General features: G+C 40.9%; 1 long non-coding RNA gene across 1 annotated transcript; it reads left to right on the plus strand.

Moving 5' to 3' along the window:
* The first annotated feature begins 22,609 nt into the window (after nt 1-22,609).
* On the plus strand, nt 22,610-24,220 carry LOC101689610. Its single transcript, XR_199579.3, has 3 exons — nt 22,610-22,879; nt 23,311-23,358; nt 23,990-24,220. It is a non-coding gene; the product is annotated as an uncharacterized LOC101689610 (long non-coding RNA).
* Nucleotides 24,221-72,089: the final 47,869 nt, after the last annotated feature.

A 72,089-nucleotide genomic window follows, 5' to 3' on the forward strand; every position in this document is an offset into this window, starting at 1 on the left:
ATCAAGGACTCCTGTTGTAGGTTCAGAACTGATGGCTCTGATGTCACCTTCTATAATGAAGGAAGGAAAAGAATATATTCACTAAGCAGTTAAAAAAATACATATACAGGGATGCCTGGGTGGCTCAGTTGGTTAAGCAGCTGCCTTCGGCTCAGGTCATGATCCCAGCGTCCTGGGATCGAGTCCCACATCGGGCCTCTTGCTCAGCAGGGAGCCTGCTTCTCCCTCTCCCTCTGCCTCTGCCTGCCGTTCTGCCTGCCGTTCTGCCTGCCGTTCTGTCTGTCTGTGCTCGCTCTCTCCCCCACTCCTCTCTCTGATAAATAAATAAAATCTTAAAAAAAAAATACATATATATAGTTATTTGTCAAATGCACATAGGTTATGTTCTAAATTCCGTGCTATATATTTTATACACATGATTCTACCTAAATCTCAGATACAAACCTGTGAATAGTCACAAGTATGACTCGGATTTTCATTTTACCAATGAAAAATATTATAGCTCGGAAAGGTAAATGACGTACTTAAGGTCTTGAACTTGTAAGTGGCAGAGACGACATTTACATCTGGGCTGGTGTGGTTCAAAGACTGTGCCTGATGCTTGAGAAACACCGTGTTGGTTGGACCTATACTAGGGCTTTGCTCTTACACTTTTTTGCAGTATTTAGATGCAGTTAAAACACACACACACACACACACACACACACACACACATTGATTGAATTCCAGGGACAGATTAACTTCTTTCAAACCTTACACTTGACGTTGGAGAATTTTTGGTCCAGTTTCTTTTTGATCTAAGAACTTGTCAATCTTACACCCAGAACTAATTGGCCTACAGAAATCTTCCCTTCCCTTCCCTTCCCTTCCTTTCGCTTCCCTTCCCTTTCTTGCTTGCTTGCTTAGAGAGAGAGTATGCAAGCAGGAAGAAGGGGACACAGAAAGAGGAGGGAGAATCTTTTATTTTAAAGATTTTCTTATTTATTTGAGGGAGGGAAAAAGAGAGACAGAGCAGGAGGGAGGAGCAGAGGGAGAGAGAGACAAGTGGACTCCCTGATGAGCACGGAGCCCGATGCTGGGTTCAGTCCCAGGGCACTGAGATCATGATCTGAGCCGAAATCAAGAATTGGAAGCTTTACTGACTGAACCACCCAGTCGCCCCCACAAAAATATTTTTTATATAACAATAGTATAACCAGCTTACCCAAGTTGTATATTGATTTTCCTTTTCCAGTTGACCTAAGGAAGTCGCTTGACTGTGTTGATATTGGACAGATCAGATTGATGAGAACAGAATTAGCTTATGGAATTTCTTCATTAGGTCTCCAGGACCACCTCTTACTGGGGCTACCGGCTGCAGCTCTAAATATTTTGTACTTGGTTAAAAAAAAAAAATAGAACAGTATTTGTATTCCTTTTAGACATTTTGCAATCTTGTTATTCTTTCAAGATGTAAGAAGCAATTGGGGTATGAATCTAATTATCTCCATCATCAGTTAACAAATGAAGTACCCACATAGTTGAAAGTGCTAAATATTTTCACTGGTTTGACAAATATGTATTAATCTCTTATTGTATGCAGAGCTCTACGTCAGGTGCTGGGTACACAGCAGTGACTAAGACAGAGACAAAATATCCCCAAATAAAAACATAATAGTAAATTATGGTTAAGAATCTTGAGAGAGTTTAACAGGCAGACTCTATCAATTAGGCTCCAGTGTGTGAAGTAGAAGTAACTCTAGATATTTTAAGAAGGAGGAATTCAGTGTTTATGAAAATCATTGCAAGGGCTGAAGGAGCAGTTTAATCCTGAGTCTTCAGGAATATCTTCCAGAATACTGCAGAGTTGTCCTGTCAGGAATGCCACGACAATGGAACTTTGCCAGAACCAAGAACTCCCTGCTACTCATGTAGATCCCCTATCAAAACTGCCTCTGAACACCGAGGAAGCTACCGAATGGACACCCAAGACCATGGTTTATGATTTAGGAAGCCGGAACCAGATGCCAACTTGACCACTCATGCTACTTTATTCCCTACTTCCTCACTGTCAGGAATCTGAAAACTGGGGTGCTGCAGAGCAACCCCATGTTTTTAGGATGGTGCTTGCCAGCAGAACCTGCTAGGTGAATCTAATCAGCATCCAGAACCTAGGCTGCAAAGGGGTCTTCCCTGTAGTTAACAAAGTTTTATCCTTTCCAAGAAGATGGAGTGTGGAGTGGACACTGAGTGAGTCAATCTGGAGTGTCCAGCATAAGATACTGATTTAGTCTGGGGACTGGGAAAGGTTTCTTTGAAGGAGTAACATTTCAACTGAGATATTAAAAACGAGCAGGCAGAGGGACCCTTGGGTGGCTCAGTCGGTTAGGCATCTGCCTTCTACTGAGGCCATGGTCCCGGGGTCCTGGGATTGAGCCCGGTGTCAAGCGCCCTGCTCAGTGGGGAGTCTGCTTCTTCCTCTGCCTACCACTCCCCCTGCTTGTGCACGCTCTCACTCAAATAAATAAATAAAATCTTTAAAAGAAGAAAAAAAAAAAGCAGTGGAAAGCAGTCTTGGAGTGAATTGAGTCCCACACAGAAAGGGTAAGAGAGATGACTGTGTGCTCGGAAGGCTCCTGGTGTGCTTGAGGAACTGGAGGGTGGTGTGGGGGAACAGAAGGAGTTAGCGGGAAGTGGTACAAGGCTGGGGAGCTAGTAAAGGCCAGATCGTGTAGGACTTTCTCTACCACATTAAACACTGAGGATTTCATTCTGTGATGAAGCCATTGGACCATTTAAGCAGAGAAGGAAGTCAATCCACTTTATATTTATGAAGGCTACTCTAGCTTGTGTGCAGAGAAATGTGTCCCGATGGCAGGAGTAGGAAGGGGGCTAGTGCAATAGCTCTAATCAGTAGACCGTGGTTTGCAAATGAGGGTGTGGTCAGTGGAGGTGATGGAGCAAAGCAGAGCTGATGGGACCCGATGGGAAGTGTCTGTCACATAGGTAAGGGGAAAAGAAAAGAGAATCTAAGTATGACTCCTACTAAATATTTCATCTGAACATCCGGATGGGATGATCATACCATTTAGTACAACAGATGAGATGGGTAGAGGAGGTTTGGGGAAATAACAGTATCAGTGTTGCATGTGTCTTTGGAACAGCCAACAATAGACTTCGAGACCATCTACATGTCTAGGTAGTGGTCAGTTGGAAAATGCAATCTACAAAGAAGTAAGGGTATTCAGATTCCAAGTGAACAAATAAAACCAATGTCATTTCCTGTTTTTCACTATAAATGAGCTCTTAGCTCAATGGAATTACATGTACTGAAGGACTACAGAGATACCAGAAATAAAATCACAGTTCAAAAGCGATTCCTCCATTTTTTAAATGTATCGGCAAATATGATCATGGCTCCCTTTGAGGTGCAAGCTTCAGGATGTTTCCGATATGCTTTGGTTCTGTGGTTAACACTTATGACTAACTTGCTGTATATACAACTTATTTGTCCTGTTTATTACTTGTTTCTTGTCCTCCACTTAAACATGTTGGCTCAATGATTATGGCAGTTTTTATCTGATTTTTTTAAATGACATATTCCCTGTACTTAGAAAATACTTCGTATCTAGTAGGCATTCAATATAGTCATTGAAAGAATGATTGAATAAACAAATATGAAATTTAGTACCAAGAGAAACTTTTGTGTGTATGTTTTTGTTTTAGAGAAAGCATGCATGGACACAAAGGCGCCTATGGTAGAGGTAAGAGGAGGGGCAGAGAGAAGAGAATCTCAGGCAGGCTCCACACCCAGTGCAGGACCTTCCTGGGGCTCGATCTCACCACACTGAGATCAGCCAAAACCAAGAGTTGGATGCTTGATCAACTGAGCCACCCAGGTGCCCCAGGAGAAGATATTTGAACTGCCAGTCAAGTATTCACAAGAATATACATTAACTGTGGTTCTTTGGTTTAGTATGTGACTCTTAAACTTTTAGTGTTACTAAATTCTGTGGAAGAACATTTCTTTCACAAAATGAATCGAGACTGAGTCATCATTAGTCATGTAAACTTTGATTTGGAATTGATGCATCTTAGTTGAAAAAAAAAAGACTGGCAAGAAATACATCACATTGAGACTGTATCTCTGGATGGTGATATACTTCTTTTTACTTTTGTGTATTTTACAAGATTTTGATAATATAGATGAATTACTTGTAGAAAGAAAAAAAGAAACCTAAAAATTATAGAAAACTATCAGGTTATGAAATTCGTTAAAAACCACTATCTCAGTATCTTACTAATTATATCAGAAGATATGAGTTAGAAGTACAAGATCTATGAAGGCATACTTTGACACAAATGAAATCAAGTAAACTACATTTTCCCCTGATTTTGGTAAAACTACTGAAAAAATATGTATTGAATAAATAACATACTGATCTACTCTATTCTTATTAATAAACAATTGATGGTATCCCTTCCACATAGAGATTTCTGACAACAAGTTTAATAATTGAAAGACCTTTGACTGTAAGATCTTTAAGGTGTCTGTGTCTCTCATTCTCTATAACCCCACATTGGTTTCTAATACCTGTGTCATAGGATTGTAAAACCAAATTGGATAATACATGAAAAGACACTCTCTAAATTACAAAGCCCCATGTATATTTGGTTGGAAGAACATCTCCCAGGATCTGCCCCCACCGTAGGTGTCCATTTTCAACTTTGAGGGAACAGGGTGGGACCTTTACTTACTGAAGTTGAATGGAATGAAGTAATACCTTTGGAGTCTCCTGCCTGTGCTGTGAAGCATCAGTCTATAGGGCTCAAGTTAAATGGCCAAGGTTCCAGCACTATAATATAGAAGAGTCTGTGCCAAGGGGGTAAAACATGATGGAAAGCTTTTTTGGGGGGTCTTCTCCAGGATGGGCCTGAGGGAGGCACTTCCTTATAAGGCCACTAACATGGGGCAATCTCTAATTAAGAGAACCAGAGTAAGAGACATCTGGGTGGCTCAGTCGGTTAAGCGTCTGCCTTTGACTCAGGTCATGGGCCTAAGATCCGGGGATCGAGTCCCATATCAGGCTCCCTGTTCAGTGGGGAGTCTGCCTCTCCCTTTCCCTCTGCCTCTGCAACTTGCTTGTGTGCATGCATGCTTTCTCTCTCAAGTAAGTAAGTAAATAAATAAATATTTTAAAAAATCGGTGGCAGCGGGGGGGCTTGGTGGCTCAGTTGGTTAAGCGTCTACCTTTAGCTCAGGTAGTGCTCCCAGGGTCCTGGGTTTGAGCCCCATGTTTGGCTCTATGCTCAGCTAGGAGTCTGCTTCTCCTCCTTCTGCTCCTTCTCCTGCTTGTGCTCTCTCTCTCAAATAAAATCTCAAAAAAAAAAAAAAAAAAAAAAAAAAAAAAAAAACAAAAAGCGAAGAGAGGACCAGGATAAGGTTTGCTTCCTCTGGAATGACACTGACTGGAGTTCAGGAAAGAGTGCTGCCACCCTAAGTTATTGAGATCATGGAGCTCCAGGGGAATTCAATAGCTTGTCCATTCTGTGTGGCCTTATGTATATAAAAGAGTGGAAACTGAGGGTGTTCCTGCATCATAAATACATATTATCTTTTGTTTTAAAAATATTATTTTTATTAAAATTACATATTACTTATGGTTATTGTATTATTACTAGTATTTATCTTTATTAGAGTTTCTTTTATTCTTTCTTTTGCTGATCAGTATTTTTCAATTTTCCATGTAATACTTCATAAAAGAAAACCAAGAGCTTTATGCAAGGTACCTAAAAGCATTTCGAAAATAACAGACAAGTAAAACAAAGAAATTAAAGTGACCCATAATTCTACTACCCAGAGGTAAGCACTGTTGATATTTTGAGATCCAAACTTCCAGGGTATAGAATTCCTTAACTAAAAAATGGGATTTTAATCTATATGTCTTATCACCCAGTTCTTTCTTTTTTTAAAAAGGATTTTATTTATTTATTTGTCAGAGAGAGAGAGACAGAGAGAGAGCACAAGCAGGGTGAGAAGCCAGTTCTCCTCTGAGCAGGGAGCCCAATGCTGGACTCGATTCCAGGACCCTGGAATCATGGCCTGAGCAGAAGGCAGCTGCTTAACCAACTAAGCCACCCAGGCGTCCCTCACCCAGTTCTTTTGCTTGTAAAAAGAATCCCTCATGAATAAATGTTCTTCAAACATACCATTTCAACAACTGCATTTTCTTAGACTTTCCTGCGTATTCAAGAGCCAGAAAAGTTGAATGTACCCGCATCCTGGCCAGCAGTGTCCTGGTTCCCTCCTTTAGGGCTGCTGGTGAGTACCGCATCAAGAAAATCATGCTCAGGCCTGGTGTCATTGCTGCTTTAATTGGCAGCTTTCTAATTGCTAATAAGTTTGATCATCCCCACCCTCCCGCCCTGAAAGATTCTTTGGACAATTGCCCTTGCTAGGATCATTTAAAAGCTGGGTAATAGTAAAGCAACAAGAGTGGCATCTGCGTTGGGGAAAGTTTGCACATGCAAAGATTTAATGTTCATGTCACACTATCTCATATACACTCGCTAAATCCCTCTACTTATTCACTGACCAATACTTACTGATGGTCTACTATATGAGAAGCCCCGTTCTAGATGCCAGTGATACAACAGTGAGTGAAACTGGCAAAGTCCCCGGTGCACACATTCTAGAGGGGGGAACCACACAAAGCGATGTGTGATTATGCGATGGCAGAATATGGAACAGAGGATGGGGCTGAGAGTGGTGGAGGGGGAGGGCAGGGGCTTTACAATAGAGGGGATCAAAGAGGGCCTCTTTGATGAGGTGATATTTGAGTAGGGACCTAGCAAGGAGTGAGCGAGTCCTGCTCAGTGTTTGGGGAAGAGCGATCCGGAGAGCGAGCAGAGTGCAAAGTTCCTGGGGCAGCAGTGTGCCTGTCTCGATGAGGAGTGACTGGACCTGAAAGAGGGATGGGGACAGTGGTACACGGTGAGATCAGAGAGGAGGGGGGCGGGGCGCAGTTCTCAGGGAGGTTGGAGGCCTTGGCCGGGAAGGGCTACGGATTTATTCAGAAAGCGCGCTCAGAGAGGAGGCGGAGGGATCAGCAGAGGACTGTTGTAGTGAGACCGTGGAGTGCTCAGTGGTACCCATTCTCCCAGACAGGCCTGCCCTGCTCTGTCAAGCTCGGCCCTTGCCCATCTTCTGTACTACCCTTCTCTCCTTCTGTGGCCAGGGCAGGTGAAATGGGTGTCTTATGAGGTCTGTTGAGTGCTAAAAAGTCTGTGTGACAGGCAATCAAAATACTAAGAGTGACAAGGCAGGATCAGTGGGTGTCACCCTCAGAAGTCAATTTGACAAACCTTGGTCTAGCACTTACAGGGTTGAGAAGAACATGCTGGTAACTCTAGGGTAAAAGCGAAGTAGAGGCACCAGAGACTTCAATAAAATGACTAAAAAAGAAGTGGCAGACGCGAATGCGTCGAGTGTACCAAATCACTCCATATTTAATGTCTGCATGAGCTACCTGGAAATCTATAAATGACAGCGAGAAGCAGCTTGACCGGCGGCTTTGTGTTTCTTTGCTAGTTACATGCCAGTTGGAAGCTTCTCTTACATCTGAAATGCTGCTTTTGAATACAAAAACTTAAGCAAAGTCTTTTCAAATTCCCAAGTTCGGCCCCCTGATCAAGGGACCAGATGGGTGGGCTGCCAAGCGGGAAGGGCTAGGAGGGACCAGGACCAACTGCCCTCAGAGCCCCGACCCAGTGCCCCTACTTGGAGGGCATCACAGAAGACCCTCACAGAGAACACAGGGGGCCCACGAGAGGCTAGATATTCCTATGGGGTGACATAGTGGCCATTGTCCCAGCCTTTCAGTTACAGGGGACACTCAGGGTGGAAGCTCCTTTCACTCTCCAGACATCTTTCTGAGAAACCCTCCTGACCACCTCAGCTTCCACCCATCTCCCTTCTCGGGCCTTTGTGGGTGTCTGGATAGCACTGTTTGTTTAGCACTGTTCTAGAATGCAAACTTCATGAGGCCAGTGAATGGCTTGCTCACTCCTTACCAGCAGTGCAGGACATTGTGTGTGGGACCCAGTAGACACTCAATAATTATTCAATGGATTAATTTTATGTTCTTTTAGGGGTCCATATAATATTCTTGTATGCTTAGTGAGGATGAGATCGGCTCTGACTTCTTGTCGTCTTTTCCTCTTCCTTCCTTCCCTTCTTGCCTCCTGTAGCAGACCACATCATGGACTGGCCCATAGGAGCGTGGCCTGCTCCAAAGTCAGTGGTAGACAGGTCCTGGCCAGGGCGGTGCTTCTGTTGGCTTTCCAACCACAGTTCAGTGCTTGGCCCCCTGCTCTGGAATTTCTCCGAAGACTGAAATCACCCAATTGTGATCCTCTGTCCACAAAGGGTGGAAACTGGTAGACAACTATTCCATTCCTTGCTTCTTGGAGAAATCAGTCTGGGGGGCATCCTACCATTTCCATAAGCTTCCGGGAAACTTGAGTTCCATTGCCTACAGTGGCTCTCCACCCATTAATCCTCAGTGGCTTTCCTCCATTCCTTATCTCAAGTCCCTCCTTACTCCATTTCCTGGGACCACCTCTTACATCCTAAAAGAACTGCTCACACCCAAATCCTACAGCAGAGGCTGCTTTGGGGGGAACCCAAACTAAGCCAATTGCTTAGAAGGGCTGTGCCTGAGTTCCTGTGACGACCGGGAGAGCTGAGACAAGCCAGGCACTCAGTGGGTTGTTTGCCTCCCATAAACGTTCCGCTCCCTTAGCCACCACTGCTCTTGTTCCTCCAGCCGAGGGGGCCCATAAAACACTTGTGCATTCATCTTGGAAGCTGAATTTTGAGAAGGCATTGAGGCAGAGACCAAAGGGCATCCACAGCAGTACCAACATCAGTAACAGTGACTGTAGGTGAGGAGGGACGGAAGCAAAGGTCAACAACAAAGCCAGGGAAGACAGTCTATATCCAAGGTGTTAGCCTGTGTGGTACCAAGTGCACTGAAGTTAAGACTTCATCCTGGGGCCAATGTTTAAGAGAACCGATGTGGGCCTCACAGCGAGCCAGAGTAAGGATATTTACAAGGGGATGGCAAGGGCCCTATTAAGACACGCCTGACAGAAAGGGCCAGAAATCTGGCCTCCTTTGAAAAGACAGGCAGGTTCAGTAAGTCAAGAAACCAAGTGGTCTCCTTTCTGGAAGCTACAGGGAGGGAAAGAGAAAATTAGTGCCGTAGGCGGAGCTGGACTCCCAAGGGTCAGAAACTCAGCCCAAGTTAAAACTGAGAGAGCTCTGCACCCCGAAGACAAGTGTTCTTCAAGCTTTGCCTTGTGTGATACTGTCTGTTAGCTGCTCTGTGTGTGGCACTTGTGTTCACTGTCTCTGAAAGACGTCAGACCCCACAGCGGGATTTTGGCATTAACCGTAAGCTGCGGCAGGCCACTGGAACGGCACCATATGATGCACAAAGCGAAGCAGTGCTCCTGGTCTTTCCAGACTGAGGCTTGTGTCTGACAACTTCTGATTGTGTAGAAGGGTCAGGACTGGACACCCCTTCAAGGCACAGGTCCCCCTCACTTTTGGAGTCCCAGTGCCTCTTTTGGCATCTGACCCAAGAGTGGATGGTCAATAAACACATGGAGAAGGAGGGAAGAGACAAAACTGTGACATGAGGGTCAGACAGCAGGAGAAGAAGGAATTAGTGAGCCCGCAGTAAGTGCTGCTCTCTGGTTCGGCTGAGTAGTACCAGCTGGCCCTCTCCCCTCCAGCCTGCTGGCTGGGACCAAGACAGACCAGGGGTCCTCACTGATGTGGTTTCACACTAAACCACCATGCTGATGTACAGTTCACCTCCACATGGGTCACGCTGCCTTCCATCCGTTTTTTTTTTTTTTAATTTTATTTTTATTTAAAAAAGATTTTATTTAAATTGCAGTTAAACATACAGTGGAATATTAGTTTCAGGTTGGCAACACAGCAAGGCAGCATTTCCACATACGACCCGGTGCTCATCACAGGGGAGGCTTTAATCTGCATCCCCTATTTCACCCCCTCCCCCACCTCCCCTCTGGTAGCCCTCAGTTTGCTCTACAGGTTAAGACTCTGTTCCTTGGTTTTCATCTCTCTCTCTCTTCTTTCTTTCCCATTTGCTTATTTGTTTTGTTTCCTAAACTCTACATATGAGAGAAATCATATGGTATTTGTCTTTCTCTGACTGCTTTCATTTACCATTATACTATCTAGCTCCATCCATGTCATTGTAAATGTCAAGATTATACTCTTTTTTATGGATGAGCAATCTTCCATTGTATATACCACATCTTCTTTGTCCATTCATCAGTCGATAGATGCGTGGGCTGTTTCTGTAGTTTGCTATTGTAGATAATGCTGTTATAAACACGGGGGGGGGGCATGTATCCCTTCGAATTAGTATTTTTGTGTCTTTGAGTAAATATCCAATAGTGCAATTGCCAGATCCTAGGGTAGTTCTATTTTTAGCTTCTTTTTTTTTTTTAAGATTTTATTTATTTATGTGACAGAAAGAGATCACAAGTAGACAGAGAGCAGACGGCGGGGGGTGGGGGGGAAGCAGACTTCCCACTGAGCAGAGAGCCCAATACAGGGCTCGATCCCAGGACCCCGGGACCACGACGTGAGCCGAAGGCGGAGGCTTTAACCCACTGAGCCAACCAGGCGCCCTATTCTAACTTTTTGAGGAACCTCTGTACTACTCTCCAGAGTGGCCACACCAGTTTGCCTTCCCACCAACAGTGCAAGAGGGTTGCCCTTTCTCTGCATCCTCGCTAACACCTGTTTCTTGTTGTGGATTTTAGCCATTCTGACAGGTGTGAGGTGATGTCTCATCATGGTTTTGATTTGTATTTCCCTGTTTCATTTGCTTTTTACGAAGGATGTGATTGCCCATTTGTAGGGTACATACAAGGAAGGATGGGAAAAAGGAAAATGCTGATGTTCCTATCAGGATGGAGGGAAGCCAAATGGCCACATTGATCAAATCATAAAGCACTGGGCAATGGGGCACAGGCAAGGGGGGACAGCTGGAAAAGAAAACTGTGAGTTTGGAGCATGTTCTGGCTCCTAGGAGAAGCTAGCCTCCCACTCACCTTGGTCCCCAGGATTCCAAGTGTGTCCTGGGGGTAACTGGAGCTTATAAAGCTAGTCCCTTGTTTCCCCAGTGAGCTGCTATTCGTGAAGATGCAGACACACAAGGTGTTAACAGAGTTACGACACATTATTAATTTTCTGATTATTTATTTATTTGGGGGGGGCAGTGCTCACGAGCAGGGAGGGGCAGAGAGGGAGGGAGAAAGAATCTGAAGCAGATTCCATACTGAGTGCAGAGCCTGATGTGGACTCGATCTCATGACCTCAAGATCACAAACTGAGCCAAACCAGGAGTTAGGCAATTAACCCCCTGAGCCACCCAGGCACCCTCACATTGATTCTTGAGATGACTAATTTCTTTATAAAATTTATCCAAAAGCCTATGATCTCCTGATTGGTGTCCCATCTGACTGGGCAACAGAGTGGTTCCCAGGACCGTCTTGACTCCTACAAAAGTTCGTGGGCAAAAGAACGTAAACGAAAACCACTGATGTCCAGCTCACACTTGTCCCTTAACAAGATGTGTGGCTGGGACAGTCACAGTTTCTGTGAGATGAGGTGTTCGGGTTATAGGATCTTTGTCATCTCATCTCAGTCTGGCATCCTGTGATTCAGAACACATAGTTGAGACACTAATTAGGTGTAAGATGCTGGGAGAGATTATACAGTAAGGTTTTTGCTGTACTGTCTGGCTTTGAAAAGCTTCACATTGTCTCTTCCAGAATGATTTCAATTTTAGCACCTGCCATAAGTGAGCTGTTAAATTATTTGTCAATAAACTTTGTTTATGATCCTTTAGCCACACAGTCGTTATATTTTATTTATTTATTTATTTATTTATTTGCCACACAGTCATTTTAATTCCCTTTTTATGTTTCTGTTCATAGAATCCTATTAAAGAAAGATCTTTTCCATGAAAAGATATACAAATATTCTCCTGCGGACTTTTCTGTTGCTTTTCTCATTTTATTTGTATTTAATTTTTGAAAGCAGTTTTTTAAAAAAATGTATTTATTTGAGAGAGAGAGAGCATGAGCAGAGTGAAGGGCAGAGGGAGAAGCAGGCTCCTCACTGAGCAGGGTGCCCAACACAGGGCTTGATCCTGGGACTCCGGGATCATGATCTGAGCTGAAGGCAGCTGCTTAATGGATTGAGCTACTCAGGCACTCTAGTTTTCTGACTTTAAAAATTGAAATCTAATGCACCTGTAATTTATTTTTGCAAATGGCATGAGTCAGGAAATGTACCCCCTGCCCAGACTGACTTGCTCTTTCTTGGTGGTTGGATTTCCTACTGATTTGAAATGCCATTTTTCTTTTATACCAAATTCTCATTAAAAACATGATCCTCATAATGAATTCTCTCCTCTGTTCCATTGACCCGTGTACCTATTCTTGCCTCTGCGAAGTTGGTCACAGTCAATGTCAGTGCTCCTCCCAGATCTCCGTGGGTCCCTTTCTGGTATTTGTTTCAGAGTACTTTGAAGAGAGGGCTTTGTGAGTTTGAGCCTTTTCCAGCTTGCACATTCAGGTCTTCCTGGGGGGCTGCCTTCAGCTCCCTTTGTCTTCACCAAAGGATACCTACAGGTGTGGGCCCCCAATAACCAGTGACCAACAGGTGCGAGTATATGAAAACCCATTTTTTTCTTACTTTTGGCATAGGGAGCCCTTCATCAATAAACCACTTGCACACAATGTTCTCATTGCAGGGTCTGCTTTTGGGAAACTTCATCTAAGGTAAAGTCTTTTCATCATCCAGGCAGATGATTCCACCAGCTAACAAGAACCATCCTCCACCAGTCACCCATTGAATTGAGAAAGCTGTCCATATGGCATCCTTTAGCACTTCCCATCAGAAGGGCTTTCAGGTGGTAAGTAAAAGGAAGTAAACGCTGAGCTCCTGGTGGTGTCCTCCTGTCAATGCAATGAACGATGGCTTTTGTGTTTTTAAATATATTTCCTAAAGAACAGAAAGTCTTTAATTTCTCAGAAATTATACAGCAGATCCTAGAAATAATGTCTCTGGATAGTCAGTGGACATCATCTAAGGTAACTAAGATGGTATTTGATTACTTTTAAACTTTCAACTTAAAAAAAAAGTGTCACATGTACTTGGTAAGAAATTAAACAGAAGAGTATAAAATGAAAATTGTCTGTATTCTTGCTAAAAACTTTAGAATATTTAAGATTTAATAATTCATTAAGTTTATTGTTTTATTGTTTGCTATAGGTCAGGCACTCTTTACTTCCTTCTCTAAGCTAGGTGCACTATAAAATTATTTTCCCGTATCTTTCTTATTTAAGTTATATATATTCATTTTAGAGGGTGTGGAGTGGCAGTGGGAGGGGAAGAGAGAGAATCCCCAAGCAGACTCCTTTTGCTGTGATGAGCCCAAAGCAGGAATGGATCCCAGGACCTGAGATTGTGACCTGTGCTGAAATCAAGAGTCAGCTACTTAACCGACTAAACAGTCCAGGCATCCTCACATACTTTTCTCAGCTTAGTATCTCAGGCACCTTTTGTCATTTTAGTTCATGAAAATTCCTCCTCATTTTGTTTGATGGCTGGGCCATAATTATTTTTATTCTGTTCTATAATATTTATTGCCATAGTGAGGTTTATCCTTGCTTCACTAGGTTTAAAATTATGACAATTATTTTTTTAAGATTTTATTTATTTACTTGACAGAGAGATAGTGAGAGAGAGGGCACAAGCAGAGGGAGTGGCAGACAAGGGAGAGGGAGAAAGAGGAGACTGATGTGGGGCTCGATCCCAGGACCCCAGGATCATGACCTGAGCCAAAGGCAGATGTTTACCCAACTGAGCCACCCAGGCACACCCCAAATTATGACAAATTCTTTGAAGCAACTCTTTTCCTTCCTGGTTTTATTAACTTGAGTCATCTGTTAGCGGAATTTTGTCATCAGACAATTTTTGCATACTTGAGAAGTTCTGTCTCTTGTTTTAATTTTAAATGACAATATTGTTATGGGGAATTCTAGAGGAAGTTTGATTTTTCTCTCTTACAGCCCATCACTTATTTTTATACATGCTCTCATGGCAATTTTTTAAAAATTAAAAAAAATTTTCTTTTTTTTGGAGAGAGTATGCAAGTGCAGAGTATGTTGGGGGGAGGTACAGGAGGAGCTAAGGGAAGGGAGAGAGACTCTTAAGCATGCCCATGCCTGGTACAGAGCCTGTGGCAGAGCCCACCTGGAGGCTTGATCTCATGAACCTGAGATTATGACGTGAGCCAAAACTAAGACTCAGTTTTTGAACCCCCTGAGCCACCCAGGTGCCCTGGCAATTTTTAGAACTATAAACAATGGTAACAGTCTATGTTTCCCTCTCCCTCCCTATCTTTTCCGTTTTTTGTTTCTTGACTTTTGGTATTCAGTTTCCTGAAATTTCTTGTTCCTTAGGATGTATAGATTTAGGTATCCCATTGTTTGGAGAAGAACTTTTATAATTGTTTCTTTCTTTTTTTTTTTTTTTTAAGATTTTATTTATTTATTTGACAGAGAGAGAGAGAGATCACAAGTAGGCAGAGAAGTAGACAGAGAAAGGGGGAAGCAGCCTCCCTGCTGAGCAGAGAGCCTGATGTGGGGCTCGATCCCAGGACCCTGAGATCATGACCTGAGCTGAAGGCAGAGGCTTAACCCACTGAGCCACCCAGGCGCCCCTATAAGTGTTTATTTCAATGTTAACAGATACAGTCTTGTTTTTCATATAACAAATTATATGTATGTGTGATTCTTCTGATCTGTCTTCTTCATCTGTTACCTTTCATCTCCCTAATAGTTTTTAACCTCTTTGACTTTTGTTTTTTTCTCTGCATTGTCTTTCATCATTTGAATGCTTTCCTCCATGACTGGCACTTTGTTTTGACCAAATTCCATTTTCTTCCTTGATGTTTCAAATGATGTTTTTTGGTTCTGAGTGGATTTTCTTAGATTTTAGGAGACATGCAAAAATTACTACAAAGTAAGGCTCTCTGTTTTCAAAGCTTGATTTGGAGTTGTACTTTGTCTAAATGTCAATGATGTACATAATATATATATTTATGTACTTATATATTCACATATTTATATATATTTACACATACATACATGTATGAATATATACATACTTTGTTTTTTCTTTGGCTTTGCTCCATTTATTAGACCAGATCTTTGGTGTATGATCTGGTTTTACTCTACCATTATAACAGAAGTTATTGACTTTTGTTCTTGATTAAAGAAACATTTTTGGCAAAGGTTTTCCTCTCAGATGTCTTGTTCTTATCAAAAATATAACCCTTAGCAGCATAGTACAAAGGACATCAGTTTGAATTATGGATCTATTTCAGAAAATCAACAAAGCAGAAGTGAACTTCTATTCTATAATTACTGAAGAATGAACTAAGGACATATTGAAGTGCTATAAGTTGTACCTTAAAATTTTCAGGAGTGGGTCGAATAAATCCAGTGGGTTTTTGTATCCAATTCTGTATTATGTGGGTTGGTTATTATCTCTGGTGAACAAATGTATTCATTGATAAATCTGACAAAAATTAGAAAAAATAAAATTAGAATTTGCTGACCATGGAAAACCTTAAACTAATTCTATTTGTTTTGCAGCATTAATTATCAAAGAAGATTGTACTTATGATGACAATGACTTGAAGCATTTCCTACAAGAAAGGATCTGTTAAGACTACCACCAAAGGATGAAGATTTCAGACTTTGGTTATGTACTTCAAAGTCTCCAACACAGTTGTTATTATCATGTTAGTGATGAGTAACAGGATTCCAAACAGTATTTCCACTTCTGTCTCCTGCTCACTGCCTTCCTTTCCTTCCTGTCACCCTCTAGGCCACAGGGGTCCACCATCTTTTGCTGTATGTGACTGATTTTCTTTTGCATATCATGTTTTTCAACAGGATTGAGTTAGGGGTTATTTTTGAGGGGATTTTTAATACTTGAAAATAACATTTCCATAGGTTAATAGCAATCTGACTTTTTCAAAAGTTTTAAAGAAATCTTAGCTTGGTCTCCACACTTCACCTCCTCATAACCTTTTCCCCTTTGTAAAAGCCTACGTGAAATTCTGATTGTGAGAAACTCCCACTAGCAACCCACATATTTTCCCTCCAAATGGGCTTCTTAACTTTTAAGGCAGTTTTTCACATGGTTTTGGCTTTCACACTTTTGGTCATCTGTCATGTTTTATTAGAACAGGTGGAGATTTAGTTCTATCTTCCCAAAGTCTGTAAAATGGAGAGGGTAAAATATAAGACTTTGCTTCGAAGAACTAAGGAGATGGAATGAAGTCTTAGACATCTAAAGGAATTTGTAGCTTGAAGCTGGTTTCCCTTAGGCTGTCTTGACCTCTTTGATGAGGTCAGGTTTTTGTTGTTGTTTTGCAGGAACCAATGCTATACCCAAGAGAAGGACCATCTTTTCTTGATCTTCCGGCAGTAGTTCATCCAGAGTCAAGTGTGGTATAATTTAGCTGTGTCTTACTGTGAACCTATTAAAGATCCATGTCATTAAAACTCACTAGGACTGAGGGGGAGTCTGACTAGCTCAGCTGGTAGAACTTGCAACTCTTGATCTCAGGGTCATGAGATCAAGCCTCACATTGGGTATGGAGTGTACTTAAAACACACATACACACACACACACACACACACACACACACCCCAAACTCTCTAGGACTGTCTTTTCTCCAATAGTATACTGTGTAATGTCTAAAATAGGTGACTGACTCCTACTACTCCTACCCTTCAAGCACACAAAGTAACCTACAACTTTGGGTGCTTGAGGACCAGCATATGAATGACAGCAGAAAACTCATACTTGGCATAAACATGGTAGCTCAGATAGGGCAGTGCTGCCCAAAACTATGGCCAGTGTGGGCTGTCATACCCAATGCTGGAGGGTGTGATGGTGCTCAACTGAAGCAGAGTAGTTGGGGAAAAGGCAGACTTCAGATGCCATATGGTAACTAAACCCACGTGGGACTCCTCCTGGATTTGCAGTAACATAGGGAAGGGATTTTACAGGGATCTGTGATATGTATTAGCAGGAGCTAGTAGAGAGGGGAAAGAGGAAAAGGAACAAGCAAACATTCATTACTGTATCTTCTGAAAATCACATTTTTAGATATTATTAATATATCCATCTCTACTGTTAGTTAAAATGTAATGGTGTAAAGAAAAAGTTTATTAGAAGAGTGTGCAGAGATTTTGGTCCTTCTGGTTATCTTTGGAGTAAAAATTTTGTTGCCCAGCTAACAAATGATTCATATTCTCAACATTAAGATATAATGAAAGAGTCTTATATTCTTGTGGAGCCCTATCCTTTTCAAAGTCTTCCCCATACACACTTCTCAGTCACAACATTCCAACAAGGTTGACAGATCATGGGTTATTCCCATTTTGATAGGAGCAAACCAGACTTCAGAATACATGGAAGTATTCCTAAGGGTAACACAACTGAAAAGTGGAGGGACGAATACTTTAAACCCAGGTGTTTGAACTCCAAGATCACTAACCTGTCTACCAAATCGTGCTCATTATAATGGTTTTTCATAGCAAAATAGCTTGTCTTAATTCTTAAAAATTCATATGAAATATAATATTAGGTTAGTCCAATTTCTCCAATTTCCATTTGATAATGATACTTTGTAGTAATGCAGTATACAATTTTCAAAGCACTTACAAATTCTAAATAGCCTGAAGAAATTAACAGGGAAGTTATTGCCATCTGTGCTAGACTTAGAAGACGACTAAGGAACAAGGAAATTAAATTACTTGCCTAAAATCTTCTGACTCCCTATACACTCATTACTTGAGTAGAGTGCTTCTTGAAACTCTTCACACCATTACAAAAGCAATTCTTATAAATAAATTTAAGGCCACAATGGCACACTTACTGTCATGTTTTTAAATTTAATTCATCCTTTTTTTTTTTTCCTTCACATGCTTCACACATGGTCCTGGTTCTCTTTCTAAGGCATTTACGGTAAACCCTCAGCCAAAGTTGCTTCCATCTGAATTGAGTAGTGCATTGACTTCTGTGGAACCAAAATGAAATCATCTTCACAAGCGACAGGTGAGTCTCCCTCTTTATCTCCCTCCCAATCCCAGCCTTCTTTTAAAAAAGAGCAAGACTGTTGTAAAAAATGGCACCTTTTAAATTGGCAGTATAATAGAAAAAAAAAACCACAAAAAACCTTTTTCTGAAAATAATTGAGGCTTATGGATATCAGAGGTGTCACCTGCTGTGCTACCTGACAGGTGTGAACCATCTGGCTGAGACTGACTTTTGGTATCTGCCAGCCTCCTCAGTACAGCTGCTGGGCTTGCACCATCATCAAAGAAGACTCAAATGAGAAGTTTACAGATTCTGGGGAAGAAAAAAAATGGCCTTCTTTTGTCCTTTCCTATACCAGTGGGGAAGATCTGCCATTTAAAATTCTTTTCAAGTTGGGACACCTGGGTGGCTCAGTTGGTTAAGCAACTGCCTTCAGCTTGGGTCATGATCCCAGGGTCCTGAGGTCAAGCCCCACATTAGGCTCCTTGCTCACCAGGGAGCTTGCTTCTCCCTCTCCCTTTCCTGCACCCCCTGGATGGGCTCTCTTTCTCTCTTTCTCTCCCACCCCCATCAAATAAATAAATAAAATCTTAAAAAAATTTTTTTTTAAATTTTTAAAAAATAAATTCTTTTTTCAAGTCAACTGGTAGAAGCCACTTCCAGCACTCTTTGCAGCACCGTGTCCTTCCATTCAGGCTATAGATGTATTTTCTAATTGGCTTTGGTATCCTTTCTCCATTCATTCTCCAGTCTGTTTCATGCATTATTGCCTGTTACAGCTCTGAACACATTCCTTCCTTCCAAAGATTTCCTATGGGGACCATTTTTTTTTTTAACAATGGATTACTTCCATATTTAATATCTACCCTCATAGACCAGGTGATAGATTCAATTATTGGTCCCAATTCTTCACTTCCCTGTAATGGGATTATATATCCATACGTTTGCTTATTAGCTTTGCTATGCTCTTCCACTGCATGTGGAATTATCTTCCCTACACCACATGACTTTCTCTGGCAGTGAAAAATAAGTAGATGTCATAGGAGCAAAGATCTTACATATATTTGTCAAGGTTTGGCTTGGCTCTTATATTCTGGATCTGCCAGGAGAGAGCATGTCCTAATTCCTGCTGCCTTCTTAGCTTTGGCCCAAGTATGAGCATACATGAAGACCTGAGCTCAAACCATAGTCTGGATCTAAGCCACCTGATGCAGACTGAACTTCAGCTACCCAGCCAAGCCCAATCTAGATCAGCCAAAACTCAGCTCAACTATAGACATATGAGCATGAGAATAAATGCTTGTTGATATGTACCATTGCATTTTGGGGTGGTTTGCTATACTTGATTATTGTGCTGATATCTGACCAGTACACACCAACTACTTTCCCAGCTTCAAATCTGACTATAGTCTTGTAATAGGCTATAGTCCAGCTAATCATGACAGCTTGATGATATCCTGGTGTTTCTTCCGGTCTTCAAACGAATACACATATAGCTAGCTAGTATTCATTGGCACTGGGATAAATAATCATGAGTGATCTGTTTGTAATCCTATTGAATCTTTAAACAGACTACCATGTCATTCATAGCCTACAATTTTTTAGTTTACCTTTTTCTGTAGGGTAGAGTAGTGTAGTTTGACCTCAGAAGCGGTGGGATGGACCTTGTCCTTTGGTAAAGGTTTAATATTTATTAAAGGGCCCATATGTTCCAGAACTCTGACTGGATTTTATATGCAATGTTCTTCCATGAGGTAGAGATTATTTTCCCCATTTTCTAGGAAGAGGACGGTAAGGCTCAGGGAAGTTACACAACTTCTTCAAAATGTAAACAGTAGAGGTGGGGCTGAAATTTACTTTTGTTCTGACTCTCAATACCATGCTTTTTGGCTATGCCATCTTATCTTTTTCATCACACAAAATTATTAGGTAATTGACTTATTTAACATGTAAGAAGTTTTAAGTATGATGAATATAGAACATAAAGTGCCATGACTTAGTGATTTTATTAAATAAATATTATTTACAAATTTAAATTCCAAACCTTTTTAAAAAATTTTATTAAGTAAACTCTGCCCCCCAACATGAGGCTCAAACTCATGACTTTAAGGTCAAGAGTTGCATTTGCTACTCACTGAGCCAGCCAGGCACCCCAAGATTCCAAACCTTAAATAGTTTGTGCCACCATCTCTTGAGGCCTGCTCTGAATATTGCCAATGTTTTTTCTTTAAGGTCTATAGAAGTCAGAAGGAAACCACAGAACAGCCACCCCAGGATAGCACAGAGTCTGACCTAAGCCCACAAAAGCCAAAAGTAGCAAGGTTGGAGTTGAAAGCTTGGCCTAACACTTTGTCTCCAACTCACACCCTGGCACCTTTGGGCTTTGTCTTTTTTTAACAGCAGAGTGCCAGCCTCGAATTTTTAAACCTTAACTCTGAATTTCTTGACTCAGTGTGTTTAAGATAGACTTTGCATGTTACTATTTTGAAGCAGCTGTTTGTCAGAGCTGGAGGAGGGAGGGAATCAAAGCGGTTTAAGGGGAGGTGCTTGTCTTAGAACTGAGACTGCTGAGCTACCAGATTCAAGCGAAGGTTTTGATTTGGGCAAGATGAACAGCCTCACTCTAAGGCAGGACTTCTCAGTCTGGGAGCCACTGACACGAGGGGCTGGGTGATTCCTTGTTGGGAGGGGCAGTCTTGTGCCTTATAGGATATGTAGCAGCATCCTTGTCTCTGCCCATCAGATGCCAGTAGCACCTGTTGCCCAGATGTGACTATAAAAATGTCTACAGATATTGCCAAATGTCCCCTGGGGGTACACTCACCTGGTTTGAGAACTGCTGCCCTAAATGAGTAAGCCTGAGCTCGTGATAGCTTTTTGTTTTTTTAAAAAAATATTTTATTTATTTATTTGACAGACAGAGATCACAAGTAGGCAGAGAGGCAGGCAGAGAGAGAGAGAGGAGAAAGCAGGCTCCCTGTGGAGCAGAGAGCCCGATGCAGGGCTCGATCCCTGGACCCTAGGATCATGACCCGAGCTGAAGGCAGAGGTTTTAACCCACTGAGCCACCTAGGCGCCCCTCGTGATAGCCTTTTAAACTCATAAAAGAAAAAATAAAGGGATAATGGATAAACTTACCTAAAGAAATTATCCTAATAGCGATTAAATGAAATAATGGGGGGGGAAGAAATTCCACTTTTTAAAAATGTATTCCTTTGTTATTTTTATATATATATATATATATATATATATATATATATATATATGGTCTTCCTTTAAAAAACATTTTAAAAATGTCTTCCTTTGTATTTTATATATATAATATATTATATAATAATATAATATATCTATATCTATCTACCTCAGGAAAGAAAACATCAGAGGAAGGAGCCAGTCAAAACACAGGCTAACAAAGCAAACTGTGTAGAGAGTAAATTAACAGTAAAACCTAAAGGGAGCAAAATATACAATCCCCAAGTATGCCTCCTTGGCATATGAATTGTTCTAAACTGGTTATTTTTAAGAAACAGGTGAAGCTCTGAAAACTGAGAAGTTAACCCTTTTGTAAGAGACATTGACATTTATAAGAGAAATCTCCCCTTGTAAGGGTGTCTCCCGGTCTGCACCAGAAGAGGGACAGGACTCAATCTCTAGAATACTCTCTATCAGTGGAGAAGGGCAGAGACTTAAATTTGCATAACAATCATACTTTTACTTACTGTGCTTTATCGGAAAACCTCCTGTAACCGGCTCCTCACCCCTGAACATCATTTGTCTTTAGCAGATGTTATGTAAGGTGATGGTTTGGGCCGCATTAAGGAGTTACTCAATTTTCCTGGGTGTATGCCATGTATTTATTTTTGTTTTTGTATTTATTTTTTGTTTAATTTGTTTGTATTATTTTTTGTTTAATAACCTATATAAGAGGTATATAACCCCTATAGGAGGTATATAGGTTATTAAACTTTTGTTTGGGTTTCTCCTGTTAATCTGTCTTTTTATTACATGGGTGTCTCAGCCAAGAATCTAGAAGGGTAGAGGGAAAATTATTTTTCCTCCTCTATAGGCTCCATGCACTCAGAGCAAAAAAACCCCGAGAAACCTACTGTTTTTAAGCTACTACATAATGATCTCCCCTCTTGCTTCAGGGACTCTGTTTTGTGCCTTAATACATGAGGTAGGCATTATTGTTCTCATTTTATTCATAATAAGCCAGACATGTAGAGGTATCTGTCTCTTGGCCAGATTCACAGGGACAGAGGCAGGAATTATCCCCAGGTCTGCTTGGCTCCCAAGCCTGGGTTCTTCAGTTGCTATGGTGTCTGTATCTCACAGCTAGGATAAGACAGTGGGGTTCTATGGAGCTTCATAAAGTAATCGTCACATTTGTTATCTTACCTTCCATTGAACTCAGAGCTGGTTTTCTTCTGATGCCTCTGATTGTAGCTGATCATGTAGGGCATTCAAAGAAATTTTTGCCACACAGATATTGTAGGATTCTGTGCTTCTACTCAAAGCCATTCAGAGAAAGGAAGAAAGCCATGTCATTGTACTGAGCTGGCGGGAACTGCAGGAAAGGAAGCCCTCAAGCACTATTCTGTAGAATAGTGACTTCGATGTTTCTGGAAGGAAGTCCATATTAGCACAGGAGGATAGGATAAGGTAAGGGGGCATTAAGTGTAACTTTCTTATGATGGGCCCAGCAGATGTCATACTTGGGCATTATGTTCTCCAGGTCTTTCATTTTATAGAGAAGAGAAGTCTGATGGGACATCTGTCAGTTAAGTGCCTGACTCTTCAGCACAGGTCTTGATTTCAGGGTTGTGAGTTCAAGCCCCGTGTTGGCTCCTACTTTAAAGAGAGAGAGAGAGAAGTCTGAAAGTCTTTAATGGGGAAGACATGGGAATCTAAGGATCCAGACAAAAAATGTTACTATGAGGAGCTTGCCTTTGAACCTCTGACATTCTGCTAAGACAGTTAAGATTCTCTGGACTCAAACTAAACCTAAGCATCGTTCATTATTAAATAAAATGCCAATAGATGTGTGATACTCCAGGCATACTGATGGTGAATTTCACCTTAATTTACTACAGTTTTTCCCAAGAGCACGTTTTATAAGAATAAGGAAGAAGTTGATCAAGGTAAGTGGACGTTGGATTGGGCGGTAAGGATATGGATCTACCCAGAAGGCACAGAACAGAAAAGAAGGGTGAGATGCTTGGACACATTCCATTTCACTCCTTTGCTCATGTATGCAATATATTTATTGCCTCTCCACGGTGTGCTAGGTACTGTGCTAGATGTTGGGTTGTAGTGATAAACAGAACAGTGGAGGAAATAACACTTTTCAAAGTAAATAAATAATTAAATTTATAATTAATCACTCTGATAGTGACCCTGCAGAGAAGTACGGAAAGTACGGGGATCATTTGACAGGGTTACCTGGCTTGTCTGGGAGGTTAGGAAAGATTTCTCTGAGGATGGAATGTTTGAGGCAAGATCTGCAGGGTGAGTGAAGTAGCTAGGCAAAGTGGGGTGGGGAGGGTTTAGTGGTAGAGGATAGAGCATGTGCAAAGATCCTGGAACAAGGAAAACCTGTGGTATTTGGAAGGATTGAAAACTGATTATTGAGTTTGGAACACACAGGGCAAGAAGAAAAATGTAGGATATGAGATAGAAAAAATGTGAAGGGGTCAGATCAGATTATCCTAAAAGAAATGTAATTTATATATTCAGATTCACTTTCTAATAAGATCTCTGATTACTTTGCAGAGAAGAGTCTGGATGAGGCCAGAGTTGACACCTGAGGAAGCTGTTGCGAAAGTCCCGACAATATTAGAGAGTCGTGGTGGTCACAGAGATGGAGAGAAGCAGATAGATCAATGAGATGCTTAAGAGAATGAGCCCTCTCCAGGTCTTGGCCCCATCTGGAGCTCCAGGTTCTGAGGTGATTGTGAGACCAAATTATATGACATTCGTTTCTTGGGATCATTAAATGTCATACTTGGGCATCATGTTCTCCAGGTCTTTCATTTTATAGAGAAGAGAGCTCTGATGGGACATTTGGGTGACTCAGTCAGTTAAGTGCCTGACTCTTCAGCACAGGTCTTGATTTCAGGGTTGTGAGTTCAAACCCCGTGTTGGCTCCTACTTTAAAGAGAGAGAGAGAGAGAGAAGTCTGAAAGGTGAAGTGGATTATTCAAGTTCACATGAGAATGGCCTTACTGGGACTAGAACCCAGGAACCAGCCAGTTGGGGATTGCTGAAGGTAGAGGGTCAACATGTACAGATTTCTTACAGACATGGAAATGTGTTATAAATTGACATGGGTGGTAGGAAGAGATACCACCCTAAACTCCATTTCTGCTACATGGTAGATCATATATTGAGTGTAAGAATAAATTAAGTGTCTTTACCTACCCCTTCTCTACCCATAGTAAGAAGAAGAATTTGGTCATAACTATCCTTGTCATCAACTAACATAAGAGAACTTTAATACATACCTAGGAAAGAATTGGGTGGGTGATGTGCAGGGATAGATTTTTTTTTTTTTCTAAGCCTGATAAGACCAGGTTGTTGGTTCTTAAGAAATGGAGGGCACAGAAGGAATTTGGATTTCTCATGCACATTAAAGGGAAGATTGATTAAGATAGGGTTCTTTGTTTACAAACTGGAGAAATAGACTCTGACTAATTTAGGTAAAAACAGTATTAAGCAAAACAAAACAAAAATAAAACAACAACAAACAAATGAAAAACCCTCCATCAACCAGTCTACAAACAAAACAAAACAATAACAAAAGAGGAAATTGTTAGCTACTGGGAATTCAGAGAAGCATCCAGAAGGAGGCTGGAGAATTGGGTCTGGGACAGCACACGGATTGGAAACTAGGAGCATGAATCACTGGGATGTTTTCTCTCTGGAAACCATCTGAGTAGGAATTTTCTGCCAGGTTGACTCACTACAACACTGTGTTCAATTGCCTTGTCTTCCTGCTCAAGAGGTACATTTCAGGAGGGAATATCTGATTGGCCTGACTTAAGCCATGTGCCTGCCCTTTGGCTAAAAGAGGATATGGTCCCTGAATAGAGTATCTCCCAGGAATATCCAACTGGGAAAAAGTAGTTACAGTAAAGGAAAGTAGGTTGCTATCAGAAGGAGAACATAGAAGCTAGGCTGCCAAAAGCAAATTAACTGTATAAATGCCATGGAAAGGACATGTTCCCCATCCCACCACTCTAGTGTCGTCAGACACTAGAATCAGAGGTCATCCCATCTGCTTGCAGGCCAGTAGGAAGTGGGTATAGGAGGAAAGCTATCAGCTTCAATGAACAACCAAGCCTGAGTGGCTTAGGATTAATTATGAGGACATGAAGATGTGTTAACCTTAAAAATAAAACTGCAAGCTATTTTACCAGCAAAATATGGGTTTATTCTGGAATAATAGAGAATTATAATCTAGAACAAGCAAGCTATGGCACAAAGTCATAGCTAAGGCCCTGAAACAAAGCGGTGGACTCCTTTTTTTTTTTTTTTTTTTTTTTTTTTAAATAGAGGAAAGAGGGGGTTGGAGAGGCTGTTATAAACAAAAAGTCCATTGGAGTAAACTGGGAGTTCAAAGTGTGCTGGCTTTTATTGGCTGATGGTGACTGTCTCTCACTGGCTGGGCTGTTGTTGGGGGAGAGAGGGGGAGAGGGAAGCCTTTCTTCCTCCTGCAGTGTAGTAAAGTAGTATCCCTCTCTCCCTGTTGGGTCTTCAATTGACAAGTGGCAAGGCATGAGAGCACCCCCTGCCCAACCTCCTGGTTCCATTTTAGTGAGTTTTTACTTTTTTCATTTTCGCAGATGGAAAGTTGTGTGTGGCAGGGTAGGGTTTGGGGGACATATGGCATTGAGTCAATGTTCAAGACCACGGGAGGTGAACAGAGGAAGGTGAATGGTAGGGAATCAGGGCGGTCCCAGGATCTGTCCTAGTCTCCTGTCGGGAAGGAAAGGGAGAGGATACCCATATTAAGACCGCAGCCTCCCTGACATAAAATGAACCTCAAACACAGAACTGTTTAAATTTTTCCTGGGAGCCCGTGTTTCTTGAAAAGACTGGGAAAGCAGACTTCCTGCCATGTAATGTCCATAATCAACCAGTAGATGTGTTCACTGTTGGTTAAACACATTGAGCAATGTCTTTTCCTTTGCTCTGTTGCTCTAGGAGGCTTTCCCTTCTAGAATGGACATTAGAATCACTTGTGGACCTCTTCAATATACCAGTGCCTGGGACCCAACTCCACAGATCTGAGTTTGACTGTCTGGGTTTAGACTTGGGCATCCATGTTTTTTAAAGCTCCCAGAGGAAGCCGACATGCAGGTTTAGATTTCCCAGGGCTGAGAATTCTACGTTTATTTTCGAAGGGGAGATTTGATCAGCCTCTTTTGTCACTCTCAGTGCAGAAGGCTGCTTTTGGACACAGCTGCTTCTTCCAGTGCCAACATCTTCAGTTTGCCTCTCTCCAGTACAAGTAGTGCCTGGGCCAACCCACACCCGGTCCCCCCAGACTCACTGAGACAGAAAGAACAACCAAGGGCACCTGGGTGGCTCAGTGGGTTAGGCCTCTGCCTTTGGCTCAGGTCATAATCCTGGGGTCCTGGGATCAAGCCCTGCATCGGGCTCTCTGCTCAGTGGGGAGCCTACTTCCCTTCCTCTCTCTCTGCCTGCCTCTCTGCCTACTTGTGATCTCTCTCTGTCAAATAAATAAATAAAAATCTTAAAAAAAAAAAAAAAAAAGAAAGAACAACCAAAGTAGAAAATATCAGTGCTTATATTAGTGGCTAGTTCTGGGCTTCCCAGACTCCTTCTTCCAGCCATCTGGTATACCAGGTCATTGGGGCTCTACTAGAGTCCTCTCTATACTAAATTAATACAGAATGCCTATATTAATAATTAGTTAGTTAATTAATTAATATCTCACACCTCTGAGTAAGATAAGCACCTCACATTATTCTCTATATTCACCGGTGTTGCTTTCCAGGGGCAAACTTTCCCTCCAAATGATTACTAGTGTCTTAAGTAATCAGCTTGTCAAATGAACATGAAGCATGAGTAATATCTAAAAAAATCAACAATTTCCCAGCAGATTATTGCTCATGCACTCATTTGTACAGTCTTTAACTCAACAAGTATCAACGAAGTCCCTACAAATACCTATATGTTGAATCAAGTCCTCTCCCAGGTACTATATGTAGTTATAATAGTGAACAACACAGAATGCCTTCCCTTATGGTGCTTACGTTTGGGTGTATGAAATAAACAATAATAAAAGAAAGTAAAAGATATTAATGTTAGCAAGTGATAACAGTGGTGGAAAAATGAATTCAACAAAGGAAGATAGGACTGTCTCAGACACCTATAGTAGACACTATTGGTAACCTTCCCAGTTCCCCTTTAATTGGGAGAGTGTGCCCATGTCCAAAATGCTATGGCAGCTGTTAATGACTCATAGGTGCATCCCTCTCCTGAGACTTGTCTTCAGCTACTAGGAGCCCTTTTGCCGAGAGATGCCTGGAAGTTTATATATCCCACTGAGGGAAAGCCTGTGACCATTGGCTGCCTGATAGGTGGTATACAACCTGGGCAAGAGCGTGGGACAATTTGTAGTGCCACTCATATTTTGAGTTCTACATGGGATCAGTTAGAGGAAGCTAGAAATCACAGCTTTGCTTAGCAGCTTCCCCTGCTTTCATCTCCTTCCCTTGCTTTTTATGGCTTTCTCCTTAGAACACTCCCTCAACAAGTTACTGCACAGAACTCCTGGTTGTAGGTTCTGCTTCTAAGGAACCCAACCTGAGACAATATGTAAAGGAAATAAAGGAGTGTATTTTGCAGATACCTAAGTGAAGAATATTCCAAGCAGAGGCCTGAATTGATTTAAACTGGCTGCTTCTAGGAAAAGCTAGGACTGGAGGACCATCCTAGGACATTGTCATAATTTGGGCCTTTGCAGGCAGGATTTTTGAGCATAGGAGGGATGTGACCTACCTTTTGTGTCAACAGGCTTTGAGTACCAGTGACAAACATCTCCAGCGCCCCCCCCCCTATTTTTAAAAGATTTTATTTATTTATTTGACAGAGAGATCACAAGTAGGCAGAGAGGCAGGCAAAGAGAGAGGGGGGGAAGCAGACTCCCTGCTGAGCAGAGAGCCCGATGCGGGGCTTGATTCCAGGACCCTAAGATCATGACCTGAGCCAAAGGCAGAGGCTTTAACCCACTGAGCCACCCAGGTGCCCCTCCGGCTCTTTTTCATTGAGTTCTTCTTGCCTTTTATGGATGCTTTTCAAAAAGTCCAAGTTGATTTCATCCAGACTGTGCTCCCACAGCCCACTTCCCTTGCTCTGACAAAATGTAGACCCATCTCACCCAGCAGCGGCTCCTGGGTACCACCACCAAAGTTTGGGATCCGCCTTTCTCACTCTAGATTTGTTAAAGAGGACTCAGACCCAGTCCACAGTCTGCCGTGAGTGCAAGTCAAGTGCTGCCCCCTCTGTCTTCCAGCTCAACCTTCTGTGGTGGTGGTGGTGGGGTTCCTTTGGAAGACTCCATCATCCTGTGGTTATTTAGAAACAACCTTGCCCCACCCCCTCCCCAAAGCAATATGGTGGAGCAAGGCCCCCAGAATGACAGCAGCTCTACGCAAACATATCTCTTAATCGGTGTTCTGTGGCAACTTCTACAAAGCCCCCTCACTGGACTTGAGGGGAAGAGGCAGTTACAGCATGGTGCCCTCACACATGCCCCTGGTGGGAAGGCTCACAGAGCTCACAACAGACTTTTGTTCAACGGCAGCCACCTCCCCAAATTCTCCCTTCTTCTCTCCTCTCTAATCCTCTTGAACCACCTGAGGGATTCATATGTTATGGAATTAATTTTCAAGTTTATTTCCTTTGTAAATCTGCATAATCTGAAATCTGTCCCATTGAGGTTGAGACATTCTAAAGCGAAAAACGGCGTACACCTGAGGTGTGCAGGAGAATTTCCAGTCAACATCCTACTACATTGTCTTAGTTAGCAATTGTGGCAGAGGCTACTAATCGTCTCTCAAAATCCATTTTCCTTTTCTTGTATATTTTGGAAGTTCTGATTTTTAGGTGGCTCATGACACTATGAAGAAAACTCTTCTGCCCTCTGTAGGGCTTCCTAAACATCCCAGGGAAGAATTCGAATTTGCCTGGCTTTACCTTACATATCCACCTCTAGCTTAATCACTATGGCCTCAGGATAAGATGTTTGGGATAAGAAGATTTCGCTAGAACCATAGACACCTAGCCTGGAGAGAGGAGCAGGTCTCCAAAAAACGAGGGTCTATTCTCATAAGGAGAGATTGGCACTGGGCAGATCAAAGAGGAGAAGTTCACATCAGGGGATTTTAAGATTTTTGAGGCTGATACTTCCTGTTTGGATCATATAGCCCTTCTGTGGTCACCGTGTAAGGCGATCTAGGCTAATTGCCAATTTGTATCTAAAGTAAGAAGGCTGAGTATTTTCTTTGATCTTGAACTCACTTTTATTTCTCACATGTGCTGCCCTGATAAATCTACTTATTAACACTTTCTTTATTTTGCCCTGTATCCTGCATGGTCTCTATTATGTTTCTGTTGAAAATCTTATTCACACATTTGTGTGCTTGTCTTGATTATAGGAATTTTTATTTTTATGGATTCCTTGTCTTTACTTTACTTCAAACCTATTGATTCAATCATCAAGTTATACACCCCCCCCCATCACTCACTATCTTGAGTGATGGTGTCATGTGGAAATCAAGGCAAGAGACAACTTCCGAAATAAGCAGACCCATCCAAGAAGTGTTGCTGGTAGCAGTGGTGTCAGAAGGGGAATCATCTTTAAACTTCCAGAGTAGAGAATACACAGGGAATGACTAAACTGGAAACCTCAATGTGTAGGACTGTATTATTTAATGACTTGGAGGCAATTGCCAAAAGAGACGGCAAAAAGAGATGAAAGTGAGCACTTGGGTAGCTCATTTGGTTAAGTGCCAAGACTCTTGATCTCGGCATAAGTCATGGTCTCAGGGTTGTGATAGGCAGCCCTGCTTTGGGCTTTGCGCTCAGGGCGGAGACTGTTTGAGAGTCTCTCTCTCCATCTTCTCCGCCCCCACACCCCACACACGTGATCTCTCTCTCTAATGATGAAGACGGTTGCTTCTGGGGAATAAGTTGTAGGTGGAAAAAGAAGATGGCCCAGAGGATGATTGCCTTCATAATAAATCTTATAGTATTGTTGTTAAATTATATGCATGCTAATTTGATAAAACAAAAATGAAAAGAAGTCATAGCCCCAAAGGTGTTGGATTCTGGCCTGGCTTACTTGCATGGCTCAGGTTTTCTGTTTATATCTCTTGTGATTTGAGTTCCCTGTATCTGTCTTTCGCTTGGCTTAATCCCCACTTTTGAGGGCACCTCCTAGACTTCCTGAGAAAGAAGCACATGGGAGAAAAAAATTGTAAGAAATTATATATATATTTATAATCATATATATAAATTATATATATGATATATATAAGTGTAATGATATATATATATATAAATGATATATATAAATGTCTCTTGACACTGAAATTTAATTGACTTAGACACAGAATTATCAATTGGTACCCATTTTCCCTCAGAATTTCTCTGTTGTCTTTTAGTTTCTATTGTTTCTTCTTGACTGTAATTCTTTAGCTGTGGTAGGAATTCATTTCAGTTTATTGTGGTGAACCTTGATGAGACCTTTTTAATTCTGGAACTTTGTGGTTAGATTTTTCATTGTTTATTTTCTGTCTTCTAACTTTTTAGAATTCTTTTTGTTTGGATGTTTAGCCTTTTGGACACTCCCCAATATCTAATTTGCAAATGTTTTCTCTCTTGTTTTCCATCTCTTAGCGTTTTTGCTCTACTTTTCCTTTTTTAAACAAAAATTATTTTTAAGTCATCTCTGCACCCGATATGGCGCTCAAACTAACAACCCTGAGATCAAGAGCGGCAAGCTCCACTGACTGAGCCTGCCAGTCAGTGGCTGTGCCTTTCCCTCTCTTTCTGAGAAATTTCCTCAAGACCATCTTCCAGCACTTTTACTGATAGGTACATTTCTGCTTTCAGATTTTTATTTTCTAAAACTTACTCTGGATATCTGCATTTTTTTTAACAGACCCCCCCCCCTCCTTTTTTAAGATTCTATGTATCTATTTTGACACAGCGAGAGAGGGAACACAAGAAGGGGGAGTGGGAGAGGGAGAGGCAGGCTTCCCACTGAGCCCAATGTGGGGCTCTAGCCCAGGACCCAGGAATCATGACCTGAGCTAAAGCTAAAGCTTAACGACTGAGCCACTCAGGCGCCCCAATAGAATCCTATTTTTATTTCATGTATGCGTTATCTTTTCTCTCAGAGAATATTAATGAGAGTTGAGTTTTTAAAAAATATATTTATTTATTTGAGAGAAAGTGAGTCCAAGCTTGAGCTCAGGTTAGAGGTGGCAGGGAGAGAGAGAGAGAGACAAACAGATGCCCCGTTGAGCAGGGGGCCCTCCATGCAGGGCTTGATCCCAGGACCCTGAGATAATGACCGGAGAGGAAGGCAAATGCTTAACCAGATGAGTCACCCAGGCGCCCAATGTATTGTTTTTGTTTTTTAAGTTGTCATCTCTTTGCTTAGACTGCCGACCTGCACGTTGCAGTCTTCCTCAGATGTTTGCTAATCCTTCGCTCTCTGAATATGGGGCTCCTATCTAAGAATCCAGCTTTCTTGGGCTTATTCAGTGAGTCGGTATTTGTCTTTCTGCTTTCCAGCTCCCAAAATGTTATCACTATCAAAAAAGGAGAGCATCTTCAACAAAAGAATTCTGTCAATGAGGAGAGATGATTTTCCATTCTTTGTCTCTGCTGATACTGTGCTCTTTAGAGCAGAGGCCCAGAAGCAGAGTGTTAGGAGGACTGGGAAGGAGGACTGTTCCTGCTCAGTGGTCTAGAACGTTTCTGCTGCTGTTCCCAGTCGTACTGAACCCACTCACCACAAGGGAAGCCCTGGGCTCCAATTCCCCACCTCTCCTAGAAGGCTGCCTGAGCCCCATCTATCACAGGCCCCAGGAGGATCAGTCCTTCCCTTTCTCCTTGCCTTTTGAGCAGCTAATCAAAGCAACCTGCTTATCCTTTTGCAAATCCTTCTCTGAAAGTGGTGTTAGAGAAGTCTTTTCTCCATCTCTTTACATTTCCAGAGGTTTTTCTTAACTGCAGTCTGCAGATGAGTCAGTGTCTTTTTTGTGCCTCGATCTCCTCTTTTGTAAATGGGGATAACACCGCCTCCCTCACTGCACCTCTGTGAGCAGGAAGTTAAATGAGGCCAATGGTCAGAACCTGCACATCAGGAACAGCTCTGCCGCTGACAGCTCTGCAAACCAGAAACACGATGGAGACACCTTCTCCCAAAACCTCCCATGCCAGGGGCCCCTGGTGAGGGCTTGCGCTTTTTCCCAGCAGGGCCACCAGTGTTCGAAAAAGTGAAAGTAACTTTAAACCCCTTGAGATCAAAACATAAGGTGAAAAAAACCCAGTAACTAAATTCTCACCTCAACAAGCATTGCAAGTAAAACCAAAGAGGAAAAAGAAGGTATCAACCTCTCTAGACCGACGTGCAGGCAACAGGGTAAGCAAGCAGCAACAGCTCTCTCCACAAACCCAGGGAAGGTGTGAGACACAGTGGAGTCTGCTGCTTCCTTCAGACCCAGGGAATGTCTGCTTGACACCTCTCTTGCTGCCTCCCCTTACCCCCCTTCCTTCTATTTTTATAACTTCGAGAAGAACAGGAAGGAGTATATGTATATATTTTTTAATGTTTTTCAGCATTCAAGGTCTGCCTGTGTTCTAGAAGGTGATGAGGTTGAGAGCTTGCCACATGAAATGATTCTGACCTGGGGCAAGAGCTTCAGGCTCTCCAGTTTGTCAGGGGAGGAACTGCTGAACCAGACTGGAGGGCGTTTGCCATCTCTCAAGCTGGCACAGGGAGCTCTAGTTCACACTGCATGTAGGATTCAAATCTGAGGTGAAAAAATGACTCCAAGATTCTTGACTTATCAGTGAGCGGGAAGGTAGCCCCAGAGCTCAGGTTTGAGGAGGTGGCCCCGAGCCAGCCTGCTAGATCATTTCGTGTCTCCTGGGAGAGACCTCTGCCGCTCGCCCAGCCACGGGGACGCACCAAAGAGACGGTGACAAACAGATGACTGAGGCTGCTGAGACCACAGTCATTGCTCAGTCCAAGGACAGGTTAGAATGAAAGCCTCCGTGCTAATAGAAAGTAGGAAAAATGGACATGGTCTTCAGGTCAAATATATGTTCCTTCAGGGTAACTTCTGGTCTTGGGCTTCTTTTGTTTGTCCTTCCTTTTCTTCCTTCCTTCTTTTATTTTTCTTTCTTTCTTTCTTTTTTTCTTTCTTTCTTTCTTTCTTTCTCTCTCTCTCCCTTCCTTTCTCTTTCTTTCCTAGTCACTTCCAAATCCATTCTGTTTTTCTTCCCCATGTAGCTGCCAGTCCAATGTTCCCTTTTCTTCTCATTGGGGTAATTCTTTTAATAGGTCTGCCCTATTTAGAAAATAAAACACATTTAAATTTGAATTTCAGGTAATCAGTGACAAAAATTTCAATCCCCATGTGATATTTATAGCAAAAAGTTCTTTGTTACTTATCTGAATCCAAGGGAACAGACTTTCAAAAAGTCATTCACTGTTGATGTGAAATTCATTTATTTGAGAATCTGTCTCTTATCTGGTAATGCTAGCTCTGGACCTTTTTCGCTCCCTTCTTCTGAATACTTTCTAGAAAAAGCTTTCTTAAAGCGAAGGGGAGAAATAAAGAACTCCAGGCAAGTTAGCTCCCCTGCTAGGACCGACTACCATGAATTCACATGGAACCAAGCAGCTAGGATGGCTTCAATTTACTGGCTAAGGGTAGGATGAGTAGCCTGGTTTTAAGTTTGCTGCTTCTCCCAGGGAATAACCTTATAATGAACATGCATACCTTTCCGCACAGACCTGAGGAACTGTGAATCTAGACACCTAAGTCTGCTGCATCAAATTCCTCCCACATGGGTTATTGAACCAACCAGATTTGTTTTTTGAGATTCTTTTTTTCAACTGGGAGAACTTCAATTCAGCAAACAAGTATTTCTCAAGTGAAATCATGAGCCAGATGCTTCTCGACGTACAAAGCTTCAAGGATCTGTCTCCTACCTTCACCACATTCTAATTAACTTGGGGACCACACACACAAAAAAGGCAGGTGGGCTTGGGAGTAATATATTTGCTATATGAGCAGCAGGCATTTAAGATGCTCTGTAGTATGGGGGAAATCCATTCCCTACAGTATTTGATGTGTTTTTTCCCTTGGAAAACTTTTTGAATGTTCACAGATTTACACAACCAATAACTGTGTACCCCAATCACTTTGTGAATTAGCAGAATTAGTAACCTTTTGTGTTTTGCCTTATAGAGAGAGAATTTCACACATATTTTTTTTTCACGTCTTAGCATCTCTCAAATTTTGTGCATTTTAGGATTGGTTGCATATTGTGGCAAATTTCTTCCTCTTTTGTACATAAAATAATAGTTTTTTTTATCAATGGCATCTTAGATTTGATAAAACAGCCTGATTTTTACTATTAAAATAAGATTACAGGTAAAACTGAAAGACTTTTCTTCTCTCTTATCACTCACCCTCCCCCAACTGCTTTTATTTATTTATTTTTTAATTCCCCAGAGGCAAAGACTCACAAAAGTGGTGGCTTTCAGGCCATCATTGTATATACATATATACGTTTCTCTTAATACATATTTTTCTCTACGCCATTGTTCTGTATATATAATTTTGCATCTATCTTTTCCTTTTTTATATACAATTAGATTTTAAAATCTGTCCATGATGTATAGAGAATTCATTTGTCTCCTTTATAATATCACATTGTATGAATATACTGTAATTAATTTATCCATTCCTCTATTGATGGCCATTTATGTGGTTTCCAATTCATTTTTCCAAATTTATTCTTATAAATAAAAATTCTCTATTTAGAATTTGATTTAGTAATCCAAATTTAGGAAGGGAATTTCCAGGTTGTAGGTATGTAGACTTCAAATTTTCAATGTATCCTTAATTTAATTAAGTCTGCATTTAGAGGTGCTTTTAGATTTATGGGTAAAATCTGGGCTTGTTATTATGTAAGGTTTGGTTTTTTTCCCCTCCTCAAAGGAAAGCCCTTTCTGTTTTGCCTTCCACCCACTTATTTACCAGAAATCATAATAGTACAGTGACTCTGTTTAAATGTTAGCTTTGAAACTTTTGTGATGGTTTGTGGGCCCTCGGTCAACTGAACCACCTACACTTCCTAAATTACCTCTGTATTTCCAAAGACTTTCTGTGCTCGAAAGGCCATGCCAAGCCCTCTCAGACCAATATAGCAATCATCTAGGGCTGGAGGGGTGCAGTAGTATCAGCGTGAAATTTTAGGTACAGTGCTGTGTGAAAAGGGCCTAAGAGTGGGCATCCCCATTGGGTCTAACAGTGCCACATCTAAGAATTAATTGTAAGGAAGTAATTAAAAATGTGCACAGGGGCACCTGGGTGGCTCAGTGGGTTAAGCCTCTGCCTTCAGGGTCCTGGGATCGAGCCCCGCATCGGGCTCTCTGCTCGGTGGGGAGCCTGCTTCCCTCTCTCTCTCTGCCTGCCTCTCTGCCTACTTGTGTCTCTGTCTGTCAAATAAATAAATAAAATCTTAAAAAAAAATGTGCACAAAAGTGAAGTGACAAGGATTTAACTACTGATCAGTTTATAACAACAGAAAGTAAAAAATACTGTTAGGATTCCATATTAGAAGTAACCTTCTGATTTATAAAGAAATCAGGGTGGGTTTCTATGGGGAGAAAAAAAAAAGCCCCAGAAAGTGCACATAGCATATTGTTAAGTGAGGAAATACAGTAGAAATAGTTTGAAGAGTATGACTTCTTTTTAAAAAGATATTCATGGAAAAATCTCTGGAAAGATATAACCCAGGCTAACAGTGGCTCTTTCTGGGATGTGGAATTATGGATGGGTTGTAATTTCTTCCTTTTGTCATCTATCTTTCTAACTTTTATACAGTGCTCATATATTATTTTTGTGACTGAAATAATAAAAAAGAAATGTGCCAGGATTTTGTTTGCTTGGGTTATGGTTTTGTAATAGAATGAACACTGGGAGGTGGGTCGTTTGGTAAGAGAACTTAGGAGCAAGACAGGATGGGGGAATACATTTAATAAAGCACATTATTTGGGAATAATTTTGATTTTTATGTGTGTGCATTTCCTTGGCCCTTGCTCTCCAAACTTTTTAAGGGACTCTTAGCACAAATATCCAGAGATAACTGCTGTCTTGCAGTGAATAATCCAGTTTTCCTTTTGTTCTTTAAAGACTTCTGCATTTCTTCCTTCACTGTAGGTGGAAAATTTGTGCTCCCAGTGAGGACCTGCAGAGAAGTAGATTTGATTGCCTTCCTTGATAGTAAATTTAAGAAAGGTACCTAATGTTTCCTTTAGGATTTGTTGTTGTTGTTTGTTTGTTTTCGTTTGGAGGAGAACAAAATATGCTCTAGAATATCAGTTTCATAATGGCCAGGTTTCAGTGTGCATAAAGACAATAAGGTCCTCTTTCTGCATGCAAAAGTATTCTTTAATAGCTTAGGGTATATACATTTAAATAATTTAAAGTTGTCACTATAGTAAACCAACCAAAAATATTAAAAATGGTAACATCGAAAGCTGTCCCATTTATGGGCTACAGAAAACCTGGCATATATACTCATTGACAATAACACTTAAAACGGGTTCAGAATTTACAGAAAGAATCCTAATAATGTGTCAGAATGATCAAAAAGTTTTCATTTCCCGAAGAAAAATTGATTGGTACAGAAACGTACAGAAGACCATTTGTGGACAATCCTTTTATGATGTGACTCGGGAGCGGCAGCAACAACAGAACGTTCAAAACTCCTTCCAGCTTTGAGTCACTGATTTTAGGATTCCTAAAATTCTATCATTTTCAAGGTGGAAAGGAACTTAAAAATGTAGCCAGATGCCCCGAGAGTGTAAAAGATTTTCCTAAGGTCTCCCAGCTAATCACTGAAGAAGCTGGGTTTGTGGTTGGTGACTCTCTCATTATAGGTTGAGCATCTTTCATGCAATACCCATGTTCTCAGTAATGAGACAGCACCCAAAACTCTGGGACTAGAAGCAAGTTGTTGGTCAAGGAAGGCAGAGTCATGCTGAGAGGACCTTAGGGGGCTTGGTCAATTCTCCCATCTTAAAGAGAAGGGAAATGAGTCTGTTGGAAGTGAACTGACTTGGTTCAAGGTCAGTGGACTTCCCGTAACTGTTTCTTGGATGAGAGACACGAGTGTGGGAAATGGGTCAGCAGTCTGAAATGCCTGCATCTTCAGGTTGTAGTATTTGGATGAAGGCTGAAGAGTTAGGGAGCAAGTGTTGGTTAAGCAAGTGTACCACGTGCTGGTGTTGCTCCTTCTGCATTCCAGACAGACAATAGCTCTGGAAGTGGTGTGAATGGCACCCCACCCCCACAATTAACCTCAAAGAGGTGTTAATTTCACAGTCAAACTGAGGACCATTTAAATTCAGGCAGTGTCAGAAAACAACTATTTATTTGGAACCAAAAGAACAATTTGTCTCTTTTATTTTGCATTGTCTGCCCCATTAATTTTCCCAGAATAAAATGTCTTTAAACAGACTTTCCTTACTCCTAGAATGCCCCATATCCCAGTCTAGGCAAACAGGACCTTTACACGAGAAGAAAAGGCACTCGGATGCCCTTTGGTCAAGACAGCAGGAAGAATGGTCATTGCTGGAAATAAAGCTGACACTGCACACCTTTGTTCAACTGAGTATTCTCTCTCATTAATGACATGATTGATGGGGTCCTTCCAGATTTCATCCCATTTGTTAGAGTGTGGACACTTTTTCTCTCAAACTGCTGATTTTATGATCATGGTTATGGTTTTGGATAACTCTACATGTCTTTCCTTCATCTCATGGTTTCTCAGTTTTAGGCATTACTGACATTTTGTACAGGACACTCTTTTGGGGGAGTGCGAAGGGGAGGGTGTCCAGTGTATTATATAGGACATTTAACAGCATTGCTGGTTTCTACTCACTAAATGCCAGTAACACACTTCTCCCCCATGTTCCCCATTTGTGACAACTGAAAATGTCTCTAAACATTGCCACTGTTCCTGGTTGAGACCTAGTCCCAGCATGCAGGTCAACAAAGAAGCTTGCTATTCTAATCTCAAAAGGAACCCAAAACCTTTCCCAGAGTTGGTCTCAAGTCCTATGGTATGGCTTCCTGACCTTCTTGGTACTGGACCACCCACCATATCTAAATAAAAATCAGAAACCATGAATGTTGTATTATTTGAGAAATCACAGGGATATGAACTAGCTTAATTCTTTATCCCACGCCATCTTCTTTTAAAAAACATTTTTATTTATTTATTTGAGAGAGAGAGAGAGAGGGAGCACAAGTCGGAGGGGCAGGAGAATCTTAAGCAGATTCCACACTGAGTGCAGAGCCCAATGCAAGGCTCAATCTCATGACCCTGAGACCAAGACATGAGCCCAAACCAAGAGTCTGACGCTTAACCGACTGTGCCACCCATCCTCCCCCTCCTACTCCGTCTTAAACTTTTATCTGTATTTTATTAGCACCAAATTATGTTGTCTGTACCTAAAGGTATTACCATTTGGCTAAATAATCTATACAATAGTAATACCTACCATGTATTGAGTCCCACTGTGTTCCAAGTTTTGAACTGTGTATGTTGTATTGTCATAACCTCAAGAGTTAGGTGCCTATTGTCCTCATGTCACTAGAATGTAAGTTCATGAGGGCAGGTACCATAAGTTTAGTTTACTAATGTAGCCTCAAGACTTTGCACAGTGGCCAGCACATGTGATTGTGCATAGTAGTGCCCAGTAAATAGTCTTTAAAATGAATCAGTGATTGAATACATTTTACTGAAGGTCTTTGACTTCACCCTTTCATAACCCAAACCCAAACTTCCAGCATATCCTGTTTTCTCTACTGTCCAAATATATTCCGAGTAGAGTCATTTCTCACAAACTTTACTACTATTTACCTGATCCAGGCCAGCATGAGCTCTCACCTGGGTAATTGCAGTAGTCTCCCAACTGGTCTTCATGCTTCTGCCCTCATCCTATTACGGCCTGTTATCCACCCAGCAACTGGGGAACCTTTCAGATAGGTCAGATGCTTTCACTTGAAATCTTCCAGTTGGCTCCCATCTCACACAGAGCAAAAGACCAAGTGCTTTCAGTGACCTACAAATTCTAGATCTCATGCCTTCTGTTCATTCTCTGGTTTCATTTTCATGTACTCTCCCCCTCCCTCACTCTATTCCCTCTACACTGTCCTTCCTGCTGTGTTTTGAACATGCTGAGCGTTCTCCAACTTGCAAGCCTTTGTACTAGCTGCTCCCTCTGCCAGGAACGCTCTTCCCATAGGTCTCTCTACCTAACCCACTGCAATCTTACGTCTTTACTGAAATGCCATCTTCCCAACGAGGCCTTCTCTGGCCACCTTTATTTAAATTCACTTCCTTTGCTGTTTAATGTGGTCCATTGCATTTATCATGTTCTTGTAAACCAGAATGAAAGTTTCATGAAGGAAGGGAGTTTTGTCAGTTTTGTTTGCTAGTAAATCTCCAGCACCCAGTACAAACATATAGCAAGTGCACAAATATTTGTTCTTGTTAAATGAATGAATGAGGACGCAGAGATGGTAACCGGCAGAACTAGATAACGAATGCAGGTTACCAGCCTTAAAGTCCTATTCTTTCAATGGTTCTCAAACTTGGCTGTGTATCAGAATCCCCGGGGGATGGTGGTGGTGGAGTGTGTTTGTTAAAACACAGACTCCCAGGCCTCACGCTGGATCTCAGGAGTCACTATATGGGGGAAGGGGATTCAGGAGACTGTACTTTAAGAAAATCCCAGGAGGTCCTAGGCAGCTAGTCCACTAGCTCAGCAGATCTAGAAATGGGTGCTTAAGGTGTGATCTAGAAGCCATCTGCATCAGAACCAGCTGGTTCAAAATCTGGAATCTGAAACCAGCTTCCCAGACTGTGAGTCCTAACCCCACTGACCCTGTGGCTACTTTCTTTCTTCTTTTCTTTTTTATAATCAGAAATTCTTTGAGGAAAGGATCTCAAAATCTAAGTGTGTTGAATTTCCTCCAAGCAGGATCTCATGTCTACAATTTCCTAACTACGTGACCGTAGACAATTACTTACCTTCTTTATTAGTTTTCTCATCCATAAATTGGGGGAATTATTAGTCCCCATTGCCTAGGATCACTGTGAAGATTTAATTGGTTTAGGTTATGAAATTACCAGAACAAAAGATGACATATAGCAAACATTCAATAAATGTTATCTGTTATTATTTTTAGCACCGCTAATTTCTAGGCTCCAGCCCAGACTTATGAAATCAATCTCTGCAAGTAGGGCTCTAGATCATTTAAAACAAGAATTCCATGTGATTCAGATGCACACAGATGTTTGAGCAGCACTACCTCAGGCTGTCTCATGGGAAGAGGAGCAGCCTGAGAGCCAAATGCTCAAAAGATACTGGGTATAAGCAGTCATTTCCTGGCTCCTGAGAAACACAAGACTCAGGGCATGGTTAGTCATAAAGTATACAAGTTTGGAGTGCCAAAGTAAGCTCAGAAATTATTCAGCCCAACTTTCATTTTTATAACTAATGAGGTAGGTCCCTAAGGTGATTATATAACCAATGTGTTAATACTCCTAAAATGAAGGCGAAGAAACTCTTTATATGTCCTTGTTACTCAGTCAATGTGGTCTAAAGACCAACAGAAACAACATCAACCAGGAAACAAGTGTGTTAGAAATGCAGTTGCCATCCCAGATTCACAGCATCAGAAGGACTAATCTAGACCGCTGGTTCTCAGACTCAGCTGCACACTGGAATTACTTGGGAAGCTTTAAAAAAAAACCCTTTGATATCTGGATTCCATCTCTAGAGATGCTGATACATTTGGCCTGGTGAGAAGTGGACATGGGGATTTCTAAATCTCCTTAGGTGACTTTCACCTGCAGCAAAATATAGTCACCTGATGTCAGTCACTCTAGATATCAGTTGTTCTCTGGATGCTCTGGGTTGGAAGAAACTGAGTCATCAAACTGGGCTTGAAGTTGCTTTTTGTTCATGGGAATATCCAAATCAGGGATGGTTTGCAACGGCCATTTAGAAAAAACAAAACAAAACACATAGATTAGGCTTATGGAAAAACATATTTGTTCATAGATGAATATGAATAAGCACATGTCACCTCATCTCTGACATTACGAATTTCACCTAATAAAGAAAGGCATAAGATAAGATTACCTTTAAAAAAAAGGAAAAGGAAAAAGGCCTGTCATTTGACATCCTGCCACCTGAACGCAACAGCACCCTTCATTTGACCATGCACGTTTCATTTTCCCTGTTGACTTTGGTCACATGGGTATTTATTTTCAGATCTACCAAAGTGGATGACTGCATTTAGCCGTGTGCATTTTGGTTGTGTTTTGTTTTCCCCAATTAGATTGCTGCTTAGGATTTTTCCCTTTATAAGCATGTTTTATGAAGAGAATGCATAATTGTCTCTTGAATCCATCCCATTAACTGTCTGGCACTTCAGCTTGCTCTTCTGTGACTCAGAGATAACTTCTAGCCTATCTTCCTTGTGGGGAAGATTGCATGAGATAATGAAGGCAAAGATGCTTTGCAAAAGGATAAAGAGCTTAAGACCAGTGGGACAGAGGAAGCGTCATCAATATAACTCCATTTGTTGAGGGGCAACATGCCAGGCTTTGGGTAGTTTACATATTTATCCTCTGATGCTCAGAGTGTCCTTGTAAAGCGTTACTATCCTTATGTATAGCCAGGAAAACTGAGGCTCAGAGAGATGCAGGAACGAGCTTAGGGTCTCACTACCAGTAACTGAGAAAGCCAGTTTTCACACCTAGATTTTCTTAGTCCTGAAATCACATCCCCAAGCAGTAACTCAGAGGCACACATAAAATATGACAGACTTTAGAAAGTATCATATCTTAAAAAAGGAATAGATGGAAGGCTGCAAAATTATAGAAGGGGAAGAAATTCTATTGTAAGTTGAAGTGATTCATACTTTCGTGAGTGTTTGGCAGATAAATTTCAAATCAGAGTGGTAGCTTTGTTGGACTGATTCTACTAAGTTAAGCTAGAATAATTTGAGGATATTAGATTTTCACCAGCGCTCCATAATGAACACTTCATTTGCAAACTATGCTTACTTTATCTAGATATACACTTCTGAGGAGTACTGAAGGTCAGCTTGAGTTGAACATGTACTTACTTGGGTGGTAAGAATGGACAGAGCAATGGGGAGGAACACTTCTGAGAGGAGACACACCAAGATTCTGCCATCCCCCCAAACACCCCTCTATCCCAGTCTGTCTGTCTGCCTATCTCTCTCTCTCTGAAGTGTTTTGAAATGAGACTCATAGATTAGGAAATTTTTTCTTAGGAGGCACTAGAATTAGGCTTATATTCTCAAATATACTGGCTCTCTCAAACTTGACTACACATTAGGCTTACCTGGATGGCTTTCAAAATACTGATGCTTGGGCCTTCCCTCCAGAGATTCTGAGATTATTGGTCTGGATGTGGTCTGGATGAGGATGTGGTCTGGATGAGGATTTTTGAGAAATCCCATTAATTCTAGTAGGAAGCAATGTTAGACAATGCCTAGCCTAACTGTTCTTAATAAAGAAACTAGTGACTAAATTACTAAAGAAAATGTATGTAATGGAATTATACATAATTAAAAGTGTATCACTCTAGCCAAACCAATAAATAGAAATTACCACATCTTTGAGTATGCCTTTAGACAGCCATGGATATTCGTGCGGCATGGCTCATTATAATTTGTAATGAATATTTGCTGGATATGTAAAGGACTGAATGGTGGATGAACCAAAGTTTGCCAAAAGAAAGGCAAAGCTGAGTAATGACATCAGGAAAGGTGGAATCTTTTTGTTTTTATTTTTTAAAAAAATCTTCACATACAGGCAAAATTAGAAGATCCATGGATTTGAAGTCAAGAGACTTGTGTTTGAATGTGCACCATGGAAAAATCAGATAAGCTTTCTAAAACTCAGTTTTATTATTTATTAGAAGAGAAAACAGTCCTGGGTTTTTGTGTTAACAGATAAGATTATTGTCTCCAAAAAAACTTTGTAAGCAATAAGGTGTTATAAATATGCAAGGGAATATTATCCTCTTTATTATACAAACAAGAAAAATCCAGTAAGAGAACTTTGACTAGTGGCTCTCAAACTTCATGCCGATTCTTGGTTAGAGATCTTGAGTCAGTATATCTGGAGCTGGAGACCACCTTATGTAGCATTGACTTAGATGCTTATCCAACAGCGTTGTATTTTGTTGCCTTTATATTTCTCCCAAGGCATCTCATCTCTTCCTTCAATTTCCCTTACCCTCTCCAATGCCCAGAACCAACTTTCCAAAAACCAACCAACCAACCTACTTCCTTTATTTTATATTTGTGAAGGAATTGACACCTGTGTACTACTTCATCTTGGGGTATAAGAATTCAAAGACAAATAGAAACTTCTGTGAAATGGAAACTTGCTCATCCCCTTACAGAATTAATAGGTTTCAGTCAGTCAGTATTATTTCATCATGGGGATTGGAGGGAGAGCAGGTGACTGATCAGGCTTGGGTTTGAGAATGAAAGAGAACAAAGACAGAGAGGTATCAAAAAGAAGAGGTCTATGGGGAGACAGACTTAATACTTGAAGTTTTGACCAATGTAAACCCTAACTGACACACTATTCCTGGTTCTCACTTGTGTAATCTTTTCGTATCTGTCTCAAATGAAAGTAAATGAGAGCTTGGTGGCAGATTTCTTTGGTGGAGCCAAAGTTTCAGCAGGCTAGGAAATTAGATGACAAGACCCTACTAAAACACTCATTAAGTTTTTGAAATTAATTATTCTTCTATATAAATAATATGGTCACATGACTCAAAAGGCAAATATGGAAAATCAGTACAAATGGTAGAGTAGGGCACTTTTGGGATCTATTACCAGAGGCACAAAAACCTGGGAAAAACTATAAGAATAAATGTTACTGAACTCTGAGAGAGAATCAAAGTTTTATAGCAACCAAATGAACACTTCACCAAGAAAAGGCTACTGAAACATGGCCAGGAATTTTCATTTACTCTAATTTCAGCATTCTCCTTAATGTGGCAATGGACTTAGGATAGCAGCCCACATTCCCTGTGTGGGCACTAGGTTTCAGAGGAAGCAGACAAGATCTTGATCCCAAGGAATTGTGTTTGTGTGTTTTGACCTGACTGGGGTTTCTCCAAAGAACTGCTACAAGGGACTTCCCTTTTTTCCCACCCCACTTGGAACTCTATCTGGGCTAAGTGGCTACATGAAGGATGGTTCCCCCAAAATAAGGAACATGCCACTGCTTCTGGGGCAAAGAGTAATAGTGTGGGTCAACAATAGACAAACCAAAAGTACATGAAGAAAAACTAAGGAGTGAAATTTTTGAGGGGAATAACATCTTTGAAAAATTTTCACTTATATTAGGGAATCTAGAAACCATGTGTATATCTAAGGCAGGACACATGCTCAGAACAGACCTCAGAAAACCATAGGCTTTCACCTCTAGCTGATCCCTAGGCTCACTGCAAACAGGAAGAGAAGGCTCAGAGTTGAAATGTGGCCTGGCTAAGGAGGAGTGACCCAACACAGAGCCACCCTGCAAATACCTGGGAAACTGTTTTGTTTTCTTTTCCAGTCTTTCTTTTTCTTGACTTCAGGTATTTAAGGAAATCTTTGTCAAACAACTAGCTGAGCACTAAGCTAGAAGAATAGAGACTTCAGAGTCTTCCCATGACAAGTCATGAAGTCTTTATAAAAATAGTTTAGAAAAGTTACTGAATAAAACAACTAACTGCAACTCATAATAACAAAAAGCAATAACAAAGAATCCTAGGGAGAGGAGAGAATTTGATTTCCATTTGCCACATCATAATACTCAAAATGGCCTGTTTTCAACAAAAAAATTAGGAGATATGCACAAAAACAAAAAAGTACAGCCTACCCAAAAGAAAAAGAAATTAACAGAAACTGCTGAAGAGGAAGCATACATATCAGGCCTACTAAATGAAGATTTTAAATCAACTTCCTTAAATATGTTCCAAGTGCTAAAGAAAACCAAGGACAAAGAACAAAAGGGAACGAGGACAATGAAGTCTTTCCAAATAGAAATTTTGGAGCTGAAAATAAAATGATTGAAATAAAAAATTTATTGGAGGGATTTAACAGAGCCCATGACACCTGTGAGACACCAACAAGTATTCTAAGGAGAATTCCAGAGAGACAGTGAGGAGAGAAAAACAAGATGAATATCTGACAAAATTATGCTAGGAAGTTGCCCAAATTTGGCAGAAGATGTGAATCAATACATCCAAGAAGCTCAACAAATTTCAAAATATGCAGGATAAAGAGATTCACATTGAGACACATAATAATCAAACCATTGAAAGTCAATCTGATTCATGAGACTGAAGGGATCCTCAATAAGATTAACAGCTAATTCTCATCAGGAACCATGGAGATATTGAAATGACATATTAAATTTGAAGTATAAAATAATAATTATAAATATATGTAATGGGTACACAGTATAAAGATGTAATTTGTATTTGTGACATTAAGAACATAAAATGGGGAGGTTGGAGATATCCAGGAGTAGAATTTTGCATGCTATTGAAGTGAAATTTGTATTAACTCAAACTAGATTGTTTTAAGATGTTAATTATAATCCCAGGATAACCACTAAGAACATCATTTAAAAACAGTTGAAAATTAAGAGTTGAAAGAATCAAAATGGTGCAGAAACCTCCCTTCTGATATCCAATTAAACAAAAAAGAAGGAAGTAAATGAAGGAATTGAGGAAGTATAACTATCTCTATTCATAGATGACATGATCTCATATATATAAATCCTAAAGAATACACACAAAAAAATTATTAAAGCCAATAAACAAATTCAGCAGGATGGCAGGAAATGAGACCAACACATACACACACACACACACACACACACACACACACACACATCAGCTGTATTTTTATATGGTAGCAAAGGATAGTCCAAAAATGCAATTAAATCAGAAAAATTCTGTTTATAGAGCATCAAAACTAACAAAATACTTAAGAATAAATTGAACCAAAGAGGTAAAATATTTGTACACTGAAAACTGTAAAACACTGCTGAAAAAAATTTAAGAGGATCTAAACAATGGGAAGAAATTTCCTGTTCACAGATTGGAAGACTTAATATTGTTAAGATGGCAGTACTCACCAAATGATGTACAGATTTAATGTGATCCTTGTCAATATCTCATTTTTTTTTTTTTGAGGAAATGGGAAAAATCTGATCCTGAAATACATGGAATTGCAAGTCCCAAATGGCCAAAACAATCCTAAGACAAAGAACAGAACAAAGGTAAAGGATTAACACTTCCTGATGTCAAAATTTACTATAAAACTGGAGTAGTCTGTGTGGTCCTAGCATAAAGATAGACATAGAGATCAATGAAATAGAACTGAGACCATAAATCAACCCACATATTTATGGTCAAGAGTGATTTCTGACAAGGGTGATAGGACCATTCAGTGGGGGAAAGAACATTCTCTTCAACAAAAAACCCGATATCCACATGCAAATGAATGAGATTGGAGTTTTACATAATACTGTATACCAAAATTAACTAGAAAATCAAAGAACTAAAATAAGAGTCAAAACATAAAACTCTTAGATGAAAACGTAGGAGTAACTCTTCATTATCCTGGATCTGGCAATGCATTTTTAGATGTGACATCAAAAGCACAAGTAACAAGAGAAAAATAGATACATTAAACTCATCAAAATTAAACACTTTTATGCAAAGGATATTATCAGGAAGAGTAAAGAGACAATCCACAAAATGGGAGAAAATACTTGCAAATATATTTCTAATGAGTCATATCTAGAACATATAAAGAAATCCTACAATTCAGCAATGGACAGACAACCAGATTAAAAATTTGAAAGGAATTTAGACATTTCTTCAAAGCAGATATACAAGTAGCCAATAAGCACATGAATAGATACTCAACATCATTAGTCATTAGGGAAATGCAAATCAAACCCCCAATGATACACCACTTCATACTCAGTAGGATGGCTATAATAAGAAAAAAAAATTAAAGGAAATTAGCAGGGGTGGCAAAGTTATGGAAGAATTGGAACCCTCATACATTGCTGGTAGGAATGCAAATGGCGCTGCCTCTATGTAAAGCCATTCGGTGGTTCCATAATAAGTTAAACAGAATTACTATATCACCTAGAAATTCCACTCCTTGGAATATACCCCAAAGAATTAAGAATAGGTGTTCAAACAAAAACCTGTACATCAATGTTCATAGCACCACTATACACAATAGGTGAAAGATGGGAATAACACAAAAGTTCATCAATGGATGAATGGATGAAGAAATGTGTTCTCTCCATACAGGAGAATATTATTCAGCTTTAAAAAGAAATGAAGTATGAATGCATGTTACAACTGGATAAACATGGAACCCAGGCACAAAATGCCACATATTAAGTGATTCTGTTTATGGGAAACATCCAGAATAAGCAAATTCATAGAGATAGAAAACAGATTTGGGGGTTAGGTGGAACAGAGAATGAGGAGAGACAGCTTAAAAGTAGGTACGGGGTTTCCTATTCTGGAACCAGATAGCTATGGTGACTGTATAATATCATGAAAGTACTTAGTGTCATTAAGCCGTATACTTCAAAGTGGTTAAAATGGTAATTTTATCTTATATGTATTTTAACACACACACACAAAAGAGTCAGATATAAAAAGGCACATTGAAAGAAGTGCCTTGATCCCATGCCTATAACCTCCACTTGATCCTCTACTTCTAGAGAGATCCTCTGACTCTCAGAGGTAAACACTTTAGGAGTTTATGGTGTTTTTTAAAATATATTTATGAAATATAAAGAAATACAAAGGGCAGTCAGGTGGCTCAGGTCATGACTTCAGGGTCATGAGATCAAGACCAGTGTAGGGGTTTAAGATTCTCTCTCTCCCTCTGCCCTTTTCCCCACTTGTGTGCACACACAGACACCCTCTCTCTCCAAAAAAAAAAAAAAAAAAAAAAAAAAAAAAAAAAGAAAGAAAGAAGAAAGAAATATATTACAGCTATTTTGTTCTCATAAGATCCAACAAGCTATATATACTAATATCTCTTGTTTTTTTTTTTCCTAGTATGTATCCTAGAGATCTTCCCAGATCAACACATAGAGGTGGTCTTTCTCTTTTACAACCACAGGTCCACTGCTATGAAAGCACTCATTCCTCTGGATACTCACTGAATATCAGAAGGTCCTTGAAAAGAATTATAACTCTTTCAGTGGAGGTTAACTAATCTTAATCCTTCTGCAATATGTAAGTGAATCAAATCAAAACATTGTACACCTTACACTTATACAAAGTTATATGTCAATTATATCAGTAAATCTGAGGGGAAAAAAAGAGAAAAGTTTAATGCTTTCCTCCCTTTACTTCCAATTGCAATAACCAGTTCTGCTTTCATAAAAAACTCAAAGATCCAAATGACCCCGAAAACAAAATCTCCTACCAGGATGTAAAAGAAAGATGGTGAATTTCCTTGTGCTCTTTCTTATCTCATCCTATGACCTTCTCGCTTTGGGAAATACTTGGGATTGGTGATAGCTGTTGAGAGCTCAAACCATGAGAGATTCTGCAGGCTATAAACCCTGACCATTGTCAATTTAGCATTTTCTCCATATCTGAAGGTGAGTGGGAAGAGAGGGGCAAGAAACATGACATTGAGCCTACAGGCTTCAGAATGTCCTAAAGGACCCTCCAAACCCAATCTTTGACTCTGCTGTTCGAATGTATCACAGTCAGGTGGGTCAACCTTCATGGGATCCTAAGTGTTTTAAAGACCTTCTCTCTTGCAAGCATCAAAGGAAATCAGCAATGCTCAGCTGCTTCAGTAATTCGAATCAGAAGAGAAAGCGGTTAGTAACTTGCTGAAATAAACCCAATCTGACTCCAGATTTCAGCAACCATGAAAGAAATTATTTTCTTCACACATGCCTTTAACATTACAGATGAACAGACTAAAGGGAAATGAGCTTTCACGAGGTACCATGGTTGGTCTTGATTCTGATTCAGCAATTCATTGGTGTAGATTCTCTCCAGCTGCAAGTTCAATTTCTGATAACTTGGTATGGCTGCCTCCCGGGCTGAAGCAAAGGCAGCTTTCCCTCTTCTGTTTAGCTTGTTATTCCTGCAAGAGCAGGGCCGACTCCACCTCTTAACAGCCCATAATGCTATCTCGTATTGACTTCCCTCCCCACATGCCATCACTTGCACTCAGCTGCGCCCACAGTGCCTGGCACATAGTAGGCACTCAGTGAAAATGTGTCAAATACCACATTCTGCCTTGTAATTCTACAGGATCTTCTGTATCACTCAGGGTAGACAAACAATACCCTGAGCTTCCTGAAGGCCAGGTTCTCATCCTGACTTCTGTTCTCCTGAGGCCAGCAGCTCAGAAGACTGCCAGTCTCTCTACAAAACCACCCAAAGGAAACTGTGCAGTTGTGACATCTGCTGCCCAGAGTAGCTGGTCCCCTGCCAGAGGAAGCCATTGGGGAAGAAGATGCATGGTAACACTTTATGCTCTGCTTTTCTTTTTCCCGTCTACAGCCCACTCAATCTCTCCACAGCTTGGGACCTGAGCCTCTGCCCTCAGTTGGCCTCCTCTCCCATGAGCCTGAAGAAGGGCCAAGGCAGGTTGGACTGGAGGCCGGGGACAAAGACCAGGGGATCCAACACAGTGGGTCCCACTCGTGTGGGCTCAGAGCTAAGGCTCCATGTGACTCTGATGGCTCTGAAACTGGGCCATGGTGGCCTCATAGATATTCTTAGGGCCCTCTTGAAGGGAGGTTCAGATCCCCAGGATGTATAAAATACAGATATAGATGAGATATAGATATATTTGGGATATACACATATGGTATCACCTGGGCTTGCCGGTAGACTCAAATAAGAGGTAGTGGTTGAATACTACATTATTCTCTTAAATGGCTGGTTTTGAGTTACTTTGCAAATGGTGGTTTTTCTATTAATGATACTAATATATTGGTAACAAGATTCTAAATCAAAAGGAAAAACCAAAATAATCAATGAATCGAGATTGATTTTGAGGAATTGGTTCACCTGACTATGGTATCTCCAAATTCTAAGTTTGTAACAGGTCAGTATGCTTGAATCTCAAGCAGGAGTTGATGCTGTAGTCTTGAGGCAGAATATCTCCTTTTCTGGGACGTCTCAGATTTTGCTCTTAAGGCTTTCAACTGATTAGATAAAGCCCACCTACATTATTGATGGTTAATCTCCTTTACTTAAGGCCAACTGATTGTAGATATTCACCACATATAAAATTAACTATAGGGGTGCCTGGGTGGCTCAGTGGGTTAAAGCCTCTGCCTTCGGCTCAGGTCATGATCCCAGGGTCCTGGAATCAAGCCCCACATCAGGCTCTCTGCTTGGTGGGGAGCCTACTTCCCGCCCCCACCCCCCAACTCTGCCTGCTTCTCTGCCCACTTGTGATCTCTCTCTGTCAAATAAATAAATAAAGTCTTTTTAAAAAATTAACTATAAAAATAACTTCACATCAACACCTAGGCTAGCATTTGATTAATAACTACTTGTTGTGGCCTAATCAAACTGACATACCTTTAGTATCACACCTCCTCATCTGATTTATAAATATGCCAAAGGCCTGAACCACAGCTGTGCTGAGGACTTAGTGTGTGCTCTACTGTAATTTACCTACCTCAGTTATCTCTGGCCCAAGTCCTCTCTTTCTTCTGGAGATGCCTTTTATAAATTTGAAGTTCTAATCTTTTACTTTTGATGCAGGCTAGTCTTCTGGGCTATCCATAAATATGCTTCACCTGGTCCCTAGCTCCAACTACGAGGCTTGTGTCGGATAACCTGAACACTCTAGGATTTCATAGTTATCTTCTGTGCTTATGGCCACCATGTACTGTCATGGAGGTTGTATAGTGCTTAGACCTGGACAGTGGAATTCACATCACCATGTGAATGGTAACCTCTGGAGTAACAATGTAGAGCTCTAAAGCCCTAAGCAGAAACCTGACTTCCTTCCTTCCATTCATCCATCCATCATCCAGCCATCCATTGGTCTGTCATCATTATTACCTGCTTTATCCATTTCTGGGGGAATCCACATTCAAAATTCCATTCATTTGAGAAGACCAAAGTGTGATGAGACCATCTGAATTTGCAAAACCCGAGAGCAAGTTTAAGCCCCCTCCATCATTAACCGCTCAGATTTTCTCTGAGGCTAGATTTTGATAAGGTCTATTAGACAGATAACATGCCTGACATAGTGTTTCAGAGTATTCATCAGAAGATAAAAATATATGAAAACATGGTTCACAAATTTATCTATAGTAAGTCTTGTCCTATTTTGCTCTTACTGCTTGGGATAAATTTTTACTCTATTTCTCGGATAGGATTACTTGAAAACCAAATCTCTCCTAAACCACTACTCACAGACCCCCCCCCCCCCCCCACCCTGCCCCACCGCCCCACCAGCTTGGAATGGGGTCCTTGGCCTCATTCATGCATTCAATAAAGGCTCCTTTTTCATGGGTCAGGCGCTGGACTAGACTCTGGTCCTTTTTCTCTTGGTGCATATAGTCTAATCTCCCATTCAAAACTGTGGGCCCTGTTCCCTTATTTCTAGTAAAGACATTTATTCAAAATGACCAAAGATATTTGTCATCTTTAGGATGAAAAGAGAATTATTTCTAGTTTGTTCAATGAGATTTATGTCATAGGGGGCCAGGTGGGAAAAAATTTAGGTCACAGATGCTCCATTATCAAATGGCACACATAGAGGTATTATCTTAAAATATAATAGATGCTGCACCTAGTGTACGCAAGTATGGTTGCCTTATGGAGAAATTAAAGGTCTGGTCCATGATTATGTTAATAACACATATGAACTAAAGGAAAAGGAAATAGATCTTAAAGAAATCTGTAAGCTTTATGCTTCCTTTCGGCATCAAATTTATTATGTGGAAATTGATTTTGCCAATAAATTTATAAATGTTATCTCTTGTCTGAGAATTTGTAATCATCACCCATTTGGGGAAACCAGCCTGATGGTTGCTATTGCCGAAAGCAAGGCTGAAGCTGGTTCATTATGTTAGGCCATCTCTTCACCTAACAATCTATTTACCTCCTTGTTCCAAGGTAGTTTTAAGGACTCTTTCAAAAATATATGGGTTGTACTAAGATTAAAAAAGGGAAGTAGGTGAAAGGAAAAAGGTAAGAGAAGGGAAAAATCAAAACATAGCTTTATGAGTCTACAGCTTGCAAATAACTACCATTTTCTTGAACCTGCAAGAATGTTGTTTCTTAAAAGTTACCACTTACATAATTTCATTTTTCTAATATCTATATTTTCTCCACATTTTACATCTTTGACATGAAAGCCCCTCTTACAAAAGATGGTATCTCAGCTCAGTGAAAACTGTGGCAATCTAGCCCCCTATAACTACAACCATGTGTGGTTTGCTAATTGTCTGTTTTATATCTGCTTCAGTCATGTTTCCAATTGCTTCTCACGTCCATGTTTTGTTCTTCTAGTTAGAAGTGTAAGTTCTTTGAGGCAAAGAGAATTCCTAGTAGGTGCCAAGCACTTTATACACACTACTTTCTTCTGAGTTCTTTCAAAAACACTGTGTGATAAATTATTCCCATTTCACAAAGAAATTGAGGCCCCAGGAAGGCAACTTTACTTGCCAAAGTTCCTCCAGGCAGCTTAGTAGTGGAATCAGGATCTAAGCTCAAATATGTCTGACTCCCGTGTCCTTTCTCTTTCAACTGTGTCATCCTGCATTGCTATCTCAAAGTCATAAGTCAGGCCTTGGTATTGCTTTTGGATTCCCCATAAAGCTTCTTATCATTCTATGTACAGGGCAGGTGCTTAACAAATTCTTGTCAATTGAGAGAATGATTTCTGTCTCATGTCCTTTTTTAGAACAATACAAACCAGCCTGTGAAAAGCTTTGATTTCTATTTCCTCTCTTTCATTTTGGTTCAACCTCTTTGGGATGCCATGGTTGTGTTGGAGCTGCCAGAAACAGGGAAAAAAAAAAAAAAGGGCAGAGACTTCTTAACGGGCAAATCATGCCTTTTAACTCCTCCACTTTTTGTTGAAAGGGTCTTCTTGCTCAGCCCGGGGTTGTACGAGTAACTCTCTGCAGGGAGGAGGGGGTGGGAGTCTGTGTGGTTTTCACAAGGGTGGGCTAGAATTTACCCTGGAAATCTTGACTAAAATGTTTTTGTGGGTCCAGGGCACAGTTGGGTTCACACCTAGGAAACTCTCTGAGGGTAAAGCCACAGCTTGGTTAAATCGGGTGACTCACAAGTGTGAAGGTTCATATTTTAGCACCTGGCAATCAGGGGCAAAATTGAACCACTTAAAAATGAACACTGATGAAAAGTCAGAACCAATGCAAGGCCTCCAGGCCACAGCATATATTAGAATTGTAATTGCACCTAAGAACTGAATTACCTTGTAGCTCATCTTTGATTTACATTAAAAGAAAATGAAGCAACAGCTCTTGGCAGGCCCCGAGTCTTTCAGTCCTGTCTAGGGGTCATGTTCTCTGCTTGAACACATTTGTTTTCATGAGCCCTTTCTGAAAAGAAGCTTCATTATGGTATTTATTGGGTAGTGTTGGAACAGCGCAATTCCAAGGTCCTAAAAGCTTTAACACAGATTTCTAAAAATCCAAGCGTCAGAAAATTGCAGGGTAAGAAAAGACAACCATAGTTGTACAAGTAAGCTTGTAATTCAATTTCTCTTTTGTTTGAAAATTGTTCTTTATTTTCTTCAGGTAAAAATGCAACTGTGTGTGTGAGGGGATTAGGGAAGAGAAGAGGGCAAACGTCCTACTATGTCTTGGTGTTGAACTCTACACAGCCATGTCACTGAGCAAAAAGGGAAGCTGGTGACTGTAGCCGCCTCGCTTCATTATTTCTCTGCCTGAGAGAAGTTAAAGATTTCTTAGGAGTTTTGTATAATTTTTAGCATTCTTTTAATGTTTTTATGATATTCTTTTTGGGATCCTTCCAGGACTAACAATTTATAGACATGATTACAGTAACACAAATGGGAATATCTTATGCAGGGGAAATGCTGGCTGTCGGTATATGCTTATAGTTCATCTGATTACTCTGCCCCCTTTAACCAGCTCTTTGGCCCCTTCATTTGGCTGATGTTTCACAGATTTTTTTTAAAATATGCTATTTCAATTTTTCACCTTTTACAGCTTTTCAGAATTTTGTTTTTCTCCAGTTTGAGACACTTTTACAGTAAATAGTGAAATTTATGCAATAACTAAAGGTTATGTGTTAATAATACAAATGTTGGGTAACCACTTTATCAACTTCCAGACTCTGTATAAGGTGGTGGAAGATATTGGTGCCTGGAATCAGAAATGAAAAAAATAGGAATTGGATCCACACTAAACCTAACCATTTAGAGCTATTTCTTCCCACTGGACTTCTCTGTGAAGAGAATTGTGGTTTTGTCTACCATTGGATCCCCAGCTCCTCTCCATGTCTGGGGCATAGTAAGAACTATATAAATAACTGGTGAATGAACGAATGAATGAATGAGGCAAGAAAAGAACTGTGCCTGACCATAGTACTCCCAGACCGTAGCATAGGACCCAATACTAGTACGTGCTCAATAAACAGTTATAGACTTGAATGTCTTCCTGGAACTTAAAACATCAAGTTGTTGGGCTTTGTGAAATTCAGAAATTATTTATTACATGATTAGATTGGTTTTTAGAGAGTAGATAATATTGCAAATTGGTGATACCCAGACAGGATAAGATATGACCTTGTTTACTCTATGAAACACCCATGACAAGCTAATCCTTGTATAGGAGCTGCCAGCTTGCCTAGGTTTGAAGGGGCTAACTCTTGACTTCTTTACTTTCACACTTACACCTCTTTTTTTTTTTTAATTGAAGTGTTATTGACTCTTATAAGCCTTTCTTAAGTATATTCAAAAATCAAATCCATCCTTACTTTGCTAAGGAATAGGGTGAGGTGGGGGAAGTCCCCATTATGAAGCCATGTTATAGAAATTAGAACATCTGGTAGTACCTAGAATATACCCCCCTGGACACAGTGTAATAAACAGTGGGCGGAAATGGATTGAAAGTCTGAAGGTTCTGGTTTTGGCATCTGTTTTGCCAAAAATTCTAATCACTTGCTTAACTTCTCTGAGTCTTTTTCTTCTTGCCTGTAACAGGGACCTCTTTTGAAGAAACAATATCAAAGAAATCATGCCCAGAGTAGAAAAAATTATAGCTGGATGGTACACATATCTGTTTGAAAACACACAGTCACACAAAGAATACCAATTTGCTCATAAGTCAGTTCTTAAGAATGAATGTCCAATGTTTTGTTAGAGAATTTGGAAATTCAAATAGAAGTATTTCCCATTCCATCTGTTAAAGGAACCTAAAGATGCAGAGTCTAACAGAATTACCTGATGTATAAGAAAATGTCTTTTAAGTTCATGATTTGTTCTATTTCCCCCATTTTCTTCTTATTCCAGGCAAAATATTTGCCAACTCAATCCTGGAGTTGCATAGGATTCCTTTGCCACCTTATTCATTCAACATGTGGCACTTTAGTTAAAATATTTTCTCAATGTTCTATGAAAGAAATTCTAATCATTACACATCAACAGGAAACCACCATCTTGATGTTAGAGAAGAAACAGGAAGCACTGCTTATCTCTGGTTGTCAAAATTTCTGAAGCACTTACCTACTCTGCTGGGCCCATACTTAGACATCAAAGCTGTCAAATCATTTATGGCATTTCCCCAGACTTAACCTAGGTCACCATAATACTTCCAGGTTGGGAGAACTTTGCCAAAGAAAACATTCTCACTGCAAAAGTTCACACACATGCCAGGAAAAAAGGGTATATGTTTTCAATTTTGGCAAACATGCCCATAAATACACAAATACACACACGCTGGGGAAGAAGATGGAAGGAGATGCAATGATAGCCATTGCTCTCTTTAGGTGGTGGGTACAGGACCTCCCTGTCTTATCTAAATTATATCCAATAAGCATGTATTACTTTTGTAATCAGAAAATGTTCTGTTTCTTTCCTCTTATCTGTGTTACCTAAATTATATCCATAGACATATGTTACTTTTGTGATCAGAAAAGGTTATACAAAGAAAGATTATTGAAAACTACATTAAATGAACTTTAGTCTTTTGAAGACATTCCATATTGATAATTGTAGACTCTTGGGATGCCTGGGTGGCTCATTCCATTAAGCATCTGTGTTCAGCTTGGATCATGGTCCCAGAGTCCTGGGAACGTCCTGCATAAGGCTCCTTGTTCAGTGGGGAGTCTTCTTCTCCCTGTGCCTGCTTCTCCTTCTACCTGCTGCTCCCCTTGCTTGTGACCCCCCCTCGGGCAGATAAATAAATAAAATCTTTTAAAAACTACTTTATAAAAAAAAATGAACAAAAAACAACAAAAAAGAAAATTATAGAATCCTGAATGGAAGGGACTCATCTAGTCTAAATACCATAATTTAATGGAGAAACCAAGATTCAAAGAAGCAAAATGACTCACCTGTGATCTGAGGGTAGAGGTGGGCAGGGGAGGTGGGGAAAGAGTGGATTAGAAGCTCAGGTAGGAGCTCTCTGAGCTACTGTTGTAGAGTCCTTTAATACATATGCTGTAGGGGGTCATTCTCCAGATTAAAAACTACTCTAAGATCTTCTCCAAGAGCTCATAGAAGGAAAGAATTTTTTTTTTAAAGCTATAATCAAATATCCTGTCCCACTTGACTTGAATATATTCACTCATAAGAAAACAAATTTTGTCATCTCTAGGAACAGGTGAGCTCACTCACACTACACAAGTGGTTTGCTCTACAAGGCAGATTCAAGGTCCAGCATCTTCCCTCTCCACCAACCTAAAACAGATACCAACTATTGAGAAATGCCTTTACCCATAGACAGAAGGGAGTCTGACAATGACTAGAAAAAAAGAAAACCAGATTTTGATGCTGGAAACAGGAGTCAAAGCGGAAACATGATAATCTGTGGGAGAGGTTTTTTAAAAATTTCATTTACTCCTTTCCAGGAAGAAACACATATTGAGAAGTGAAAATATTTGTCTAAGACGATAGCCAGTAAATAGCATAGGCAAAATCTGAGCCCAGCTTGCCTCCTGCTAAACTAGTTTTTTAAAATCTTTCCATAGCCACGAAACCCTCTTTATTAGGACGTATAATACCCACTGCATAAAATGAGTGTAACTGAATGTTAAATTGGAAGTTTTGGCCCAAGTACAAGATGATCTCACAGACTAACGGATGGAACTTTCAAAGTAGCCACTAACCTGTTAAGAGATTTGAGATGGGTACTGTTTGGTGCCCCACCCATGGCCCATTTTCTGGGCTAGTGCATCCCTCTCCCAGCTGCTACAAACATTTGAGTCGTAAAGGCTCACAGCTGCCGCCTTATCTGGAGAATTGTCCTCGGCTGAACTACCAGTCTGCCCCAACTCACCTGGGAGACAAGCCCTACCTCATGATTGAGACATGGAAGTCCAAGGGCTGACCTTAAGGTACAACTCATGTTGTATACCACCCAGAGCTACCCGGAATCTGGTCAAAGCCTATTTCCAACTGAGATCATAATCTTAGTTAGATTCTCCTTCACTGCCCCATTTTGGTTCCCCTCTTTCCTTTCTTCTGAAAATACTTCTTCAGGAAATCACTTAAAACAAACATAAAGGTTGCCAGATTTTAGGGAAAATAAACAAACACACAAGATGCTCAGTTAAATTTGAACTTTAGGTAAACAGGTAATAATATTTTAGCATAAGTGTGTTCCATGCAATATTTGAAACATACTTTTACTATAAAATTATCCATTGTTTATCAGAAATTCAAATTTAACAGAGCTTTATCTTATATTTTATCTGGCAACCCTAATAAGAATTTGTATTTCAGACTCTGCTTCTTAGGATCAATAGCATGTCATTCATACCAAATATATAAAAGTATCCAGTCATGGAGATTGGAAGGGTTGGGTAGAGGATTTCATTGGTATTCCCTCTACCTTCCCACATACATAAGTGGAAGGGTGTGGTGTCCTATCCTCTAATCCCAAGCGAGAGGGAGAAGGCTTTTAGCAGGACTCCTAGGAGTTCTTCACTCCTATTTCTGCAGCTGTGGGTCACAGTGGAACCCCTTACCCAAGACTTCTAAACAGCTTGAGACAGCAGGGTTGTTGGACTCCGTTGGGAAACAACTGCATTGCCTCTTGGTGGCAGTCAAGGAGTGTGAATTTCAGGGACCAGATGTGGAACTCCTGGGAGGAATATGGAATAGGGATAATGTTTTAAAGGGATCATGCACTAGAGGGTGGGCTGCTAGAGAAGGAGACCCCAGTAGGTTGTAAGGTGTACAGGGGGGGCTTCAGAAGCAGCCAGCCAAAAGGAAAACATTGCTTAGGATAGGAATTGTAAACCTTCTCTCTAAAGGGCCGCATGGTAAATATTTTAACTTCTGGGGGTCATAACGTCTCTACTGTAACTACTCAACTCTACCACTGTTGCGTAAGGGCAGCCAGAAACGTTGTGTACATGGTTAGGTATGGCTCTCTTCCATTAAAACTTTATTTACGGGGCACCTGGGTGGCTCAGTGGGTTAAGCCTCTGCCTTCAGCTCAGGTCATGATCTCAGGGTCCTGGGATCGAGCCCCGCATCAGGCTCTCTGCACAGTGGAGAGCCTGCTTTCCCCTCTCTCTCTGCCTGTCTACTTCTCTGCCTACTTGTGATCTCTCACTCTGTCAGGTAAATAAAATCTAAAAAAACCCCAAAACAAAACAAAAAAACCCTTTACTTACAAGAACAGGCAATGAGCGGGATGTAGCCCACCTGCCATAGTTTGCCAACTCCTGGTTTACGACCAAAAAAAAAGAAGCAATTAGAAGGACTAGTAGGGGATACAAAGAACCTATGAATTCCTCCATAAGAGAGTCCACTTTAAGTGTCTATGTCTGTAGCTAGTCAATAGCTAGTGAAATTATTTCTGTTTTCCTTCCAACTTTTTTCTTCCCACACTGCAGCTTTTGAAAGGTTAGAAACTCAAATTGGTAAACCAAAGAAGGGTGGGGGAAAAAGACTCAACTTTAAATAAAGCTTGGAATTTTGATAAAGGCACTGAGCATTTTTAATGTTGAACTGAGATGGTCATATAACATGACTATGGAATTTTTTGTTGACTTTAAGTAACCAGAAAAGGCAGGGTCTGGTTAGTTTTCACCCAGTGACAGAGAAAGTATTCTCCTTTAAATAAAGTTTATTTTTAAAAATTTGTTTGAGAGAGAGAGAGAGTGTGGTGGGGTGGGGGGCAGAAGGAGAGGGAGAGAGTGAATCCTCAAGCAGACTCCCCACCAAGTGCAGAGCCTGATCTCACAACTCTGAGATGGTGACCTGAGCTGAAACCAAGAGTTGGATGCTTAAACAACTGAGCCACCCAGGTGCCCTCCTCTGAATATATTTTAAAGGGATAGTGAGAAGCAGGAATAAAGAGCCTTTCTCATGCCTTGTATATGCTCTACTTGCTCAAAGTACCTCTTGCATTTATATTTGTTGGTCCTTATCTGGGATGTAATCTGTAATGTTCTCAATGTTGGGGAATCTCCAAGGAACCCAAGGAACCAAGGTTGAAAAACGGAGACAGGAGCGCACAAGTAGAAACATTTCTGCCCTTAGTTCTCTGCACTCTCCTCTGCTCCAATCAGAAGAACAGCATAAAAAAAGAAACAGAAATAGGAGCCTATTAGGGACATGTGGAGAGCAGGAAAGGGGAAGGTGATGAGCATCCCCTTTCCCTAACGGCAGTAGTGGGCTGGTTGGGGGAGGTTAGAAACCTCACCTTTGAAGGGAGATTTATTTTTGCTAAGATGTGACTTAATATTCTACATTTTAGTCTTTGAATTAAGATTGTTGGTGATTTAAAGGGGCTGCAGGACTCTCTGGTAACTAAGATGGAACAGAAAAGTTACAGCCTGCCTTCCTTTGCATCCAGAGGTGGGAAAGAACAATTATCACAGAGCTGGACTGAGAGATTAAAACAAATTTCTGTGATACAAACCAGCATGCTAGAAAAACAGGTAAACGTGAAATGGGAGGGATTCTGAGAGTCCTGTGTGTTGGCTTTCCATCAACTCCCAGCCCCCAGGAGCTTCCTAGGAAAGTTGGGATTTTTTTTTTAATTTTTTACTTTTTAATTCAAATTCAGTTAGCCAACATATAGTACCCATTAGTTTCAATGTAGAGTTCAGTAATATATCAGTTGTGTATAACACCCAGTGCTAATCACATGACCTGGCCTCCTTAATACCCGTCACCCAATCACCCCATCCCCCAACCCACCATGCCTCCAGCAACCCTCAGTTTATTTCCTGGAGTTAAGAGTCTCTTATGGTTTGTCTCCTTTTCTGATTTCTTCTCATTCAGTTTTCCTTCCCTTCCCCTATGATCCTCTGCACTGCTTCTTATATTCCACATATAAATAAAACCATATGATAATTGTCTTTCTCTGATTGACTTATTTTGCTCAGCAAAATCCCCTCCAGTTCCATCCACATCAGTGTAAATGGTGGGTGAGTGAGCCATCTCCTTCTGATGGCTGAGTGATGTTCCACTGTGTAAATGGACCACATCTTCATTATTCATCCATCTTTTGATGGACATCTGGGCTCTTCCCTCAGTTTGGCCGTTGTGGACTTTGCTGCAATAAACATTGGGAGCAGGTGCCTCTTCAGATCAACACATTTGTATCTTCGGAATAAAAAACTAGTAGTACAATTGCTGGTCGTAGTGTCACTCTAGTTTTGTCTTCTTGAGGAACCTCCATACTGTTTTCCAGAGTAAAGCCAGGGTTTTCAACACACCGTTTGCTAACCACTACAGCACGTCTACTACTTCCTCACCTTGGAGGCCTGAAGAACACAGCTTAAAACTCCCTAAAAGTGTGATTATCCCAGTTAATTACTTCTTGGCATTTCATTGGGAAGTGCCACAAACTGACATCAGAACCTATTCCACAATGAGGCTGTATTTCAGGGATCGGCAAACTTCTCCTTAAAGGGTCAGATAGTGACTATTTTAGGTTTTGCAGGTCATAGAGTGTTAGTGGCAGCTCTGCCCATCTGCTGTTCTAGCTTAAAAGCAGCACATACATAAACAAATGTGCATAGCTCTATTCCAATAAAATTCTGTTTTAAAAAAGCAGGCAGTTGGTTTGTGGATCAGAGTTTGCTGATTCCTGCTATACTGTGCTAAAGCATGCATTCCCTGTTTTTCCATAAGAGCCAGAACCACCCTTTCTGCCAGCTCTGTTCCCTGGCTTTGTGGTTTGGGTGGTTCGGGCCCCATATTTGATCCAGGGCTGGACATGTGGCCAGGGTCTGGCTAAATATCATGCGTATCCTATATCTACTATGATTGTCTTAGGGGTGAACACCTGAGTCAAGGCAGTCAGAGTCAAATTAAATCAAATTAAGGAACTTTTGCTCGGATTTCGGTTAAGAAAGATGTATGACTAGGATGTTTCTACCAACATGTGACAAGAGTTCCTGTCTTTGGTGGGATTCCCCTCATACAAGGATTTCATTCCTAGGAAAACCTGAGGGGGTATAAGGAAGTCAGTCTGAGAAGGTAGGGAAGCCAAGCAAGGATGCAGTATCAAGCCAAGCCCTGAGATGGTGACCTCTCAAAGCCAAGCTTTGACTGAGTTCTGTGGGAGGTGAGGCGGCTCCGGAAACAACGTCAGCTACAAAGTCATTCCTGCCGGGGGTGAGGGAGTTGGAGTATTTATACCTTGCACCTATGAGTTGTGGTTAAACTGCCCCCGGGGAGTTTAGAATCCCAGGAACATCTAGCTCTCAGAGCAGCAGCAGGCAACGCTAGCTCCAGAGCCAGATGGCAAGGAAGTACAAGTCTGTCAGAAGCGAAAGGACAGCAGGTTAGGGTGTGTAAGAGCCATGTGTAGTAAGCCAGCAGTTTCTGCTACGCGGCTAGGGAGAGAAGTGGACAGAGAAAGGAGCAAAGGGAAGACACGGGGAAACATGACGTCTGAGGACATTTTTGAACCTGTGTCCGGTATTCCTAAAAGCCTAATGCACCCCCGGTGACTTGCACATATTTGGTGGAGGTAGGGGCACTCTGAGTTTTCTATTAGCTCTCTGGATAGAGACCAACGATTCATTAGTTTCCATAACACGAAGTGGGAAGAAAATAAACCTCAACAGAAGGTATATTGGCCTTTGGATACCTAGTCTTGGAAATATCTTCTCTCAGCTGAGCTCTTGTATCTCCATTTCTGTTTTTAATAACAGCCCGACTGTAGAATTGCCAGGGTAGGAGTCTTTCACACCCTTCTAAAAATCCAGCCTCTGAGAATGAGGGAGGGTCTGGCAAGTCTGACCCCAGCTGGGGATGAACCCCAGGTGCACTCAAGACCTTAATAAATAATGGAGCACAAGTAGAAGGAGCAGCAAGAAATGTGGGAAATGTGATATCTCAGTTCTGAGGCCCGGTGGACCGATGTGGCCGTCCTGGATAGAAACAGATTAAGTGTGAGAAATCACTCATCCCTAATATACAGTCGTTTCATAGACTTTGCTATCGTGAGAGGCATTCAGCTTCAGTAAGTCACAGACAACAAAATGTGCATTTTTTCACTTCAGAGGATTTAGCCAGTTGATTAACTATAAAAAGGGGGAGGCTGCTAGGTAAAAGACTAAGCTTTCACTTCAGGGAATTCTGGTGGAGCCCTCCAAGAGACTGAGTTCACATGGCAGCTGTGGGACTCTCCTGGATAATAGCTCACATCAGAAAACCACCGTAAAGGATTTGGCAAGCAGGGACTAGCACAGGGGTATGGTGGGCAGGGAATTTACAGGAAGTCTCTCCTCCTATCCTCACGGTTAGGGGAATTCTTAAAGACATGGCAGAATAAGTGGAAGTCCAGCACTGGGTCTCATCTGAAGTCACCTCATGTTTTGGGGAAAACAACAAACGTATAGTGCTACAGAGAGAGATGATGGTCATGGAAATACTCTTCCTCACTAACCCGGTATGTTTATTCCTCTTTTTCTTACTTTTAAGTAAGTCTGCTTGTCACCAGGATAGGAAATCAGGAAGACATTCAGAGATTTACTGATATCACTGTAATCTGGGCTGGATTTATCAACAGGCTGATTGGATTAGGTGTAACCCTGTTACATTGCTAGTGTCAATGTCTGTAAGTTGTTGTTTTTCTAATGTTACTATTCCAATAGAAGACCCCAACTTTATTACTCATTAGCTGTGTGACTTAGGCAAGTAACTCCTTAATCTTTAAGCCCTAATAATCCTATTATAAAACAATAAAAGCATATATCCCATAGGGGTCATTTTGAGAATTAAATGAGATAATCCATGTAAGGTATCTTCACATGCTAAGCACCAAGTAAATCTGAGTTAGGATAATACAAATTATTATGGTTATTATCATTACTAGGGCAGGTCTGAAACTGAAAAAGGTGGAGGGCATTTTCCATTGTCAGTCAGACTTCCAAGTTCACCTTTCATCCCCCAAATTGGCATCAAAGAAAGAACCTGAATTTGGAGTTGAAGATCTGGGATACATTCCAGCTACGTAAACGTAGACAGGTTACTTGAAAGTCTCTGAGCCTTGATTTCTTTATCTACAAAGTGAGGAATGCCCATCTGGATGGGTTGAAGTAGAGATTAAACTTAAAATGTCTATACTGTGCCAGGTGCACAATAGGCACAGATTAATATTCTACCTCATGACTGCAACTTCCTGGGTGTCTAATGGCTCTGGTTTTCTTGGGAGGCTTAAACCTCTCCCTCCCCAAGTAAAAACCTTTTGTTTTGCTTTTTTTTTCTTTAAATTTGTTTTTTTAAACACTATTACCGTTTTTATTATTTTTTTCTTTCAAAATTTTATTTAAATTCAGGTTAGTTCACATATAGAATTTTATTAGTTTCAGGGGTAGAATTTAGTGACTCCTCAGTTTCATATAATATCCAGTGCTCATTACATTAAGTGCCTTCCTTAATGCCCATCCCCCACTTACCCTATCCCCCCCACCTCCTTCCAACAACCCTCAGTTTGTTCCCTATAGTTAACAGTCTCTTATGATTTGCCTGCCTCTTTGTCTTTATTTTATTTTTCAACAGATTATTTTTTAGTTAATTAGTTAATTAACATAGAATGTGTTATTTGTTTCAGGGGTACAGGTCTGTGAATCATCCATTGTACCCAATTCATAGCACTCACCATAGCAAATACCCTCCCCAGTGTCCATCACTCAGCCACCCCATATTATCATTATTTTTAAGTAAGCTCTAGGTCCAATGTGGGGCCTGAACTCAGGACCCCAAGATCAACAGCCGTATGCTCTATTCACGGAGCCAGCCAGGTGCCCTTCCAGAGTTTATTTTACTCTCTTTCAATTTTATAGAACAAAGCTGTAAAAGTATTAATAATATTCATTCAAGAGTTGTTTTTGATTACCTACTAGGTGCCAAGCACTGAGTGTACAACAGAGAATAAAACGGATGAATGTCCCTGCCCTCTGAGAACAGGTCTTCCATTGACTTGTCTTTTACCAGCAGAAAACTAAGTAAACTCACACGATACAGCATGTGAGATGAGGATAATTCTTAAAAAAAAAATTTCTTTTTTTCATTTATTTATTTGAGAGAAAGAGAGAAAGGGAGGGAGCACGAGCAGGGGAAGGTACAGAGGGAGAAGTAGACTCCCTACTAAGCAGGGAGCCTGATGTGGGGCTCGATACCAGGACCCTGCCTGAGCCGAAGGCAGACACTTAAACGACTGAGCCATCCAATTGTCCCAATGAGGATAATTTACTTAAGGGTAAAAAAAATAGAGTAGAGAATAAGGATAGGAAGCCCGTGTGTGTGTGTGTGTGTGTGTGTGTGTGTGTGTGTGAATTCTAAGGCAAGTACCCAGGAAGGGCTGACTGAGAATTTGACTTTGGGTACAGACTTGAAGAAAAAGAGCAAGTAAAACATGAAGGAGATAGGCAGAGAGAGGTAAGTAACCTCCAATCCCACAATCCTTTTATGTAACACGTAACCTATTTGACATCATTTTTATATCAAATTCGGCATTACTAGCTTTCACTCCTAAATTAAGGCTTACTCATCTTTGGCCAGGCTTCTAACACTGCAGACGGGATTCAAAACTGCTATTGGGGGAACCAGGTTAATACCTGTTTCTAAGATGATAGCACTGGCGGAAACATTCACTTCCCCAATAACTATAGCTGAAAGCATACTGATTTTCAATGCTTTCCCTGTTCTCCGAACTTTGGTCAAAAATCTTTCCTCTAAAAAATGTCCTCAGTTGTATTCAACCCAGTTTGACACCCTGAACGACCATGGTCCAGAGGCACAACCAGGAATTAGAATGATACCACATCACTTACACAATACTTGGAATGTTCCAGGCTCTTCAAGTGTTATATATTGTTACCTCATCTGTCCTCTCAACAGCCTGTGAGGTAGGTTCCTTTATTATCACCATTTTGCAGATGAGAAAACAGAAACAGAAGATTAAGTAACTTGCCCAAAGTCGTGCACCTTATAAAGTAATACATGAAATTTTGAGTCCAGTTGTATGTTTAAGAGTGATTTTCAACCTTTAATATGCAGTCGAGTGGCCTGAAAAGTAAGTTAAACCCAAATGGCTGGCCCCCACCCACAGAAATTCTGATTGAGTCGGTCTGGGCTAGGACCTGATAATTTGCTTTTCTGACATGTTCCCAGGTGGACCGCAGTGGACCGTAACCATTGTGTTACGTTACACCGCTTCAAGATGGAGGGGACTCTTTTCAAGAGCTATGACAAAAGAAAAAAAATGCTGTCCTTAAAAAAGCATCTCCCTTCTGTCTGTGGGTAACAAACTGGGGAATCAATGTTTACATCAAATTCAACTGAATTGGCCCCGAGCTCTTTTTAGTATCTCCCAGCCCAGTTTACCATATAAGACAATGGTACCTATAATTTTTAAGGAAGGAGGAGTCTGATCAGAGGTATCTGAGAGTTTTGAAGGTCCCAGAAGTGCATACATAGAAGGTAATTAAAACAATATCCCGCAGTTAGTCAGTCCTCTGGGTCTACACCTTCTCTATGTCCATGTCCCTTTGCGATCTGATACTGCCCCTCCTTCCAGTGAGAAGTGGGATCTGTTTTCCTGCCCCATTGAACAGGAGCCAACCTACTGCTTTGACAAGTAGGGTGTTGCAGATATGGTGCTAAGTTTTGGGGCCTTGGTCTTAAGAAGCGTTGCAGTTTTTGCTCTTACCCTCTTGGAACCTTGAAATCACTAAGCAATGAAGAAGCCCAGTTGAGTTTCCTGGAAGAGGAGTGGCTTCCCCGTAAACTGAGATGCTCCAGCCTAGAGCCAGGAGGAGGGGCCACAGACAAGCTGACAGCAGAAGTGATTGAGAAAGTTTCCTAGGTTTTCTTTCCATTTGCTGTCTCTGCTTGCTCCAGCCCCATTCACCAGCGACTGCTAAGAAACTTCAATCGCAGATTCTAAATGTAACTACTTGCCTTGGTTTTGGAATGTTCCATCTTTATCTGCAGTTGGTTCTGGTATCAGGCTATCCATAAGCCCGAGAGTTGTGTTTCCCTGTGTGTAGTAGGCCAAGAATTTAGGGCCACGACACAGATCATCAGTATGACATGGAGCTATTCCTTTTTTTTTTTTTTTTAAGTTCTGTTGTAACCCTTCTGGTTGGGTCAAGAATAATTACACTTGCTAACTGAGCTTCAGATTAGTACAAAGAGAGTAGACTTTAGACCAAGAACTTTGAGAGCCAATTTATCTAACTAGGATTTAATAGCATTATTTTGTTTCCCGTGAGTGTGTGTGTGTGTGTGTGTGTGTGCGTGTGCATGTGTGCACATCACCTGTTTTATAGAATGATCCTGGTTTTTCATTTGTTTGTCATATAAAATTTTATTTTCACATAAATGTGATCATTTCAAAGCCATATTCACTTGTAGAAAAAAAGTAATAGCAAATGATAGCACCAGAAGCAAATACATGTGGCAGAAGCTGTGAAAAAAAGGCAAGATATGGCAAATAACTGAGATGCTCAGACAAGTGCCTCCAAATTGTGGTGACCTCGCAGACCTCCACGCTCCACTTTTCAAAGCCTGTGCAGAGGACAACTGTCCTGGTCAGAGGACAACTGTCCTGGCTCCCAGCTTGCCTTTCCTTGTTCTTTCTTCCATCCTCATCCTGGGCTCTTGGAGAGGGGATCTTCCAGGCTTTAAAACCTATCAGAGAAAAGGGAAGCACTACCATTTATGGAAGCCCTTACCCTTCTGTCTTCTTCCCCACTTAGCAGGAGGACATGACTATATGGTCTTTTGAGTGAAAGGATCTCAGACCCTTAAGGCTCTTTCTCTCCACTCCACCCTTTTAAAAAAGATGTTATTTATTTATTTGAGAGACAGACAGAGCACGCACAAGAGAGCACAAGTGATGGAGAGGGCAAAGCTGGCTGCTCATTGAGTGCATAACCTGACTCCAGGGGTCCCAGGACCCTGGGATCATGACCTGAGCCAAAGACAACTGCTTAGCAGACTGAACCACTCAGGTGCTCCTTTCTATTTCCTTTTTTGTTTTGTTTTGTTTTTAAAGATTTTATTTATTTGACAGAAAGAGACACAGCGAGAGAGGGAACACAAGCGGTGGGAGAGGGAGAAGGAGAAGCAGGCCTCCAGATGAGCAGGGAGCACGATGTGGGGCTTGATCCCAGGACTCTGGGATCATGACTTAAGCCGAAGGCAGACGCTTAACCAACTGAGCTACCCAGGCGCTGCTGCTGCTGCTTCCTCTTCTTCTTCTTTTTCTTTTCTTTTTTTTTTTTTTAAGGTTTTATTTATTTGACAGAAAGACTCTTTTCCTTTTTGAAATGTGAATGTACTGTTTAGGGCTGAATGTATCTTTTTCTTAGGAAACTCTTAAGACCCTGAATGGCTGAGAAGGCTGGGTAACTTGCAGCTGTCACGGGCTTTAGAGGTTCATTTGATAGCATCAGCCCCGCTCACCAGTCTAGAAGGCTGTAGCCCAAAGAGTGAAATCATAGGTCAGGACCAGAGGGGGAAAGATTGCAAGAAACTCTCTTATGATGCATTTGGGTATGTACGACGGGCATAAATCCAGTAGAAAAGCAGAGACAGGAACTCTCAATGTTGAAGCCATTTACATGGAGTCCTTTTCATGTGCCAGGTACTGTTATATGGACTGGGGATAGAGAAGTCAACAAAATAGGGGACCTGTTCTAGCAGGGCTCACGTTCTAGTAGCAGAGACACAAAGTAAACAAATATACAAAATAATACAGAGAATAATACCAGATAGTGATAATCGGTATGAAGAAAAATTAAGCGGCTGCTTAAAGGGATTGAAAATGAGTGTGTATGAGTGTCTACAGGGTGTGTGTGTGTGTGTGTGTGTGTACAGGGTGCTAGTTTAGTGATCAAAAAAGCCTTTCTCATGGGAATATACTTGAGTAGAGATAGGATAAAGTATTTCTTAGTTAGAGATTGTTAATTGGCCGGATATGGGCCAACTTCAGACTACAGATGTGATTTGCATTGAAGACATGCTTGACTTGGTCAATATTTCACATAAAATCTGGATTTTTGGTTTCTCTTGAAATAGTAGTTCCAGAAGCAACACTGGGCTCACTGGAGAGTGCTTTACTCCAGTAAAGTGAGTGACAGCTGCCGTCCCTGGATGAGCCATGTGCTCTCTGACTGGCCTGCTTCTCTCACGTACTTTCCCTGTCCTACCTCTGCAGACATTTGAGTTTGTTGACTTTTATTCTGAGATCAGAAAACAAAACAAAACAAAAAATAGCAAGGATTATTTCTGCCTTCAAATATTATTAGCAAAACAGACCTTTCTGTGTTTTAACATATACATTTGGAAGACTATGCTACAGCCTATTTCCAAAATGCATCATTCAGTCAATAAACATTCTTGCTGTATAGGCTAGGAGGACAGAACAGAAAAAAAAAAAAAACAAAAAAAAAAACAGGATGATGAAAGCTATATCTTCTGCCCCCAAGGGAACCGCAGTCAACTGGGAAAGAGATATTTGAAGAAAGAATCACAGTGCTATGAGTAAGAGAGTGCTAAAGAAGCACTGGGTTAAGAATTTAACTCTGCTGGGATGAACGGTGGTTATGGGGGTGGGGGAAGCATTCTAGAAGAAAAAGGTATGAATAGGGCACGGAGGTGAAAGAGAACTGGGGCTACCCCTTGTGACTGGAATTCCTCCCACTCCATCATACCCATAGTCCTACACTCTACAGTGCCTTCTTTCTCTAGAGCTTTGAAATTTCCCTTCTTATAATCTCACCTTTATGGAAGGCAAGGCAAGAGGCAGACAGCTTCCCTCCCCTGTTCTTGAAGAGTCTGGGGGCAATGCTGAAGAAGAGAGTTCAAGGATGTTTTGAGTTTGCCACTTCTCTCCTGTGAAATACCTCAATAATTCGGTTGACCAGTGGTCTTTAGTACTCTCCACATGTCAGGGTCAAGTGACACCAACAAGCTTCCTGCTATTTTTCATAGCAAGTCATGAGAAAATGTAATGTCTTGAAACAATTGATGAATATCTCTAGGTTCTGTATGTTGATTTGGCTCACTTGGTGGTTCTTCTTTGGGGTGTTCTATGTAGTTGCAGTCTTATAGGGCTGGGGCTGGAGTTATCTGAAGGCTCAGCTAGGCTGGTTGTCCAACATGGCTTCTTCATTCATATATGTGGTGCTCTAATGCTTCTCCTTAAGACTCTTGGTCAAAGCAGTCATGAGACAGTCCAGAGTCAAAGGGTTGGAAGAATAAACCCCATCTTCAATGTGGAATGTCATGCATGTACTGAGGGAGAAGGAACTGGTGGCAACTATGGAGACAGGTTACCTTAGTCAGCATAGGGGGACATCTTCCCAGTGCTCAGATAAGTTCTGACAATGTCAGGTCAATGGAAGGAGTTTCAAGGCTTGGGACTTCTTGGGGTTATTCCTCTAGAGGAATTTAGGGGTTGTTAACTGTGAGATGTCATTAGTAGACTTCATTAAAATCAGAAGTCTGCAGTGATACCTGGTTAGCCTTCCTGTTCCTCAGTACACTCCTAGCTCCCCAAAAGGGAAATTAAACTCTACTTGTAAGTTGGAAGTATTCTAAAAGCTCTCTGAGGTGACCATGAGATATGGAAGAAAAAGCATGGCCAGTGAGACATGGATTTGTTTATAATTTCTGCCACACAAGTTAGCCTGGTGAGTTTTCTTTCTTCCTTCCTTTCCTCCTTCCTTCCTTCCTTCCTTCCTTTCTTTCTTTCTTTCTTATTTATTTATTTGTTTGTTTGTTTATGAGAAAGTATGAGCAGGGTGGTGATGAGAGAGAGAGAAGCAGGCTCCCTGCTGAGCAGGGATCCTGACTCAGGGCTGGATCCCAGGACCCTGAGATCATGACCTGAGCCAAAGCCCTATACTTAACCGACTGAACTACGAGATGCCCCTTTAGCACAAAAGTGTTTAATTTTGATAAAATACATTTTATTTTATGTAATGTGTTTTTGGATTCATATTTGAAAACTGCTAAACCCACGTTGTGCAGATTTTTCTCTCAGTTTTTTCTCTTAGAACATCTATAGCTTTATATTTTACATTCAGTCTATGATTAATTTTAAGTTATTTTTTTTATAAAGATTTACTTTAAAGAGAGCACATGCATGAGTGGAGGGAAGGGCAAAGGGAAAGAGAGAATCTTAGGCAGGCTCCCTGCTGAGCACAGATCATGACAGGGGTTCCATCCTAGAACCCTGAGATCAGGACCTGAGCCGAACTCAAGAGTTGGATGCTTAACCAGTTGAGCCACACAGTGGCCCCAATTTTTAATTTTTTATAAAGTATGAGGTATTTGTTCAGATTTTTTTGACTAAACAAAAATTAAAATGTTCATTTATTGAGATGGAGATATTGAAGAGGCAGCTGAGTCGGGCATTCAAGTCTGAAGTTCAAAGGGAAGACACAGATGAGAGATACAGATTTGAGAAGATTTAGTGCTATTTCTTTGATGATATTTCCCTCTCATTTTCTCTACCCTTTCTGAATGCCTATTAATCAGATTTTTAACCTCTTAGGTTGACCTTCTTATTCTCTATCTTTGCTTTCGTGTGTCTAATTTCTTACCTTGAGAGGGCTTCCGTTCTCTGAGGGATTTCCTTGACTTTTTATTTTCTCCATTTACTTGTTTACTTATATTTTCTTATCATAGTTTAACCTTTCAATTTCTTTGTTTTTTATTGTTCCTTTTTCTATAATACTTAGCTCTGGGTTTATCAATTTAAGATTTTCTCGTATTTCTCC

This window comes from Mustela putorius, unplaced genomic scaffold (assembly GCF_011764305.1).
Source record: "Mustela putorius furo isolate JIRA1106 unplaced genomic scaffold, ASM1176430v1.1 tig00003834_pilon_pilon_pilon, whole genome shotgun sequence".
NCBI classification, from domain to species: domain Eukaryota; kingdom Metazoa; phylum Chordata; class Mammalia; order Carnivora; family Mustelidae; genus Mustela; species Mustela putorius.